This window comes from Wolffia australiana, chromosome 11, assembly GCF_029677425.1.
Source record: "Wolffia australiana isolate 7733 chromosome 11, ASM2967742v1".
In the NCBI taxonomy this organism is placed as follows: domain Eukaryota; kingdom Viridiplantae; phylum Streptophyta; class Magnoliopsida; order Alismatales; family Araceae; genus Wolffia; species Wolffia australiana.
Genome location: NC_135845.1, coordinates 12478301 through 12550389, shown reverse-complemented (window position 1 = coordinate 12550389; position 72089 = coordinate 12478301). Strand labels below are relative to the sequence as shown.

General features: G+C 38.3%; 2 protein-coding genes and 1 long non-coding RNA gene across 6 annotated transcripts; 2 read left to right on the top strand and 1 right to left on the bottom strand.

The window, feature by feature from the left end:
- Window positions 1–21394: 21394 nt before the first annotated feature.
- On the top strand, window positions 21395–23071 carry LOC144709366 (plasma membrane-associated cation-binding protein 1-like). Its single transcript, XM_078582908.1, has 5 exons — window positions 21395–21549; window positions 21994–22138; window positions 22215–22304; window positions 22389–22473; window positions 22542–23071. The coding sequence occupies exons 2-5, from the start codon at window positions 22028–22030 to the stop codon at window positions 22889–22891; spliced, it is 636 nt and encodes a 211-aa protein (XP_078439034.1). The 5' UTR covers window positions 21395–21549; window positions 21994–22027; the 3' UTR covers window positions 22892–23071.
- Window positions 23072–50442: 27371 nt separating this feature from the next.
- LOC144709847 (uncharacterized) lies at window positions 50443–51553 on the top strand. 4 transcript variants are annotated; one of them, XM_078583499.1, is made up of 2 exons: window positions 50443–50963; window positions 51200–51553. In XM_078583499.1, the coding sequence occupies exons 1-2, from the start codon at window positions 50525–50527 to the stop codon at window positions 51331–51333; spliced, it is 573 nt and encodes a 190-aa protein (XP_078439625.1). In that variant the 5' UTR covers window positions 50443–50524; the 3' UTR covers window positions 51334–51553. The 4 variants fall into 4 exon arrangements, with proteins under 4 accessions (XP_078439625.1, XP_078439623.1, XP_078439624.1 ...); XM_078583497.1 differs by having other exon boundaries at window positions 51186–51553; XM_078583498.1 differs by having other exon boundaries at window positions 50443–50968.
- Window positions 51554–52942: 1389 nt separating this feature from the next.
- LOC144709673 (uncharacterized) lies at window positions 52943–56161 on the bottom strand. Its single transcript, XR_013583080.1, has 2 exons — window positions 54914–56161; window positions 52943–53805 (listed from the first exon to the last, which is right to left on the bottom strand). It is a non-coding gene; the product is annotated as an uncharacterized LOC144709673 (long non-coding RNA).
- Window positions 56162–72089: the final 15928 nt, after the last annotated feature.

The following is a 72089-nucleotide window of genomic DNA, read 5'->3' as shown; positions in this document are numbered from 1 at the left end:
ACCAGACTTTAACCTCCGAAAGAAAGCATCATCACTGAATGGCCAAATTGCAGTCCTGCGCTAGCCTCCTCTCTCTTATATCTATAACACTCTTTTTAAAGAAATTTATGACTTTATCTATCTATCTATCTATCCATCTATCTTTCCATCCATCTATCTATCTTTCTATCTATCTATCTATCTATCTATCTATCTTTTTTTTCTGTAATAGACATTTTATTGATATAAACGTGACAATACATTGTCTAATAGTGCCCTTAGGCATAAACACCATAGGTATTAAATTCTTTATGCTGGTGTACGTTAACTTTAGCATTCACTACTTTCTCCAAATGTGCAATTGACTGTTGTGGCATTTATTCTTTGTGTTAGGCTTCATCATGTCATGTAGCTTTGTTCTGCTGCCTGTATTGCTCTTAGGTTGAATTTGCTTGGGCTCCATATATTCTTCTTGATATCTCTTCATTTGGCTTGAACTCTTCCTCTAGCTCTTCAACTTCCTTTCATATTATAAATTTAGCATTGATGTCCCTTACGCAATCTTTGTGTGGCGTTCCACTCTAGACAATAATCTAAATTCTCTTGTGCTGACGTTGCTTCTGTCGGCATCTCTTCTTCTTGGTTATCATTTCATCTAGCTTTAATTCTTCCTCCATCTCTTCCCCTTCACATTACCATATAGATAATATGGATGTCTCTACCTCCTTCTTTATGCCGTCTTCCAGTGTATTCAGTTATCTGCACAAAATTCCAAACTTGTGAAATAGAGAGGTATCTAAAACAGATGTGGAAAAACTCTGCACAAGTCCTTTTACAAAATTTAACTCGGTTTATGATATTAGTTCATGCCATTATGTAATTTCGGCATAAAAGATATATGAACTTTAAAAACAGAATGGATCCATATTTCACCTATGTTCTCTCAGGTATAGGCCTATATGTTGTCAACCAATATGATTTGAATCAAATGAAAACTCATTTGGTACTCTTGTTCCCCCAACTTCAGCTCCCAAAGCCAAACGTCTTTGAAGAAGGTTACCATCGATCTTTGATGAATGACTGAGAATGTTGTTGATACTGATGAGAAGACCTTTGGCACCTTGGATAGCAATACTTTCTACATTCTTATGTGTGTAAGCTCCTTCTCCCTGGTAATAGTAGTTTTATGGCGTTTCTTTCATTTTTTGGTTTTACCTTCTTTTTTTTCTTTTTTCTCTTTGCGCCATACTTCTGTGATCATTTTCTTGGAGATAGCTTCATCACTTACTTTCTTGCTTTCTTCATTTGTACTCCATTCCTTGGTGATGGTCCCCCATTTAACTTCAATAGGCTCCTCCCAGTTTTCATCTCTGATTTTGGTTCCCTCGTTCGTTGACTATTGTTCTGGTGACATCCGTCATTGGCCCATGCTTACACCATAAGTACAGTTGACTCAGATCATGCTCTAATTCCTTGAATGACTAGTACCTGCCACTCCCAGATTAAACATGGAAGACCATAGTTCCTATCTTGTTTCCTCTGCAATTTATCGCTAACTATCTAACATGATATTGTCGTCTAAACATGATATAGAGCAAAGGGATGGCAAATGATAGTTTTGAAAATTTTTGATGTTAACTAAAAATCTGCTATAGAAATAGATATATTTGGATATGTAAATGGATGGGGCCAGTGTGAGCATCGATCAATCACGTTAAAGAAAGGTTAAAGAAAACCCTTTTTTAAAAGAAACTTTGTAAAAGGAAATATTTCACCTTATATTCTTTTAAGCTTTTGATTTCCATCTTCTTGCATTTTCTTGGTTGCTCTTATTCCTCCACGTGTCACTTGTCATAGTTCTTATATTCCTTGGTATGTCAAATTTTGTTTTGCCAGCGGCTTGATGAACGTGATTCCCATCCGTTCCAAGTGAGGGAGGCCTCTCATCTTCATAGCCTGCACAGAAAAGATCTCCATCTTTTTGACTATATTTCTATCTTCCTATCTAACCCTCTATCTTTCTATCTCTACGTTACCTAACTATCTATCCATCCATCCCTCCATCCCTCTCTCCATCCATCTTTCTAAATATCTATCTATCTATCTATTTAACTAACTATCTAACTATCTATCTATCTAACTAACTAACTATCCTTCTATCTGTCTATCTATCTATTTATCTGTCTATCTATCTATCTTTCTATTTATCTATCTATCTTTCTATCTATCTATCTATCTATCTATCTATCTCTCTATCCATGTATCTATCTATCTGTCTATCTGTCCATATGGCTATCTGTCTATCTGTCCATCTGTCTATCTGTCTATCTGTCTATCTATCTATTTATCTATTTATTTGACGATCTATCTATCTATCTGCCTATCTATCTATTTATCTGTCTATCTATCTATTTTCAGACTATCCTTCTTCTCACTCTATCTATTTATAAAAATATCTATCTACTTATCAGTACATTGTGTGCTGATAATTGTATTGTGACTTGTTGTGTTGCATAATCTTTCGTATGTTATACCTTTCCCCATCATCTCAAACCATGTCTCAAGACGACATTCTTCTACTAGGTGGTATCGATCTTCTTCTAGTCAATGTTTTAGTGCATTTCATATTTGGTATACCTAGTTTGTCTATTCTGTAGCAACCCTGCACCTTTGAAGGTAAGCCTGACCTTTGATCAAAAATAAAAAATTTTCCCTCTTTAATAGCATAGTTGGCCAGGGCATCAGCTACTGAATTCCTTTCCCTATAGATGTGATTCATTTGTGTTATTTATTGATGTATACCTGCATATCTGTCCACCATTTTTGTAGTTTCCATAGTGAACATGTTTGAGTATTGATCATCTGACAAAGTGATGCCGAGTCCGATTCTGCATAACTGTTTTTATACCTTTATGATGACATATTTTGAGTCCATCCAGAAGAGCCCAGCTTTCCGCTTCCATGTTTGTACTTTCCTCATAGGTATGTGCGAAGGCAAATATTAGTGTACTACGATCATCCCGCACAATACCTCCTCCTGCTGCTTTCCCAGGATTTCCTTTCGAAGCTCCATCTATATTGAGCTTTAAGTGAAATTTCTTTGGCGGTAACCACCTGAGGAGAACTATAGAGTGAAAATATTGTTGTATACTTGGCTTCATTTTCCAATTTAATAGCCCTTGAATTTCATTTTTATTAGTAATTGCTGTAGGTTTGATATGGTGCTCGTATGTCTGTATCCAGACCTTTACCCTTTCAATAATTGATCCATATCCAATATGCTCATTCTCATATTTCCTCATATTCCTTTTCTTCCATATTTCCCAAAGAAGAAATATGCGTGATAGCTTTTGTACGATGAAAGCTTTGCTCTCTTTTCGTTTAGATTTGAGAGTCTGTTTGATCTAATTTGGTATTGAAAATCCCGGTGTTTGAGTGATTTTCCAAAAGTCCAAGAGCCAATTCCAAGTATGTGTAGCCCATTCTCCTTCAAAAAAAGATGATTGAGGTCTTCTCTTTGAGGGAGTCTTAAACAACATGCACACTTTGATGCTAAAGAAATTCCAATATTCTGTATATTCTGATCAAAAGGTAAGATATTTTTAATTGTCCTCCACATGAAAAATTTTAGCTTGCTGGGAACACCACTTTGCTAGATAGCAATTGCGATCCCCTGCTTTGGGCATTTATTGCGCACATGCTGCCATGCTGATTTTAGAGTAAGTCCTCCATGCTTCGTGATACTCCAAATAACCAAATCCCTTGCATGTGTGAGTTGCAAATTCTTCTTTCTTAGAAAGGTGATTGTATTTTCCTGGATACTGCTCTACCTCAAATATATTTCCCAATCTTGTTCGAGAAGATGTTTGACTGAGAGTTGCGGTTCATGAACACTAAACCTGGGATTATTCTCCAAACATCCCAATCCTGTCCAGTCCGTCGACCATGCGTTTATATCCCCTTTTCTGACTTTCCACGTTACCAACTTCTTCATCTCTTCCCATGTTTCTTTCAATTTCCTAATTCTCTGTGGCATGGTTCTTTGACGGTTTTCTCTATCCCAATTGCAAAATTTGGCACGAATAAGTTTTGTCCATAGTGTTTTATTTTTGAAAATATTCCATGTCTATTTCATTTGCAGAGCTTTCATTACATCATCCAGATTTCTTATCCCTAGACCACCTTCTTCGTTTGGATAGCACACATTGTTCCATGATGTCCATTGCCTTTTTTGTTCTCCTTCATGACTTGACCAAAGAAATTGGGCCACAATTTTCTTCATAGATGTTAGTACTTTTTTGGGAAAGTCCAATACAGATAGTGTATGAATTGGAATACTGTTCAGAACATGATTTATCAAAATTATTTTTCCATCTACCTATCCATCTATCTATCTATCTATCTATCTATCTATCTGTCTGTCTATCTGTCTATCTGTCTATCTGTCTATCTGTCTATTTGTCTATCTATCTGTCTATCTGTCTATCTGTCTATCTGTCTATGTGTCTATCTGTCTATCTGTCTATCTTTCTATCTGTCTATTTGTCTATCTATCTATCTATCTGTCTATCTGTATATCTGTCTATCTGTCTATCTGTCTATCTGTCTATTTGTCTATTTGTCTATCTATCTATTATCTATCTATCTATCTATCTATCTATATATCTTTCTATCTATCTATCTATGTTTCTATCTATCTGTCTATCTATCTATCTATCTGTCTATCTATCTATCTATCTTTCTATCTATCTATCTATATCTATCTGTCTGCCTCTCTATCTATCTATCTATCTATCTATCTATCTATCTATCTATCTATCTATCTATCTATCTATCTATCTATCTATCTATGTATCTATCTATTTGTCTATCTGTCCATCTGTCTATCTGTCTATCTGTCCATCTGTCTATATGTCTATCTGTCTATCTGTCTATCTATCTATCTATCTTTTTCTTAACAAACATTTTTGTTGATATGAACATGACAATACATTATATTACAATACATTTAGGCATAAACACTGTAGGTATTAGATTCCTTGTGCTGGTGTACATTGACTTGAGCATTTTGCACTTTTTTCCCCCAAATCTACAGTTTAATGGTACAACGTTTGTCCTTTTTGCCAGTATTTGTCATATCATGTCGCTTTGTTTTGCTGTCTATATTTCTCTTATGATGATATGGTTAATTAATTTGGAACGCATATAAACGTTATTGGGTCACTGAATTGTTAGCTAGGCTGATACATGGGCCTAGAGGGTCACACGCAAATGGTCTTTTAGACGTCATAAGATATACTTAATTTTTTGGAGTTCTTATGAAAAATACTCACTTAGTATAAATAGGGGAAGACCCTGAACAAAATTCATCGAGGCCAGAATCGTTCAAGGGCCTTCCCCTTCTTCTCCCTTAAAGATTAAGCTTTAAGGGTACTTTTAGCACAATGTTTTGATGTATGTTTTGATGAATGTTCAAAGTGATGCATGCCTCAATATGTGTTGTGATCAAAGCACAATAGGCCCTCAGTCAAGCAGGTCACTGATTGTATGTGAAGATAAAATAAGAGCCTTAGATATATTAAAAGGTTACATAGTTTGACCATACACTGAACTAGTCAAACCATCTATTTAGGACTTGTAATTTTATGACATAAAGATAAACATAGTTTTTACTTCTGTTCAGGTATTTGTATAAATTTTTCTTCATTTGATTTGTTGAATAATTTGTTCAAAATCTTAATTTCTACCTTTGAGTATTTATTGCCGAATTTATTAATGATTTAATGAAATTTAATTACATCATGATATTAGTATCAAATGGTGATATTTTCTTATTTAAATGTTGTGGTAAACATATCTTAAAGTTTAATATTATTTTAAATCTTAAGTCCTTGGCATAAAAGCTAGTTTTTACTCTTAACTCTTGAAAGGTATTTTGAATTCATGGAAAAATTGTAAATATAAAAAAAATTAAAATTAAAATGATTACTATTTTATATTGCTTAATCGTAATCAATGAATATGACTATTAAACTTTTGACAGATTACCATTATACCCTTTCGGATTTTCAAGTCCATATATGCAGTTTTGAGACCAAATTTCAAGTCCCCTTCTCTTTGCCCTTTGATAATTGCAATCCAAAACCTAGAGAGATTTCTCAACTCCTGGAGCAATTTGCAAGCCATTTTCTATCATTATTTGAAGAGAAAATTTGTTCTCAACATCAATCCAAGTCCATAAAACTTAGAATCGTTGTTTTTGGTGCAAGGTATTTCAAGATTAAAATAAAAGAAGGCTGGGATCCGAACTTCACACATCCTCGACCCTGTGATACGTTTATAATTTTTAGCATATTTTTTTTTACTGATTTTGAGCTTTTGTTCAACATATGAACTGTTTTTAACATCAATAAAAAACCAAAGAAATTTTAATCGCATCATTTGGTTTAGTTTGAAAAGATTTACAAGAGTTTGAAGTTGGACATAGAGGAATCGAGCGGTAAACAAAGGACGTTGAAAGATTGATCTCTAGACATTTCTATGATTTGTTTTTAAATACTTTCTTTGAGGTAACATTAGTGCAAAATTGTGTTACATAACTGTTTCAGGTGGAATCATTGCATTTGGCGCATGATTGAAAAAGATATTGGAAATTTAAGCATCAAAGGTCAGACGCGAATCTAGAATTTTATCCAAAGAAAAAGGTGGAGAGAAGAACTGAAGAAAGAACAACCACAAACAAGGCGGTATGAATCTTTATCTCTGAATTAATAAAATTTTGACATAAAAGTTTTCTTGTTGAAATACTTAAAATTGATTATTGTCTTGAATACTATTTTGAGTAGCCATCAATACTAGGTGATGTTGAGGAGAATACATTATTCAGAAATATACTGTTATTGCTAGATCTTTGTGATCACTCAGGTTAAGGCTTTGGGGGTCATAAGAAGAGGGGTATGGGGGCTAAGTTGAAGTCAATTAAGCAACATCATTTCATGGAAACCTTTGAGGGTTGGGGACGACAAAGCTTCATCGACTTTTTCTTTTTTCTTGGTATCCTTGTTCAGCCCTATTTCTAGGTGATTTACTTGGAGGGCATTCACACAAACTTGGTTAGGGCACATCATCACCTTGGGACAAATACCCCCGAACAACATTAAGGATTAGTTTAAGCTGTCTAAAAAAAATATCAATGTCTCCCATTTCCCCTACCCCATTTCTTAAGTAGAAAAATCCTAGGCAATTAAAATAAAAATAAAATATAAATAGAGAGCCTAATTCCCCCCCCCCCCCCCAAGTTATTCCTTGGCTACCTAAACTAAGAAGTGGTATCTAAGCTTACCTAGACTTAGAACCGTAACTGGTGTCTAGGAGTAAATCATATGGCTAGGGTTAGTGACTTTAGACATCCCTTTTTTGATGGAAAAAACTTCTCTTATTGGAAGAACAGGATGACAATGTTTCTTATGCGGACTAGTGTTGCATTATGGAAAATAGTGTGTGATGAGTGAGAAGAAGACCTTGATTAGGTCGATGAAATGGAGTTATCTCTTAACTCTAGAGACATCAATATTATCTTATATTGCATTGACCCATCTGAACATGAGGAGATCTCATCTCTTAGCACAGCTAAGCAGTTGTGGGATAAATTATGAACAGTCCATGAAGGTACATCAAGGGTAAAGCAAACTAGTTTTCCTATTTTAATCACTGAGTTTGAGCTTTTCAGGATGAATGAGGGGGAGATGATAAAGGAGATGATGGGACACCTAGACAAGATCCTAAACTCCATGAGTTCATTGGGTAAGACATTTAAACATTTTGATATTAACCAAAAAATCTTGAGTTCTCTTTCAGATGAACGAAACATGAAGGTGACCACAATTGAAGAGTCAAAGGACTTGGATGAAACACTCGCCGATGAGCTAGTGGGCTCTCTTATCATACACGAGATGAACAAACATTGAAAGAAGGAATTAAAGGCACATGACCAAGTTACTTCAAGTAAGTCAAAGGAGGAGAAGACAAAGGAGATAGCTTTGAAGAGCGATGAACACTCCACTGATGAAAAAGAGCAGGTTGCCATGCTCTCTCACAAGCTAGGACACTCAAGAAGAGAGGTAAGTGGTTAGCCTTTGAAAAAGTAAGAACTTGTTTTAACTGTAGGAAAAAGGGACACTTTATATCTGAATGCCTTGAAATGGAGAAGAAAGAAGATAGAAGAGGTAAGACAAAGGATGGAAGCAACCAACGAAGAAGGTTTGAAGATAAGAAGAAGAAGAGATCCTTTCATGCAACATGGAGCGAAGAAGATGAAGAACATGCACCAAATGGGAAGGAGCCCAGATCTGAGAGTGAAGATGTTGATGACTGCCACATGGAAAAATGAGCCTCACGAGGATTTACTTATGAATCTTCTTCTAAAGATGATTTATCGGATGATGAAGAATTGAAGACATATATAGATGATGACTTGGGAAAGAAATTAGAAAAATCTGCAGATAGCTCAAAGATCCTCAATATGATGTTAGGATCACAAAAACCATCATTCATCAAAGAAGGGATAGGATACGACCCTTCCTACAAGGGTAAGACGGACAAGACAATGACAACTGTGAAGAAGGCAGAGGAGGAAATAACAGTAACCCCCACTCCAAAGAAGAAGATAACATCAACATCAATATGGATGGATAAGAAGAAGAAGAAGACATTGGAGAATATAGACCTGACGGTCAAGAAGACTCGAGCTCAAGAGAGAAGTCCTAGGAGGTCATATCTCATTCATAAAAGTGAATGGATAGAGAACAAAATGGATAAGTATGTTTCTTATCCATGTGGGACTATGCATCCATGTCCATAAATGTTGCGTTTATAGGCCTAGATCTGAATGAACAAATCAAAATGATTCGCAGCGGATACTTGAACGAATCGAACAACATCAACAAAACAATTAAACAATGTACCATTACACAAATTTCAAGTGTGATTTCTTGGATCCTAGAACAACCCGAGTCGAGCTGCTCAAGTGTGCAGCCTCTAGGCGTATCCACACGATCCTCGGCACGTCTAATCTTCTCCTTCTCATTGATGAGCCCCGTTCAATCTTCGTCGTTGTCATTACGTCATCTCGATCACATCGGGGATGGAGAAGGGGTGTGGGAAGAGTGAAGAAGAAGGGGAAAGGCCCATGAACAATTCTGGCGTGGTGAATTTTCTTCATGGCCTTTCCCTATTTATATGACGTGGGTATTTTTCATAAAAACCCCAAAACTTAAGTATATCTTCCGACGTCCAAAAGACCATTTGCTTGTAACCCTCTAGTCCCATGTATCAGTCTAATTAATGACTCTAGTGGCCCAATAACATTTATTTGCCTTCTGAATTAATTAATTATATCATCATATAGATTAGTGAATGTCAAATTGATTTAGCCCAATTGATAGGTCGAGTCTCCAACACGTGGGGTGCCAAGCTATAGCTCATGTTCTAGAAGATAGAAAGGAGTGTGTATCGACTCACTCATGGAACCTATTTGTCATTCGTTACCGTGTATGCCTAATCCCTCATCCACTTAACGCTCGTTGGACAACTTAGGGTATGGTCAACTGGCAAACCCTAATCGATCATCTGAGTTAGTACTAATGCATTCAAAAATCTTCAGAGAACTCTTCTTCGATATTTCACTACCTTGGCCAAGGACTTCACCTCTTATATCGGGGGTGGACGATCCCATCTTGACCACTCAATCGTCTTTGTGAACTTCTTGATGTAGCTGAACTAAGACCCATGATTAGAGACGCGTTGGCCATAGCCAAAGTATGACTGTCAGTCTACAAGACATCTTTGGTGTCTCATGTCTAAGGACCACTTACACAACTGTGACGTGAATCAACCTGATTGAGAGTTTGGTACAATACAATTCAGGGATTCGTACGGATCAATTTTGTGAACTCTTTTCACGAAAGAGCACCCACCATTTATTCTTAGTGTCTCCACACTAATGGTTATGGGATCGGCCATACTCATCATATGAGTGAGGCTAGATAGTGGTATTCTACCTAGATACTTCAATGTTCTTCTCGTGTATCCTTCGAATATGAATGTTTAGAACACATCCTTAAAGACTAGTGATCTACGTATTACGATCTCATCATAATTCACTAAGTCTGATCATATATTCATGGACTTCATTATAAGCATCACACATGCACTATAATGAATATGTTGTATTAATAAATATTGAACGAGATGTGGAATGTGTGATTGGATTGTCGACCACATATATTTTCATCAAGAGGTATCAAGGAGTGGACACTAATGGTGTGTGATTAGGGGCCAACAATCTAGGGCTGTCTCACTATGGAACAAAAGGTGCTCCATAGTCTCAACTTGGGAGATACGAGGCAAGAAGTGCAGCGCGAGCTGAGCGAGTGACCTATACGAGTCACCCAATCATCAATCCGGAGACCACGATGTACGGAGTAAGGATCACCGGATGTCAGATGCAACGACCCTAGTGCTGGATAAGGGACTTCCCACGTAAATGCTACAAAGAAGATCTGCATGAGTAGGACCTGATGTAGCCCAGAAGCCCATTTTCTGAGCCCCATTAGCAAGTTGTGGCCCAAGAAGGAGACTCGTCTAGAACTGACAGTATCTGTAGAAATATACCTAGAGCCCCTCAAAATTCTCTAACAAGATCTTCTGACAGGATTTTCCTTGACAAGATCTTCTGACATGATTATCTCTTACAGGATTTCGTCTGACAAGATCTTCTGACAGAATCCTCTACCAGATTCTTCTTTTGCCAGGATCTCTGCTCTAACTTGTCACATATGCATATCTTCTATTTTGTCACACCAGGATCTTCTTGAGCCACACAAATATCTCCTGACAGCTTCTACAGGCCCTAGAATCAGCAGGATATCTCTGCTCAGGCCTGACATGCTGCTTATCCTCTGTTTTAGGTTGTCAGATTTGCTTTTCTCAATGTTTTGAGTTGTCTCATCATGGGTACAGTCATTATGGACGACCATGCACTTCTTGTGGCCTATATAAGCCCCCCATGTACCCCTGAATGAGCATTATTGAAATCTATTTTCTTGTTGAAACTGTTGTTTCTCCCCTCTAAGTGTTCTCTTTGTTAGAGATTGCTTGTGTGCTTGTGGATTCAAGTACAACCCCTTATGGACTTAAGGGTTGGAGAAGCTAGTTCTATGGATTCAGGAGTTAGCTACTTCAAGTAGAGCAAGGCTTGTGGACTCAAGTCGTGTTCCTACACCGTTCCTGTGCTAAGGCTGCGTCAGGACCTATCAAAGGCAAGCGTCCAAATAGCACAGTCATGAGTGGTCATGATGCGAGTAGTCCAGGCCTCGGATAACATGTCTAAGGGGAGGTCATGCTGCTCCCAAACATAGCATGTATTGCACGTGAGCAGTTCTGCCACGATCAATTGCAGTTGATGGGGTACAAAGCGAGGCTGGCGGGCTAAAGGCTCGTCGGCAAACCATGTGTCATACGAGGTGCTAATTGAGCCTCTGCCAACATACCAAGGTGTGACCGTAGATATCTCTAGCCAGTGTCGCTGCCAAGTTTGTAATCTACAATGGCCTTGGATGTCCATCTCTCTACGTGCCCACTCACCATACTTGGTAGAAATAAAACTCCTCAATGGGGAGTGCGTGGTGCACATACACCACATGAGCTTCTTCTAAAGCATGTCTTGGATGTGCTGGAGGTTTCTGATCCCAAGAACCCCCTCATACGTCGGCCGACAAACTTTCTCCCAAGAAATCCAGTGGTGGAAACTCTCTCCCTTGAGGTGACCAGACCATAAGAAACGTATGCACAGTCACTCCATAGAGTGGAAGACTCTGAGCAACTGTGAATGGAGCGCTAGGATATGCAAGGGAATACTCATGAGGACATGGCGAATAAGGTTGATGCATCCGCAAGGGAATAGCAAACAAAGTTTCCATCCCTCTAATTTCTTTCTCAATTTAACCAACAAGGCATCAAAATAGTGATGCATGGTCGGTCTAAGAAAAATAGGGCATCCGAGATAATCAAAACGGAAGCATCCTCATGAGAATCAGGTATAATATTGGATAACCTAAGAGCAATTTACAGTTGTGGATGAACCAACCATAAAGCTACTCTTGGAGGCATTGAAAATTTGGCCAATAGGCTTCTTGTACGTAGTGAGGACACTCGTAAGTTCCTTAATAGATTTTTAGATCCATCAAGGAAAAGGGTGACATCATTTCCAAATAGGGAGTGTGAGAGGATCTGACATCCCCTTTTCATAAGATATGGTTGGATGATGCCTTGGGCAATCGCTTGGGTAAGCGATCGGCTAAAGACCTCCTCCATAAATATGAAAAGGGTGGGTGAGATGAGATCACCTTGTCATAGACCTCTTGTGACTGTGAAGAATCCATGGAGTTTCTGTCCATGAGGAGAGAAAAATGGTTCTCTCTAATGCAGGTATCATTGAGAGGGATGAATACATCGGTGAACCCAAAGTGACATAACACATCGGTAAGAAAATTCCACTCGACTCGATCAAAAACCTTCTCCATATCCAATTTGATGATGACATTCGAGCTAGGAATATGAGTGTGTAGGGACTGGGCTAACTCATGAACTAGCATGATGTTGTCATGGATCTATCGACCCTTGACAAAATCACACTGTCCAGACGAGATGAGTCTATCAAGGAAGGTCCCTAGTCGATTTATAAAGATCTTGGATGCAACTTTGTAGCATACATTAGAAAGACTAACAAGACCAAATTCTCTAAATGAAGTTGGGTTGTCCACTTTTGGAATAAGTGCGAAGAAGTAGATTTTCAACTTTGAGGTAAGATTTCCTTGATAGCAAGCACTAAGCCAATGCCTATGATGTCACAACATGGGATATAGAATTCCATTAAGAATCCATTCGGTCCCATAGCCTTGTTCCTACCCAACGTAAAGACTACCTCAATCTTTGCTCGCTTAGGAAGGGCTGTGGGTAGTACATTTTTGTGGTCGGTCACCAAATGAGGGATAGAGGCAAGTAGGTCCTCACTCACGACAGTCGACTGTGAGGTAAGGAGTGAGCTATAATACACAATTCCAGTAGTCGCCATCTGGTAGGAGTCCTGATTGTACATCCCTAATAGGAATGTATAATTAGGACGGGCTTTGTGGCATATCGAGGCGTGAAAAAAAAAGTGTTTATGTCACCTTCTTGCAGCCATTGGATATGCGATTTCTGGAGGTAGAATATCTCCCGTTGTCGCATGGCCTCCTCAAGCCATTTGCTAAGCCTAAGCTTGCGCTCTCCCACTTCATTTGTCGATTCCACCATTTAAGGTAGAGCTTGAGGATCCTCAGTCTGTAACTAAAGTTTTCCATAGATGATTCAGAGATCTTTCCATGCGAGGGACTACGCACATAACCCTGAAAAGCTTCATGCTCTAGCCACATAGCTTGTAATCGAAATGGAGGGCGGCGAACATGAGTATTTGAGTCTAGAAGAAGTAAAAGCGGCGAGTGATCTGAGTAGTAACATGATAGCATCTCGATCTGCATAGTGCAATGTTGTTAGTGAAACAACGATCGAGCTGCTCGTACATATGCACATCTGCCTGGCGCTCATTGCACAATGTCCACTTCTCACATGTAGTAGGAGGCTCCACGAGTGTAGCTTGGTGAATAAAGACATTGAACACCTGCATAGATCGCGGCTGGGGCAGTCGCCCTCCGTGGCATTCAGTAGCAACCCGTATGTAGTTATAATCCCTGGCTATAAACAACGGGAGGTCAACAAATCTCGGGTGAGCCTGAATATGTAGAGTCAGTTCCTCCTAGGGGGCCTCTCGCACTAGTTGTCTATATGAGACGTAGACTACTGTGAACGTGTAGGGCCTTAGGGAGTAAGATACGACAAAAGTAACATACTATGTCCCTTCAGCAAGTAATTCTAACAAATAGTCTTGCTTCCAAATAAGCCAGAGCTTATTCGTGGAATGACAATAAACATAGTCCATTCCGAGTTTCCTCATAATGGAATGAGAGTTATCTGGGGTATTCATCGGCTCAATAAGCCCAACTATCCCTAGGTTGTGCTTATTGATTAGAGAAAGGAGGTGTGACTGGGTTAGAGGGCTGCCGATCCAACTACAATTCCAAATAAGACTTGGAATCATAAAGCTAGTGGCTCGCGTGATGCACCCTCAAGCCGGTGTTATATATGCGACGTGTATGGGGGGGCATCTGAGTGATGGTCTGGAGGCGGGGAGGTATCAGTGTCTGAATCCTAAAAAATAAAGGCATCATCCTCCTCTCTTGCAAAAGCGAGACCGCTAGTGTCTCCACAAGTATCCTCAGAACTAGTGAGTGAAGCCTAACGGTTAATCAAGCATTCCTCTTGATCAAATGGGATATGTGATGGATGGAGGTCGGGCAGGGAGGTGAGTATATCGGGTGCAGGTGGCATGTGGATAGAGGGGGACGGTGGGCTAGGGCTGTGGATGGGTGGAGGAAGAGGAGGGGATGAAGGTGGAGCTGCAGGGGGGGGTAGCGAGATGATGGAGGAGAGCCACTATCTATCCTTAGTGTCTCCATGCTAATGGCCAGGGACCGACCATATTCATCATATGAGTGAGACTAGATAGTGTTATTCCATCCATATATTTCGGTATCCTTCTCGAGTGTCCTTCAAATAGAAATATTTAGAACACATGCTTAAAGGCTAGTGATCTTCGTGTGACGATCTGATCATAATTCACTTAGTCTAATCATGCGTTCATTGATTTCATTATAAGCATCACATGTGCACTATAATGAATATGTTCTATTAATGAACATGGAACGCGATATTGAATGTATGATTGGCTTGCCGGCCACATATATTTCCATCAGTCATAACGTACAGTACTGTCGCCTTTGGCTTTTCCTGGATCCCCCTTGGATGCACCATTTATGTTAAGTTTGATGATCGATCTAGAGGGATGTGTCCAGTAAATGAATGTCGTTGTAATTCTGTAGGTGCCACTCCTTCATCCTAGGATTTAATTTTCTAATCCTTTCATCTATTCTTTTGCAGATATTTTATTTTGAGTTATCATATGTTCCATACATCTTAAACTGAGTTCGACTCCATCTAGTATTCACCAGTATTCATCCCATCTTCTAATTTATTTTTGTCACATTTTTTTTAGATTTCCTAAATTAAGAACATGGACAAATACCTTTTTAGCGTGGATGATTTGCTATCGCTAGTTTTTAACTGATTGAGAACATATGTACATATTGCATTGTGGGTCTGCTAACAAATGGAATACAGGAGAATACATATTGCATTTCTATGCAAACCAATTCTGAATTTATTTTGCCCATTCACTCATGAAAAATGGTGTTCCTTAGATTCCCATTGTGGGTCTTTGATATAGCTCTCACATTTTGACACTGTGTATTCCAATTTCCTGGATGTTCTGATCTATTAGTAGGAAATTAAATAATAATTGCCCCATGAAAATTTGGATATGATACATTGGTGCATACTATAAGTCCAAATAAACTTTGCAGTTTGATGTATGCTACAGATGTGTTGAGTGAACTCCCATGCCGAGTGGTATGAAAAGTATCCATTTGTGTTAAGAGTACAAATGGCTGTCTTTGGTGTTGGAGATAACTATATTGATATCTTTGATTTTCTTCAACATTGTCTCAAGAGTTACACATCCTTGTAAGTAGGGTTCCCAAATTAGCATTTTTAGTGTCTCTAGTATTAAATATTCATATGTTATTCTTATGTTTGAAATATGGGCTAGTGGTACTAGTCTTTTCCAGCTCATGTACCAAGCATTGATGTTGCCCCTCCTACTTTCCACTTTACTTTTTCATTCATTTTGTACCAAGTATTTGTAAGTGGCGTGATTCTTTCAGGGAAAATCCTAGAACTTAGCTCTATATCCCAGATCCTATACTCTACCCTTAGAGGTTCTGACCATATTGAGGGTTTGGAATGAAAAAGTCTGGCTCATTTCATTTCCACAACTTTCATGATATCCTCTAATGAGTGTAACCCCTACCCTTTCGCATCTTTAGGATAACATGTATTATTTCAAAAGATCTAATACCATTTCAGTATTCCTCCACTAGTGGAGGATAAAAAATTTACCATTAGATTTTTTAGAGAATCTAACACTTTTTTTGGGACATCAAATGCCAAAAGCCTGAGGATTAGAAAACTATTTAGAACAGGTTTATCAAAGTCAATCTACTGCCTAGAGATAAAAGGTTGCCTTTGTGTACATCCAACTTTTTTTCTAACATTTGTCAAAATTTGATCAAAATATATGGATTTAGATTGGCCAATAAAGATGGGACATCCTTATGAAATAAATGGAAGTGTTCAAGTAGTAAATAAAGTGAGATGAGTTATTTGGTTGTTTTGATGCAAGGAAAATTTTTTGGACGCATAAAAGGCACTTTTCCTGCTGATGATTTTTTTATCTACTGCGTGTTCATTTTTTTCTTACAGAATCAACTGGTTTTGTACAGATTGTTTTTCTGTATTTATGACAATGATCGTGTCATCGATAAAAAAGATAGTGAGATACAATGGGTGCACCATGTGTTGTGTAATATGATCCAATTTGTGTTGCAACCATTGATTTCTTTATAATCCTACTTAAAATGTTCTCTGATAGGGTAAAAATGCTAGGAGATATTGGATTCCCTGTCGTGAACCCCATGATGCTTGGAGAAAGGGGAATAAGTTATCATCAATGATCACCGAGAAGTAATTCAGCTCAATACTGGCAGAAATCATATTTATCCTGTCCCTACCAAAACTTAATGTCCTTAACACAGCTGGCAGAAAGTTCCATTCAACACAGCTAGATGCCTTTTCCATATCAAGACTCAGAATTAAGTTATGACTATGGATTTTTTGGTATAGTGATTGACTAACTTCCTGGATTGGATTCACTATACCAAAAAATCCATGTGGTATAACCTCAAGGGGAGATGGATCCATTCAGGTGGACCGGGATGTAAGTATATCACTATAAAAGTTAACTTCCTCAATGGCCATGTTCCCTCCTTGATTGTATTTGGCTCTTATTTTAGAGTAACCATCTGTTTTAGATCTCTGACAATGGCATAAAAATATTTTGTATTTTTGTCTCCATCAAGTAGCCACTTTTTGTTACCTTTTTGTTTAAGATATAAATCAAATTGTTCTTCTCTTGAGTCTAGCTCTTTTTTTAAGGAAGTTAGTTTTTCATCATTTGCCTCATCCCACCTAATTTTTAATTCATCATACCAGCTTGTTTATTTGGTTCTTGACTTTCTATTTTTCCTCATCGATATTCCCAAACGAAGTATGGTTCCACAACTTTAATATTTTTTTTAAAGACTGTAACTCGTTACTAAGATTAGTAATGGGGTTACTATTGTTGGTGTTTCCCCAAGACCTTTGAATCAGATTGCGAAATTATGGATGTTGTGTCCACATGGTTTGAAATCTTAAGGGTGGTCTCTGTTCCATGCATACTCACTTTAAACCTCAAGACCATTGGTGTATGATCTAAAAGTCTTTGGGGGTAATTGCTTCACCTCATAATTGAGTACACTTTAGGCCTCGACATTCTTCATAACTCTATCCAATATCTCATATATTATGTGGGTGCCTCTACGTCCATTACACCATGAGTAACATGAAGGGGCTCAGTAAAAACTAACATCCTCGTAGCAGAATCGAACTCATCCAGATCTATTGTATTTGGTACATTTTCTCTTTTTTTCTGCCCAACTTCCAATGCCATTAAACTCACCTCCCAATATCCATGGTGTGTTAATCCTGCTAAATTTTTATATATGGTGTTCCATAGGACTCTTCTCGTGTCTCGATGGTATGAGAGTACTGCAGGTTGATTTTAGTTTGTGTCATAGTATGTTTGTGGAATGCAGTCCTCCTCTAAGCTAACATATTTGAGGTAATCTTGAATGGTCTTGAAGCATCTTTCTGTAATTGCCTTCATCAATTTTGATTTCTTGATAATTGCTATCTTGAATTTACTATCAGTGATTTATTAGATTCTTGAAAACTTTGGATCATATGTAGACCATTTGTGCTCATCTCATCCTTTGAATCAGAGGAGGCTAGTTAAGATGAATCGTGGATGGTGCTTCTGGATACCCATTTCATAATTTTAGTCTTATTTTATATACTGTGAGAAATCATTGATCTTCTAGTGGAGTGTACATTGGTTCCATCTTGGTTGTTCGAGACCATTGTCTTCTCTCTCTCTGATTTGGATCTAAGGTCTCTAAGTTCCTAGATTGAGGGCTCTTATTGGATAGGCATTCAGAGAGATGTGTTGCGTTAATGTTAACCTCGATCAACATATTTCTAGGTCACCAGATATCTTAGACTTTTCTGGGTAATCTTTGGGTGATGTTTGTTTCTGAGTAATTTTCCTTCTCCATTGGAATTTTGGATTTTCAAACCCACTCTTTCGATATGTTGGCTGCCATACTTTTATCAGCCTAGTAAATGAATTCTGCCTCGAGTGTCTATCTATTGGCTGGAGTGAATTCCTATTTTGATGTTTCTGCCTACACTGATTTTCATGGTGTCCTACTATCATGGTGTCCTACTATCCATTTTTGTTTGAATAATTCAGATGAGCCATTTTAAATTAGAATGACCTGTGGGATTGGCTTAGAAACATCAATCTCTACACACGCACAAGCATATCCTCGGCTAATGTATTTTCGGATGCCTTCATCCATGGTGATGATTCCTAGCATGGACATGATAGATTAAAATGGGTTAAGATTAAGGAAATGATATCTCAGTCGTGGGAATTGTACCCATAGAGGAATTAGTGTTGATTCTTTTTCTGAAAATAAACTTGGTGTCCATCTAAGGGTTCTTATCTTTAAATATTTTTACTTCGTCCCTTTGAAATCGTTTGAGCTTGCAAATCAGAGGATAAGATGTCTCTCATTTATCGCTGAGGTATAGAGTAGGTTAATTTTTGTAATGAAAGTGTGCAACAGCCCTTGCTTTATCTATTCTTGTAGTTCTTCCACTACTGCTTTATATGTCTGGACATGGTTGGTCACTCTTTCCTCGGAACATAAAGTTTCCCCCCTGGATTGTTTTTATGACTTCGGCCAAGTTTGAGATCGTCTTTTATCCATCTATCTATCTATCTATCTATCTCTCGATCTTTATCTATGTCTATCTATCTATCGATCGATCTTTATCTATATATATCTATCTATCTTTCTATCTATCATGTATACATATATCTATCTATCTATCTCTCTATATGTCTATCTATTTATCTGTCTGTCTATCTATCTATCTATATATCTATCTATCAATCTGCGAAGAGAGAGGGCGGGCCCAGAGAGAGAAAGGTAGAGAGTGACAGACAGAGAAAGAGAGCTAGAGAGAGAGGCAGGGTGCGATAGAGAGAGGAGGGCGACAGAGAGAGAGAGAGACAGTGCTACAGAGAGAGAAAAAGAGAGCGGCATAGAGTAATAGAGCGAGAAAGAGGCAGAGAGCGATAGAGAGAGGCGGAGAGCGATAGAGAGAGGCATAGAGCGAGAGAGAGGCGGAGAGCGATAAATAAGAGAGAGAGTGGCATAGAGCAATAGAGCGAGAGAGAGGCGGAGAGCGATAGAGAGAGAGAGGCATAGAGCAATAGGGCGAGAGAGAGGCGGAGAGCGATAGAGAGAGAGGCAGAAAGAGGGACAGAGAGACAGAGCGCAATGTAGATAGAGGTAGAGAGCAAGAGAGAAAGAAAGAGAGAGAGAGAGAGAGAGAGAGAGAAAAAAGGGAAAGAAGCAGAGAGCGATAATGGAGAGCGACAGAGAGAAATAGAGAGGGAGAGAGAGCAATAGAGAGAGAGAGCGATATAGAGATAGAGTGATAGATAGAGAGAGACAAAGAGAGATCGAGAGAGAGAGCGAGAGAGATAAACAGAGAGAGCGAGAGAGAGATACACAGAGAGAGAGAGAGATACTGAGAGATAGAGAGAGATAGAGTGAGAGAGCGACAGAGATCGGGAGAGAGATATAGTGCGAGAAAACGATTAAGAGAGACAAATTGACGGAGCTCGAGGGAGGGGAAGTGCTAGGGCGGAGGGAGAGAGAGAGAGAGAGAGCGAAAAGAGAGAGAGATAGAGAGAGAGCGAGAGAGAGACACAGAGAGATAGAGAGAGATAGAGCAGGAGCAATATAGAGATCGGGAGAGAGATATAGAGCAAGAAAACGATTTAGAGAGACGGATTGACGGAGCGCGAGGGAGGGGAGGTGCTAGGGCGGACAGAGAGAGAGAGAGAGAGAGAAAGAGAGCGAAAAGCGAGAGAGATAGAGAGAGAGCGAGAGAGAGACACAGAGAGGGCGAGCGAGAGATATACAGAGAGAGCAGGAGAGCGACAGAGATCGGGAGAGAGACATAGAGCGAGAAAACAATTTAGAGAGACGGATTGACGGAGCGCGAGGGAGGGGAAGTCCTAGGGCGGCGGGAGAGAGAGAGAGAGAGGGAAAGCGAGCGAAAAGCGAGAAAAATAGGGAGATAGCGAGAGAGAGATATACAAAGAGATAGAGAGAGATAGAGCATGAGAGCGACAGAGATCGGGAGAGAGACATAGAGCGAGCAAAAAATTTAGAGAGACAGAGTGACGGAGCGCGAGGGAGGGGAAATGCTAGGGCGGAGGGAGAGAGAGACAGAGAGAAAGAGAGCGAAAAGCGAGAGAGATATAGAGAGTTTTTTTTTCCTGGTCTTTCGGTTCAACGGCTCGATCTTCATCGAAAGTTTTCATCACCCAAGATCACATGATCTCGATCTAATTGTGTATTCCCAGATTCTGTACTAAACATAAAGGCGACCGCTCCGAAAAACTTCGATCATGACCCCTAATCGGGGAAATATTTTTTTGGGATTAACCTGTTGAGTCTTTCAGCGATGGGCGCAAGCGGCAAAAATCTAAAAACAATAGAGCAGAAATTACTCAAACAATTTTACCTGTCCCCGAACATAAAATCTTCGTTTTTAGCACGTGGAAATTGCTTACGAACTCCATTTCTTCTCGGAATTATGACTTGGTAAACTAAACTGGGCAAGGAATCCAAGACGTGTGTCATAGAAACTACGAAATATAGAAAGCAGAGGAAGAGAGTTAGAGAGAAAAGGGAAAGGGCAGAGAACAGCGAGGCCACGTCGGGAGCTGAACTGGCGAAGTCAGGCAAGTCAGATCACCTCTGGCGAGTGGGACAAACTTTCCAGCTCTTCACCGGTGCTTCAGACTAAGGAAATGACGATTACAACCTTTGTTCCGACGTCTGGTCTGTAGTGATTCGAAGTATTATGGTAATTACACAGAGTTGACAGAGTGGTTCTGATGACCTGCGTCTAGCGACCTGGCTTTTGTTTGGGAGTACAGTTGGCGGACTCCGCCATGTAATTCGATCTTAAAGGAGTTGGGGGATTGAGAGGAAGAGCTCCAGACGAAGAAGAAAGAGAGAAACAGAGCCCACGTCTCTGCCCTTTGAGGAGGTCTTTCTCTTCTTCTTGTTCTTCTTCTTCTTCTTCTTCTTCTCCCTACGCGTATTGGTTTTATTCCCTTGTTTACATTTTTCACGGTTTTCTCGCTTCTTCTTCTTCTTACTCTTCTTCTTCTTTTTCTTACCCTCCTTATTTTTCTTGGTTCTCTCCCTCTCTCACACTTCATAATCACTATTATCATTATCACAATCTTCTTCATCTTTTTCTTCTGCTCATTCTTGTTCTCCGTCTACTTATTCTTCTTGATTTTCTCTCACTCACTTCATCACCATAATCATTATCATCCCCTTAGCCTTGGCATTTTTCTCTCTCTAATCGCCATCATCATATTCTTGTTTTTGTTCCTCTTCCTCGTCTTCTTATTATTGGTTTTCTGTCTGTCTCTTTCCTACTTCATCAGCAGCACCTTCTTCTTCCTCTGGCTGTTTTTCACAGATTTCTGCTCCCCGGAGTTGAAACATCTGCCAGGATGGGCTTCTGGAAGACGAAGGTTTTGCCCAGGGTGAAGAAACTGTTCGAGAAGGACAGCGCAAAGAAGGCTGCGGCCGCCGAGGCTTCCAGTACCTTCGACAACTCCAAGGTTCTCTCTCTCTCTCTCTCTCTCTCTCTCTCTCTCTCTCCTGCCATGTGCACTTACAGAGAGGAAGTCTGTGCAGGAAGAGATTAACAAGGAGCTTGAAGAAAAGAAGGCAGAACTCGAGCCAAAGGTTGTGGAGATTTATGAAGCCTCCTCTGCGGAAGTCAAAGTATGTCTGTCTGCAGACCTCCCTGTCTCTCTACCCATATTTCTCTACCCCTAACACCGAATCTTTGTCTGACGTTAAACGAAGACTGCGGTGAAGGAACGCACTCTCGCGTCGATCAAGAAGCAGGGCAAAACCGTGACCGCATTCCTGGGGGAGCTCGCCAAAATTGGTGAATAAACTCTTTTTCTTACGTCGGATTGTATATTTTTAACCAAGTACGGGCCCTTGTTTTCTCAGAGTTCCCTGGGGCCAAGGCAGTGGCCGATCTCTCTTCCAAGTATGGGCCGGGCCTCGTCTCAGAGCCCGTCTTCTTCGTGCTGGAGAAAGCCGCCGCCTTTCTTCCCGTTGAGGAGCCCAAACCCGCCGTAGAGGAAACCGAAGCAAAGGACAAGGACGCGGCTAAGGAAGAAGTAAAAGAGGAGAAAAAGGAAGAGAAAACAGAGGAGAAGAAGGAAGAGAAAACGGAGGACAAGAAGGAAGAGAAAGCGGAGGAGAAGAAGGAAGAGAAAGCGGAGGAGAAGAAGGAAGAGAAAAAGGAGGAGAAGAAGGAAGAAGCGCCGCCGGAGCCCAAGCCATCACAAGCTTGAAGATGTACAAGAACACCACCCCGTTGTCCGATTTCTTATTCTTTGCTTGTCCCCCATATCTCATTTTTCTTCTTCTGGTCTCTTTTTTTTATTGTCATTGTGAAAGCTTTACCGGCTCCGAGGAGTTGGGTTTGAAGTTCCGTATGGAGAATAATATAAGTTACTAAAGACTTTTAGCTATCATTATGTCCATTATACCGTGATTCACGTATGACAGTTTTGGGATTCAGATATTTCAATAAGTTTGGGGGTTTAATTATGTACAGAAGCCCAGACTCCTCTAGTTTAAATAATGAAATAATATAGGGAAGACTATACAGGATTAAGTTTGTCACGTTGCCTAAAATGGGGGCCACTCCATGGGTCACGATTAGTTGAACTTTTCTGAGAGCCCATATTAATCCTAAAAATTTGAAAAAGCTCGCCCTAAAGATCGAACCTACTTCAATGGATTAAAGTATGTTCTCTATCTTCTGTTAATTTATCGACTGATCCTTCAAAATGCCACACAAGAAGTTCCTTAAATTTACTTCACAAGAAACTGTCTTTCGTCCGCCAATAAACGTCACTTCAGCGGAGGAATAGTGGGTATGCGCTGGATCCGACTGTTCTAAGTCTAATTTTTGTTGAATATTGCTTAGATTAAAACTGATATTCTGATACCGTGAGTTGTCCACGTCTTTAGTTGTACCGGGGTCCAGAGAAGAAATATTGAAATACTATATTTCTGACTAGTCAGCCAGGCCAACCGCAGGAATATCTTTTATGGGTTCGATAAAATTCTGAAAAAAAGGGAATGCGGTTATTGAAGGGTATCAATCTGTCTCATGTGCACGTTTCCGGATGCCTTATTCTTTGTTTACAGAGAATAAGGGTCTGAAGCAGATTACATGAGGCTAGCTCAAAGCACGATATGAAATAAAATCTAGAACCGAACGGGATTGCTCGTCTTTATCCCTATACCTTCAATAAATTTCCAAGTTATTTGCCCGACATATTGGGGTATTTTCTTATGAACGAATCATCTCTCGGTTTGCGTTTCATCGAGACAAACTGGACATGATATCTTTTTTTTTTGATATCACGACTAATTAAATATGAATAGAATTGTATTCTGAATAAAAGAATGTACCGTTGATTTAGATGAGCATAGAGTTAACGTTTCCAATAAAAAAAGAACTGTCCAGACAGACATGCTACGGCTCACCTTTTGCCTCACTGGCAGACGTGAAGGGTCGACTAACGCCTCTCTGTTTTTTAATCGGCTGAATTAGGTGAATTTATTAATCTCGTTTTGTTTTATTCTTTATGTTAAGATTCCTTAGATCTTTTGTTCCTCGTCTATGACTGAAACCCTACACAGCTCTACCTTAAACACGTCCTAGCAGCTATCTTTCCCGCAGAGGCTTTCTAGTCATCCAATGAACATTCCCGTTCACGGTTCTACATATGTAGTTAATTACTTGTGACTCATACATCATGAAGTCATATATTTAGTGTTCGAATTGTGTTTTATAACATTCTGGAATCACATTTTGTGCATATTGCTCAGGGTTGTTATTTCATCTCTACGCATAAATTTAATACATTTAATACGTGCATTAGGGAATGATGGTATTGGTATGTCATTTTTTTATAGTCTCATTACCCAAACTGTCTTCAGCCAAAGACCAGTTTGCGTCGGTAAACTTGCCTAGGAAACTTTCGAAGTAAAAGTTGAAAATTAAATTCATAATTTCAGTCTAAAATTTAATTGAGAGTGAAAAAAATAATCTTAACAGATAATAATAAAGATTTTTCCCTGCTTCATGATTTAATAACAATATAAAATAAAATTTTCAGATGATTCTTTGTTTCAAAGCGTCATTAATAACAATGAGAAAATAGGCTTTCAATCCCTTAAATGCATCAAATAATCATTTCAGGGGGTACTACTACATGTGACCCTCTTGGCACTTCTTGCTCCTGCCTGGATCATCTAGTCTCCATTGAACCATTTTATTGCTCCACTTGATCATTTCAGATAAGTGTCTTGGTGCAAAGTGGTGTTCAATAATTTCAAACTACATTAAATATACTAATACATAAATAGTATTAGGCATAAAACATAACAATTATTAGCGTTACCTTAAAAAATACAAACATACAACCTTTTCACAACTTCATCCACCCTATAATCGATGATATTCCCACAAGACCAACACTTAACGGTAACGAAAATCCATACAGTTCTGTATATAAAATTCCTCCTTTAAAAACCAAGATTCATTAACCAACAGAAAAATATGCAGTGATGAATAAATGTAGGCACAAATTGATAGCAACGTTTTTGTAATAGTTGCCTTCAGATGAACACATACTCTAACTTATCCTCAACAGGTCAATGCTAGTCGTAAATTTACCTCACATAAGAGGGGATTATTCTGAGAATAAATTGTTTCTTAAAAAATTTCTAATAGAACCTGAGAATATCTAAAAATAGCTGGTGCTGTAATGCCCTTTGAATTTTATTGAAATTTATTCAGAAAATCAATAAGTTCATCTGAAATTAGTTTGCAAAAATCCACTTTTAACACATGATTAAAAAATGATTTTTGTTTGTATAGACATAACATACCATATCTTCCTCTTCTCACAAAGTGAAACAATCATAATATTAGTAATGGAACTAGTGGGGGCAGATTTGATGAGAAAAATCTTATTTAAGATATCCATTCCTCACCCATATGATGATAGTCTGGATACCTTGTGCTAAATATCCTGCTGCGATGAAAGGTTTTTAAAGTCTACAGAATCTCATGAAAAGGTTCTGGAATTTTAGCTTTGGCTTCATATGCACATTTTTCATGGTTCTCGTCATTTTAACTTCTAGCATCTATGATCTTGTCCAATTTTCATACAATGTGTTTGGAGTTTCCAACAATATAACAAAAATAAAATAAATGTCACTCCATTCCTAGATCCTCTAAGCCTCATTGTACAATAAAATTATTCGGTTCTTTGGTCTTGATTGATTCTCACACATCACTTACCTAGGAGAAATTACAAAAATCAAATCTAACTGAAATATAGAAATAATAGATGATCTTATGACATTATATCAAACTGATTGTACTCTTACCTGCTTCCATGGAAGAGTCCTGTCAATCTGTTCATGTGTCCATCCCATACAAGGACATGCGATCAGTGGAGTGATGGATATTATTTTCAACTTGTTGAATTCACCTTCAAGATCTTGTTTATTTTCCCACCATCCATTCATACTTCCCACATAGAGGTGTTGAGAATAGGAGAAGACAAGGGCACACTCATCTGGCACACATCGGTCCCAAAAATGGGTGTCCCTCCATAATGTTACTTAATTTCAATATTTCCATATGTCCCCCAACCTCTACAGATGTCATGTGTAAGACCCTCTACTCCTCTGTATCCTTCTATTTAATTACTTAATTGGCCCAATAACATTTCGGGACAACCTGTATTTATTAACTATACTAGCTTATGTAAGGACTGATCAAACATCTATTTACCCCAATTGATAGCTTCAGATTTCAGTCCATGGGGTATCAAGCTGCACCTTATGTTTTGGAATATACTAAGTACATGAACTTTCTCATGGAACCTCTATCATCATCGGTTACCATATACATTTAAAAATACCCAAGTCATTTGTGAGATTCCCAAATGACTTGGGGTATTTTTAAATGTAAATCCTGAATCTGTCACTCAAACTGGTATTGACGTGTAATGGAGGTCATTAGAGAAACTCTTCTCCAACATCTCTACTACCATGGTAATGAAATTCAATGAATCTTTTACCTTGAAACGATATCCTCTCATACGGGCAGTTCATCCCATATTAACCAGCCAATCTGCTTCAAAGAGTTCTAACTATACCGAAATAAATTAAATCAAACCTCATGATTATAGATTTATAAGTCATAGTAAAAATATATCATTCATTTACAATATGTAATTTGGTGTGTCAGATATTAGGAAAACCTACACAAACATGTAATGAATCAGTTTGTTTAATGTTTAAATATAATAACTTTCAGGGATTTATACAAATGGCTAGAGAACTCACCATTCAGGGCTTTACTTAAATAACACTCACCATCAATTCTCAGTCTCTTTATACTAATTGCTTGAGGATCAGCCCTACCTATAATATAACTAGAACTTTATAGTGCTATTTACTTTGGATATTTGGATGTCCATTAAAAATACTATTTGAAAAGGAATATTTATAATTTATGTTTAAAAAGCTGTGATCACTGTAATATGGTCTCACCATGGCTCAGTTAGTTAGTATATGTTTGAGTAGTCAACTATAAATATCAAACGAGAAAAATTTTAAAAATCAAATTTATTCAAAGAATCTAAAAAAGATAGAGAAATGTGATTTCCTTGAAGGCCAAATATACATAAGAGTATCCTTACCTGGACTAAAGACAACTACCTCTTCATAAAAAATCCATTTATTTTTTAGTGACACTATAAAATATGGGCTAGGGGCTTCATGAGAAGATATGTTGTACTGTTATATGGTGGAATTTAGTATCAGAGTGGATTGGGATGTGGATTTACCATCAATGGTAACCACAAAGTTTCTAGTGTATACACATTGGAAAGTGACAGAGCCAATGATAAAAATGTTAAAACGTAGGCTATCCTTTGAGAGGATAAGTGAAAAGGAAAAGCAATGTACCTTAAAAAGAAACAACATCGCCCTAACCTCATTGTTATGTGTCTAAAAGTTTGGGCGAGGCCTTCTCTTCACAACTCTTAATCTGATGTCTGCTCATTTAGTCCTTCACTCATGAAATTCACGAATAGACCCAAATGGTATTTTGAATAGGAAAATTTCTCTATTATAATTATTTAGAAATAAAGTTCAAGGGTTGTTTTTCAAAAAAAATTACAAGAATATGGTGACAAATGGGATTGGAAATCCTTCTGAATCTCCAAATATCATATTCTAAAGTTGGAAAATTTTAAACCGTTGATTATTAATTTTTTTCTCCTTGTAAGCCTACCATCAAAATCATAGATTTTTGGAAAATTTGAAGTCAATCTTCTCATTTTATATGTTGCTAGCACATTCTTGAAGTTGGTAAAAAATGTTAATCATTGGCTCTAAAATTAGCTCATTTCATCAAGTCCTAACTCGTGCCCTGTTAATCTCCAAAAGGTACCCAATCATTGGCCCAAAATTTCATTTAAATGTTACTTGCAATCATGTTTGGCCACATGTACAAGTAAAAAATTAAAAGGCATTTAATGTGGTTTGAATGCATGGCTTCATATTTTCAGTTGCATAATGCCACATGTTGTTGCTAGGTTCATTTATTAGAAATTGAATCAGTATTTTATTCATCTAATGTGTGTAGTTTTATGCTCATGTGTTTTCAATTTTTAGCACTGTATTCATTTAATTAAAATCAATCAAAATTAATGCACTTTAATTCATCCCTTTTTGAAGAGTTGTGCATTGTTTACTCAAAATCATATTCAATATGAACTTTTATTGGCACAAATAATCATTGGCTATCTCCAATTATTTATCAGAACCAATCATTTACTGCAGCTAATCATGGGTTGAATATGAATGAATCATATTGCAACAACTGGCGGAGCAGATTCAACAAAATTCATTTAATATTCCTAAAAGTGTTTAAATCAATTCAGGAATATACATTTTACTTCTTAAAATAAATTTATTTATCATTTCAATATCAGAAAAATAAATGCATAATATCATTATAAAATCTAATCACTTAGATGAAAACTGAAAAAATAGCTCTGAGAATAAAATTACTCAGTAGCACCCACCAGTTAAAATGTTTCCACCCTGCTCCTGGGAAGAGGTATTTGGAGTATCTACTTATCACAATATGACTCCTCTAGGCTCAATAAAAAGGTATTTATTTACCAGAACCTTGAAATAAAATGGGAATTCCATCATCATGGCAGATACTAGTATTGATTATGAACATGTCACCTTTAAAGGGCTTGGGAAAGCTTGGCTTTTTCTCAGATTGAATCACATATGGGTATAAGTAGTATCAATCACATGTACAGACAAGAGATGGTGCTGAGCATTGTGGGGAGTTTGGTTGAGACCCTAACACATCTAAAGAGCAAGTGGTAATGTCTTTAGGCCTACCTTCTTTACTAGCTCTTTCTCAGATGACCATGAAGTTTCCTGATGAATAGGCGGCTGAGGATGTTCTCTAAAAATTGTGCTGATAAAAGTAGAGCTAGTAATTTCTTTGCAACGATAGGATGTTCTCTAAAAATTGTGCAGATATCAAGTTCACAAAGTAGGAGACGGATGATTATTAATAGAGGCAATACGAGAAAAATGATGGGTTACTGGTCTAGAGATGATAATTTCTTTGCAACGATACCATGTCTTTACAGACTTGATATCTTTCTCATTTTCTTGATAGTGCTATAAACGTTTAAATAACTATGAAATTTGGACTAATTATCTTTTCTTTTTATCATTAAAACGTTTGCTCAAAATCATCACTTCCAATTATTTAATCAAATATATTTTTTGAGAGTTTCTCTATGACTTTGATATCATTTAAATAATTGTCACTTTCATGATGTTTAATTTTTAACTTACCACTCTTCATTTTCAGTCCCGTTTTTTCTCTGTTATGACAATAAGGGATCTCGATAATTTCAGATATTGCGGGTTTCAAAAAGCAAAAACTCACCCACAAGGTTGGTGAAAATAAGAACATCCCTAATTTTATTTTTCTCACCTAAAAAATTCTTTATTCCTTCATTTTTCCTCTTTGTTATATACTTTCGAACATTTTTATCTTCACATTATACTGAAACCCAAAAAGTTGAATTTGATGTATCAGATAGTTCAATAAGGGCTCTTAAATATCCAATGTCAATGTACATTTTATTCAATGAAATTTTGTTTATGTTTATTAAAGATTAAATGTCTCTATATTTTATGATTATCCGCCTTCTTTGCACTAACTTTGTGGAACTAACTCTTAGGGATTTTGAGTGAAGTTGGAACAGTTTATTCTTTCTGTACGATAGGTAAACCTCAATTTTTTACTGAAGGGTTAAAATACAACAAGTGTGGGGCACATAAAAGTTACACTAAAAAGTGATTCTAATGATTTGTTGATGTAATGAGTTTTTACTCAATCCAACTCATCATAATATTTCTCAATAGGCATTTAGGACCCAACCTAATGATCAAATCAAATATTCAATGGCTAGGTATCATTTTCCCTTTTCTCATTACAATTTGATTTATTTAAAAGAGATTAGTCCAGCGTTTCTAATTAAAATAATGCTATATGTTTTGTGTTTGTTATAATTTCTAAACATATGTTATAAAGTTTAAATTTTGAGTAAATAACACAGATGTTTCAAATTTAGGAATTTATTTTGTATTGAATATATGGATAATCATACAGTCCGTCATGTATCACAAATGTGTCTAACTATAAATATATAACATCATCAAAATTAAACCTGTATAAATCTTATAAAACATTACAAAGTTTACAAAAAATGTGAAATATTATGCAATTAAATTCAATAATTCAGGAGCTTTGATCTCAGTGGAATCCATTTTATCTGATAATGACTCAGTCAAGTGTAAACCTGTTCGCCCATTAATTTGATTTTCTTACCATTTTCTCACTTCCACACTCCATTGGTTAACCCGATAACTTGCAAGCTGAATGCACAGATCGAATAAGTTCAGAAATTCATAAATTAAATAAATATTATCATTGATATTTTCTTGTAAAATTGCCATATAATCCAGAATTCTTTTGGATTTATACAAAAATTTACACTCATTATCTTATACTGTTACATATTTAAGGGCCATTATGTATTGTCAAATTATATTTTTCACTAATTTTGAAACAGATATAATGATGATAATGACATATAAATTTATGATATATTTGATTATTGTTATACATATTACTTAAATCATTTATAGTCCTTTGTTAATTACAATAGGTGGCAAATATGTAAGTTGTTTAGATCTTCTAACAGGGTTAGGAATGGAGGTTCAACGGGTGATAACCTTAATAACTTGCCTTAAGTGATTGTAGGCTCTTTGTAGAGTGATTATTGAATATTAAGCTTTACGGGAATTTTAATAAAATTAATTGATATTTTTTTTATGGCTTTTGAAATTAATGCATGCCTCAATAAGGGTTGTGGTCAAGCACAATAATTCCTCAGTCAGCTAGTTGATTAGTTGTAAGTAAATATCGAATAGCCATCTATAGTTATATTAAAAGACTTCTTAGTTTAACCATATGGTGAACACACAAAATCATTGATTTAGAACTTATATTTTATATGACATGAAGATAAACATATTCCCTAAGCCTTTTCAAATTTTTTTCTAAACCTCATTTGACTGGTTTAATAACTTCATCAAATCGTTATGTACTATCTTCAGGTATTTAAGGCTAATTTTTTTATGATTGAATAAAGTTTAATTACATGAAGATATTACTATCCAATGGCGATATATTGACTAAAATAATGCAGTAAATGTACCTTAAATTTTCTGACTATTTTAAAGATGAAATCATTAGCATAACTGCTAGATTTTCTCTTAACACTTGAAACGTGTTTTGAACTTATGGCAAAATAGTATAATATATAAACTTGAAATTAAATGGGTTTTTTTTATATATGTATGACTTTTGGAATTTTTGAAAATTACCATTATGCCCTTTTGAATTTTGAAGTCCAATTATACAGTTTTGAGCCCTAATTTTAAACCCGGCCTCTTCGTGCTCTTTGAAAATCACAGTCCAAAAGCTAAAGAGATTTGTTTACTCCCTGAAGCAATTTTCAAGAACTTTTTCACCATTTCTTCAAGAGGATATTTCTTCACTCCCTAAAAAAAATTTCAACCAGTCTTTCAACATTTCTTCAAGAGGATTTTTCTTTCTAACTTCAATCCGATTCCATAGGACCTGGAATTGTGGTTTTTGCTGCAGCATGATTCAAATTCAAAGAAAATAAGGCTGGCCTCAGGAAATTTTGAAATAATTTTTAAAATAACTTTATATTGACGTTTTAGAGTTTGTTCAACTTATGAATAACTGCTTGCATCCATACAAATCCATAGATATATGGATCACATCTTTTGGTTTTGTTTTGAAAGAGTTAATAGGGGTTTAAAATTGGACATGGAGGAATCTGATGGTTGACTAAGAAAATGAAGAGATTGACATCTTGAGATTTATTTTGTTCGATTTTTAATATTTTTCTCAGATAAGATTTTTTGGAATTGTGTTGGAAAATCATACCAGGTAGAATTGTCTCATGGGCTATAAAAATGAAGAAGATATTTTAGTTTTATTCATTAAAGGCCAAACATGAATCAACAAATTCCAAAGAGAAACATGGAGGAGAAGAGGACTTAAGGAAAGAATGACCTCAAATAGGGAGGTACCGCTGCAAGCAAGTCATCATTACATTTAATTTTTTTTATCTCTGAATTAATAAATTTCTGATCTTAAAATATTCATGGTGAAATTCATGAAATTAGGCGTTGTCTTGAATACTACTTGAGTGGTTATACGAAGTGATGTTGATGAGAATATATTGTTCAGAAATATATTCTTATTGCCAGATATTTCTGTTCATTGAAGTTGCAGCTTTTTGGGGCAAGTTGAAGGATGTCAAGCAATGTCATTCTATAGAAAAATTTTGGGGTTGAGGATGACAGAGCTTCATAGTGTTTTTCCTTTCTTGGTATCCTTGTTCAGCCCTACTTCTAAGTGATTTGCTACATTCACAAAAATACGGTTAGTGTACATAATCACCTTGCTATGGATACCCACAAACATCATTGAGGATTAGCCTAGTCTGTCTAAAATAAAACTGTCTCTCCCATTTCATCTACCTCATTTTCAAGGCAAAAAACTCCTGGGTTTATTAAAAATAAATACAATATCTCTTAGGTAATTCCTAAGCCACTTAAACTAACAATTAGTATTGTACTTGGAGTTCTACAAGTGAGGCATTCCTCTAATTATATAATTTGTTTCACTTGATTACCTTAATCAGTTATCTCATTTTGGTATGTGTAGTTAGTCATTTAGATAAGGAAATGATTCACAATCGTGCTTCCTATTCAAAGGATGGTATACCATGTGGAGAGTGTGTCACTCTTTGAAAATGGTTATAAATATGATGGCTAAAAAAAATTGGTCTCATCACAAACAGGGTTACAAGATAATTTTTTTGATTTTTTTCCAGTTTTTATGTATACACCATTCTGTGTTTTACATGACACTTTTTGAAACTCTTAGTTTTTTGGATTTGAGAAGGGGCTTAACTATATCAAGCGTTTTGAGAGTCTGAATGTTTCTTATCTGATCCCAACGTCACCAACATGTATAATACCAAGCTGTGATAAACTTTCTAAAGTATACAGGAGTTTATCAACTCTTTGATTGAAGTTTTATTTCATGGTTTGGCTTCTACAAGTACTCCGTAGTTTAAGTGGCACATAGTCAGCATATACATCCTTATTGATTATTCTAGCTATGTTGGAAAGTCATAAAAAAGAAATCCTTTAATTTTTCCATTATGTGTGTTGCAGACTTCATTGTATCATCTTCCTCAAGTATGTGTCATACCATACCGAGTGAAGACGATATGTTCTTCACCACAAAATTACTTTTGAATTATTAAATTTCAAAAGCAGTACATACTAACCAACAAGGGCTCTATATCGCAACTAATGTTTGATTAATCCCATTAGTTATCAATCTTAACATACTACGACCGTGAGCCTAATTTTTCATTAGTGGTCTGGTCCATGTGGGCTCAATTTGCTAGCAATTGTTAGCCAAACGAAATAATATTTAATCAAATCAAATATAAGGTAAGAATTAGACTGTGCAAATAATATTTAAAATTATTTCTAAAAGTTCCTTACAAGATTATTTAGCATATGAAATTAAAAAATATATTCATAAGAAAAGTAAATACATGAATGTTATTTTTAATGCATATGCATCTTCCCTATTTTTCAGAAAAAACAACACATGGCTCAGAAATAAACTTTTGTTACCCAAACTAATTAGTTATCTATATCACCATGTAGATTAATTAATCAATTCTTTATTTAAAAAAATCAATAGGTTAACTCTTTGATGGAACCTTAATGCCAGTGGATACCATGTTCATGTTATTCTTCATTTTCTATATGGTCCCAGCAAGAATTAGGATATGGTCAACTTTCACACCCCATATGATGCTTTGAGTTGGTACTGATGCATTTAAAAATCATCAGAACACACTTTTTGAGATTGCACTGCCTTGGTGAAGGACTTCATAGCATTATACTGAGAGAGGAAAATCTCATCTTAAACATTCAATCATCTTTATGGACTTGCTACTCCATCCATTTTTACGGTTTGGAATTCCATCAATAGGAACTTGTAGGTTTTTCAGGTCTAAGGACTACACATACAACTGTGACATAAATCGGCCTTGTTGATACTTTTGTATAATACCATTTCGGGATTCATACGGATCAATTCACCGAACTCTTTCAGCCAAAGAGCACTCAATATCCATCCTTGACGTCCTCAAATATCATTTAAATAGGAATATTTAAAATACATGTTTAAGTAAATAGTGATCTCTATATTATTTCATATCATAATTCAATTACTCTGACAATGTATTATTGGCCTACATTATAACCATTAGAAATGCATTATATGAATATATAATAATTAACATTGGACGGGATATGGAATGTGTGACTCGATATATGGCAACATATGTCATCCATTATGTGTAGAAACTGTTTATACAAATGAGGAAGAACCCTTCATATGCTAGGATAATTTTATTCGTCTACTCAAGCATGATTTTATGGAGCATCAGTAAAAGCTCCTCGTTTTACTGTAATGTATTATTCATTGTCTCTATGATAATGTGTGTTAAATTTTCAATCATTAAATTTGGTATTCACCTATTTCTATGCTCTGTTTAAGGAAATTGATATTTCTACTGCATGAATCCTTGTCATACAATTTTTATTTGTGAATTTTAACTCCTTAGCATGTCCCATTGTCATATCATAATTCAATTACTCCGACAATGTATTATTGGCCTACATTATAACCATTAGAAATGCATTATATGAATATATAATAATTAACATTGGACGGGATATGGAATGTGTGACTCGATATATGGCAACATATGTCATCCATTATGTGTAGAAATTGTTTATACAAATGAGGAAGAACCCTTCATATGCTAGGATAATTTTATTCGTCTACTCAAGCATGATTTTATGGAGCATCAGTAAAAGCTCCTCGTTTTACTGTAATGTATTATTCATTGTCTCTATGATTATGTGTGTTAAATTTTCAATCATTAAATTTGGTATTCACCTATTTCTATGCTCTTTTTAAGGAAATTGATATTTCTACTGCATGAATCCTTGTCATACTATTTTTATTTGTGAATTTTGACCCCTTAGCATGTCCCATTGTCATATCATAATTCAATTACTCCGACAATGTATTATTGGCCTACATTATAACCATTAGAAATGCATTATATGAATATATAATAATTAACATTGGACGGGATATGGAATGTGTGACTCGATATATGGCAACATATGTCATCCATTATGTGTAGAAATTGTTTATACAAATGAGGAAGAACCCTTCATATGCTAGGATAATTTTATTCGTCTACTCAAGCATGATTTTATGGAGCATCAGTAAAAGCTCCTCGTTTTACTGTAATGTATTATTCATTGTCTCTATGATTATGTGTGTTAAATTTTCAATCATTAAATTTGGTATTCACCTATTTCTATGCTCTTTTTAAGGAAATTGATATTTCTACTGCATGAGTCCTTGTCATACAATTTTTATTTGTGAATTTTAACCCCTTAGCATGTCCCATTGTCATATCATAATTCAATTACTCCGACAATGTATTATTGGCCTACATTATAACCATTAGAAATGCATTATATGAATATATAATAATTAACATTGGACGGGATATGGAATGTGTGGCTCGATCTATGGCAACATATGTTATCCATTATGTGTAGAAATTGTTTATAGAAATGAGGAAAAACCCTTCATATGCTGGGATAATTTTATTCGTCTACTCAAGCATGACTTTATTGAGCATCAATAAAAACTCCTTGTTTTACTATAATGTATTATTCATTGTCTCTATAATTATGTGTGTTGAATTTTTAATCATTAAATTTGGTATTCACCTTTTTCTCTGCTCTTTTTCAGGAAATTGATATTTCTAGTGCATGAATCCTTTTAATAAAAAAAATTTTGTGAATTTTAACTTCCTTGCATGGTCCAAATTTTCTCCTCAATTTCCTTATGTATTATGTTTAGGTCATATATATATACTTAGTTTTTCACCTACTCCTGTTTCACGAAACTGAATTAATGCTTTCATTTCTTGGTTATTTTTCATTTCACTAAACTTAGACGAATACATTTGATATACATTTCTATATTAAAACAAAAATATTTTATAGTAACCATCATCAAGTTTATCCTTTTATATATTAAATTTGAATATATTTTGATAATGTCAAATATCTTCCTATGATTGATGGATATCTTACACCTCCTTTCTATTATGCCTCTCTTGAAAGTATAATTTTATGATGTTTTGATGGGTTCGGAAAAAGGGTGGCGGAAGAACAAATGACAACTAATGATTCATAAAGATTTTTTTTAAACAATTTGAAGCGAAATGATTGAATGCATAGGGATGTCTCTTGTCCAACCTCATTAGATGTTAGCCATGACACATTTGATGTATAACAAGACATAAGATAACCAGAAAAGGATGTGACTCAAAATTGGACGTGAGATGCCTCAGCTTGGTTTCTACCCCAGGCCATCAAGGCATGTCATAAATCCAAATTGTGAGAAACACTATTGGGATAATAGTATTACACTGTGTGTAAGCCAACCACAGATTCCACTTCTTGCTCAAAAAAATTACACAAATTGTATTAATACTTACCCATGTGAGATATTAGTAATGAAGTCCATGGATATGCAAAAATGACAAAATTATAATGTGATTACACTATATTGACTCCTTATGTATAAGCACATACCTTAAATATTCATATTACTTAGATAATTCAAAAAAAATCAAAGTATCTGTACAGGCAGTATGTTATTTGTAATCCCCTAACAATTTGTGTGCATAGATAAACCATAAATAGTGGGTGCTCTTTAAGAAATGAGCTCTTCAAAAAGCTTTAAAAATAGTTATAAAAGGGTAGATCCCCTAATATTTCTCCCATCCCTACCGATATATTGATAAATTGTGACCCTTACCACCACCCTTGCTATAATATTCATTTTACCCTCCTGCTCTTGTGAACGTTCTGCCACCCAACTTCCATACAAACTTTGCAGTGAGACATACCATCTCATGCACCTGCCTTTGCCCTTCCCAGCCTACCACTATGGTCAACAACACCTTCTGGCCCCAATGTTTCCCTTGGTGACACCCACCCCTTGCTGCAACATGCACCACCTTGCACCATGTGGTCACCCATGCTACCACATGCCCCGACTGTTGGGTTCTATAATCCTTGATCTGGATGAACATAAGGATTCCATGAAGCAAATCACCTTGACATCACAAAGATTTATAATGAAATTACAATGACATCAATAAAATATTGAAACGAATCACCTTGGAATGAATTGCATCCTTGAATATTTCAATCCTCAAATGAGTAATGCGGAGCCGCTTAGGTGTGCAGCCTATGGAAGTATCCATGAAATCCTCAGCAAGTCGAATCTCCTCCTTTGTGTTGACGAGCTCTGTTCAACCTCCATTGTCGTTGTTACGTCGTCCTGATGTTATCGGAAATGGAATGGACCTGTGGGGAGAAAGGAGAAGAAGGGGAAGGCCCCTTGAACAGTTCTGGCCTAGGTGAATTCAATTCAGAGTCTTCCCTACTTATATGAAGTTGCTATTTTTCATAAAACCCCCATAACTTAGGTGCATCTTCCAACGTCCAAAATAACATTTTTGTGTAACTTATTAGGCCCTGGTATTAGTCTAGTTAATGACTCTAATGACCTAATAACTTTTATTAAAATTGCAAATTGATTAACTATATCATCATATAGATTAATTAATCTCAAATCAATTTAACCCAATCGATAGGTTGAGTCGCCAACCCGTGGGGTTCCAAGCTACACCTCGTGCTCTAGAAGATAGAAAGGAGTGTGTACTAACTCATTCATGAAACCTGTTTGTCATTAGTTACTGATGACGGGAGTCCTTGCAGTGCTCGACAGGGCTGGGTGGCACAATGACTCCTCTCTCCTTCCCTTCCTCTCCTCTTCCTCTTCTTGTCTTCTCCCTTTTCTTCTTCTTCTTCGTGAGACCAAGGGCTTGAACAAACTTCTAACATGAACAATAATCCAGGTCTGTAGGCTTAGGGTGCCCGTCGTGCCCTTATATAGGGGCACAATGGGCCCATGCAAAGGGTATGATAGTCCTTACAAGGGGTACTATATCCCTTACTAAACAAACATCTACATAAAATAAAATACGAGAAGGCAAAACACGGCGTCACGAAACACGACAACACAAAAACAAGACCCACGACGTGTATGTAAACACGAATACACAAAACGGTAAAAATGACGATCATAACAAGCATGTGCCACAGAAAATCAAAATGTATGAATACGCAGACATGCTTTACACGGGGTGTTTTCACCTTCGCCTTGGCATTCTGGTGAGGTTGGACACAAACCGACGGGGCCATCGATGAAGACGATGATGGCTCCGTAGACATCTCTGATGGAATGCACTTGCTCTCTCCATCTGTTACCGTGTACGTATAGTCCCTCATGCACTTGACGTTCCTAGGATGACTTTTGGTATGGTCAACTAGCAAACCCTAATCGATCATTTGAGTTAGTACTGATGCTTTCAGAAATCATTTGAGAACTCTCCTCTAATATTTCACTACCTTGGTCAAGGACTTCACTGCATCGTCTTCCTTGAGCTGTCACCTCTTATACCGAGGGTAGATGATCCTATCTTGGCCACTCAATCGCCTTCGTGAACTTGTTGATGTACCCAAACTAAGACCATTTAGAATCCCATGATTAGGGACACGTAGGTCATAGTGAAAGTACAACTGTCCATCCACAAAATGTCTCTCGTGACTCAGGTTTAAGGACCACCTACACAACCATGACATGAATCAACCTAATTTGCAGTTTTTTATGATAGCATTCGAGGATTCGTATGGATCAATTTAGTAAACTCTTTCCACGAAAGAGCATCCACTATTTATCCTTGGTGTTTCCTCACCAATGGCTACAGTACTGGCCATACTAATTATATGAGTGAGGCTTGATTGTACTATTCTATCAGGATACTTCAATGTCTTTCTCGAGTATCCTTCAAATATAAATATTTATAAGACATGCTTAGAGAGTAGTAATCTCCAAATTACGATCTCATCATTATTCACTAAGTCTGATCATGTATTCATAGATTTCATTATAAGCATCGCACATGCACTATATTGAATTTGTTCTATTAATTAACATATAATGATATATGGAATGTGTGATTCACTTTTCAGCCACATATATTTCCCTCATTGATGTGTGCGATACTGATTGCACCACCACACACCTAGATGCCACCCATAGCAAGTGCCACATGTGAAAACCTATTCATCCACTCTTGCTTATTGCACTCATGGTGAACATGTTACCCACAACAATGATCTTCATTTTTCGCACCTAGGTGCACTAAAGTCAGCCAAACTACCAATTCGTCCCCCCACTACCATGGGTCAATTGCTACATCATGACCATCTTGAAAGGTTTTTCTGAACACATCATAGCCTGTCAGTTATATTTTCCCTAGGCTTAATTTTTTTCTCGCTGTGAGGACCACCACCCATGCGTCAAACATTCGCATGCTCCAGCCTCTAGTGTGCTAAGATATGCACTTTGGCAACTACACTTTTTGGGATTTTCTGGCATTAGGTTTATCTATCAAGAAATATTATTGATAATGTTCCTTCTTCTAAAGCCTAGCAACTAATAGAGTACATCTATAACCCGATAAAGAGAGAGAACAATAAGATAATACTTAAGTAGTTCCAAAATGTACATCTGAGATTTTTCATATTTCTCTCCATGTCATTTCTTACCCTTTTTTTCTCTGATTTAGGAGGAATTTATAAAATTAGTGGTGGAATTTAGGAAAAATCCACATCTCTCTAACTGCTACTTTGAAGTCGAAAATAGAAAATGCTCCAGTAAGGCTATTGCATTCCTGGGAAATCACTTGGAATCTTCATCCAATTGATAAACATCCCATTTCATTCCTGGAAACTTCTTCATGTTATTTACTTGAAATTATTGATAAGTAATAATTTTTTTTGATATAGAAGTCAGCAGCGTTAGTAAAAAAAGGTTTCAAAATATGCATAAAATGATATACATACAACATTCTGAAATATTCAAGTCATACAATTGATCACATGACAAATCCAACATTCAGATGTTTTAAGTTCATAAAAACCAAAAGTTCTTTTATTTTTGTCCATTTTAACATAAGTAAGTATTTCTAGTTGGTATTTGAGGGATTTTTGTGTTTGATGTATCAGTAATATGTGACTTTAAATAGTTAAAATTTCACTCTGATCACTTGTCTCATGAGTCAAAAGTGTGATTTTGACATGTTATTCGGCTTTTCTGCCTTTTTATAACACACAAACTCCGTTCCACCAATCGCTTATCCTTCATGTTTTCAAACTTAACCCTCCATTGCCCAAATAAATACAAAAAACCCTGAGAGACACGAGGTCCTTTCACTTAAAAACAAATATATCAATGAAGGGATGTTTATCACAATTTTTTTATAATGCATCAAAATTTTTACTTTTAAAATATTGATAATGGTAATTCAGATAAAAAAGTATCTCATGGTTAATGAAACTAAAAGAAATTACTAAATTGTATTGACTCTGTTTCCTCTATCAAATATATATGTTACAATTCACAAGAGATGGATAATTTCCTCCTTAATTATGATTGTATATGATTCTTGAAATTTATTACACTGATATATATATATATTAATAAATTGATAGGTAGAGATGGACTTGTAATGTGGTGAGGAATGTCAACTCAAGTAAGGAAATTTGTGGCTGTCCCAAAAAATGGGAAATCATGCTGAGAGGGTGTTGGATGGAAATCCCAACAACGCATCTTCCCAAAGCATCCCAACATGAGATCCTAGTAAGGTGTAAGACCCCATGTGGGAGTGCCCTATCATAACCTTAATTTATTGGCTATAATGCAAAAAACCTTTTCACATGGGATTCAAACTAGCAACCAGATCATACAAGCAGTAGATATCAGTCATTAATCAGTCTGAGTCATATATTTATTTTTTTATTTTATGAAATAACAGATCAAACTGTCCGTTCTCTCCACCTTAGGCTTTGTGTAGTGGCTGGGCTGAATGCTCTCTGAGTTGGACAGATGATGCCTAATACCATGCAAATTACCATACAAATATCATACATATAAGATAATTTGTGCATCAAAATATCCTTAGTTGCATGTTATCATGATTTAAATTTATTAAGATGATTTTTGGAAATATTTCTGGTATTTATACATATTTTCTAACTAAGGATTGATTAAATTATTAATTTTCAAGTCAGATAATATGTTATTCGAATTACTAACAGAGATAATATTTATTTCTGGATTTTTTACATATATGAATAATTTTATAATAATGTATTGTTTAAGAAAGAAAATTAAAAAGTGGAAAATATATATTTTAGATTTAATAGATACATTTATGGGCTTAAGTGAATTGCCCACCACATGTTAATACCTATTCAACCAACTTTTGGCCAATGATTGGGTCTATGAATCATTGTAAAAGGAATCATTATGACATCACTTTTTTCAGTGCCATAATCATTCAATCAATGGCTTTTGTTTTATTTCTATTGAGGGACGCTGATAGCATCCAATTAGATCAATAAAAATATCATTTTATACTTCATTTTTACAACTTATTTTTATATTTTCACTTTATTTACTCAATATTTAAGGACAAAAAGAGAAATTGATGATTTATTGCCCTAATATATATTTTGATCTATTTTATTGATTTTGAGACTAACCCACTTTGAATCCTTAGATTCAAGTGGATTTCTCACATCTTCTTGGAGTTTCATTTAAAATAAAATACTTAGGTAAATAAAATGGTGAATTTGGGATAAAATGGAGGAAAGGAAAAATCCAAGCCATCTCCCAGATATTAAGAAGAGGCCCAATACACAAAAGCCCCACACTTGAAGCATAATCCAACCCCTTTAAGAATCCAGCCAACTAAAGGTCAGAATTCTGTAACTAACCAATTTGAATTCGAACACTCTATTTTCAAATCTGGGAAGGAGGAAATGTGGATCAAGGCTGAAAACCAATTAATATTAGCCCTCCAAACCGTTGGAATTAAATATATTAGCTTGAAGAGTTAGGGTGGTTCTTATTTAATCTCTTCTTCCCTCTCTTTGTATCTCGTCTTGGATTCTGATCCTAACTTGCTTTTTAGGCCTGGTCCATCATATTTGTTTGATACATTTTTGTTCTACACAAGTGTGGGAGTGAGTTCAAGTGTAATCAAGATTCTTGGAGAAGCCGCATCACTTGGGCCATTAGGGGAAGGGACAACTTGGTTCATGTAATCTCATGAATGTTTGATTTGGATTTTATTACCTTTTTATCTAGATAAACTTTGCAGAGGATATCCTAGACTTCATATTTCCAATGCATCAAGTGCCACTAAAAAAAATCCTAATGTTGCAAAAGTTACAGCTTTTCATTCTTTACTTGTTCCATGTCCAATTTTCCTGCCAGCATTATGCCACACCTGCAAATTTTGGGTAGGACAGTGCAGTTGCCTACAGATTTTACTAGTTTAAGGGCAGCCGAACGTTCTATTTATCCTTATAAATTATTTCTTACCATAAAATACCCCATAAAGTTTCTTCAAAATCATACCCAAACAAGATAAATATTTATTTATTTATTAAAAATATTTTTACTAGTTTATGTCATTTAATTGATTTCAAATTTTAAAAATAGTTAAAGTTCAGGGAAAAATATAAAATCACCTAAACATATTTTTAGAAAACATTCGACTTGCAATTTACTCTCTCATTATGTGCTCCTTGGGGATTTTATCCTTACCCTGTAATAAGCAAAAAAATTATAAATATTGTTGTATAAATCAGAGCCTTAACACGACTTATTTAACCCAAATATTGGTTCATCAACTGGCAATGTTGGCACGAAAAAGGTGCCATTGAGGTAGGAAACATATTTTTATTTTTATTATTTCTTTTCACATATTTTTGAGTCCAGAATGCATCAAATGATGATATCATAAGTATTTTTTTAATACGCTGATTGTTTTACCATGAATTGAAACTTTATTTAAGAAAGGCTCATAATGCATATGATGATGAGGTTTATATTGTTGCTGATCCCAAATATGATACTAACTTTCTTATGAATATCATTATTATTGGAGAGATGAATCATTTTCTAGGAAAACTTACCAAAACCAAATATATGATAATGGTGATGTCGTCATTTGCAGAATTATTTTTTAACCATTTTCTTTAGATGTGGCCATGGTGATAGAGCATGCCCGGATATGGAGGTAAATGATATGCATATTGATCAAGTCCATCACTAATGAAGCACGAGGAGAAATGAATTAAGCAAACACTTCAATCGTGAATATAGGCCTCCAATTTACCAGAGTTCATTGCAATTACCTCCAACCTCAATCTCAATGAAACTTTTAGCATGTGTCTTTAACTAATCAAACTTCTGGTAATAACATAGTGCAGATGATGAATAGCAGAATTCAAGGATGCTATAGAGGATAAAAAATATTGGAAGGTAACACAAGGATCTTGGGAATTCTTTTATCAACCTCCGGCAAAAAGAACAAAGCAACATGTGTGCCAATCAAGGTTGACCCTTAACTCATAATCTTTGTCATTTTTATAAGGCTTGTGATGTTGAATAACATGCATCATCTTCATTGCCCTAAATTGAGGATGGAATCAGGGAATCCATTCATGTTATGGCTAGATTAATATTATTAAAATAATCATTGGCCCTATTCATGAAATTTCCTAATGAAGAAGATGAGGGAGAGGAGAATGAGCAGGCTGATGTTCTGGTAGAAGATACAATTTAAAAAGATGCACATCCAGAAATTCATGTTCCTCTTCCAAAAACTCTTCGTTCTGGAAATCAAATGATAATTCTATTTGAAACATGGTACTTTCATAAAGAGTAGAAAAGAAAATCAAGAAAATATTGATCCTTGTGTAATTATAATTGTCTTCTATGAGTGATGATGATATTTTAAAGATGACTAAATATTCTGAGCAAGAAAGTGGCATGAAAATTATGGATGAATAATTTGTGGTTAAATAATTAAATGAAGAGCTATCTGAAACTTATTTCTTGCCCTTAAAATTCCCTAAACAATCCTGAAAATCACAATAAATTATTAGAACTGATCAAAAACAAAATTAAGATTTTAAAATAGTTTTGACCAGTTTTCCTTAATTTTAATGATTTTAATATTTTGAAAAAATTAAAATACAGAAAAATATAGAAACACCTAAAAATATAATTTGAAAAAATATTTGAATTTCAATTTTCTCTGTCATTACCTGGTCCTTGCGGATTGGATCCTTACATACTGTGTACTAAGGAAAAATTATATATATTGTTTCATAAATCAGAGCATTAACATGAATTATTAAAGCTAAATTCTGGTTTATCACACAGGTCACCAGTTATACTTAATATTTTTTATCAAATTGAATGATGGCAAGCTAATTTGGTTGAATCGGATAAATTATATTTTTGTATGCTATAAATGTGGCAGTAGTCACTAGAAGATATTGGAATTTAATGCAGCGACATGTCATAATTTGAGTGAGGAAATGAGTTGCCTTTATGTAATTGAAATCAGTTCCATAATGATGGTGCACGCCATCAAGTATCATCGACGACGCCGTGTGCTCCGCCGGCCACCGTCATTGGAAGCCAGGTAAAGATGCTCGATTATCGCATTTTTTTTTTCGTTGTTTTCCTAGTCGTGTCTTGTGTTTTTTTTTCATTTTCATCATCCTGTTTTTGTCGCACCGCGACACATCTCGTGCCCACGTTTTCATCATCATGGGAAGGGGCTTTCCTTTTCCCTTTTCCTTTTCTTTTTATTTTAAAATTCCCTCCCCCCTTCTATGTGTAATGGGGACCCAGTTAATAAGGGCCCCTAATGGACCCTTCTTGTTTTGTTGACCCACTAAGGGGGAGGGCTCATTGACCTCTTCCTCCCCGTTATAAGGGAAGAGGGGGGCGCCCTAGCCCTCTTAGACCAGGAAGAACAAAGAAAGAAGAATTGTCGCGTTTTTCTGGTCTCCCTTCCTTGCTAAAGAGAAGAAAATAGAGGAAGGAGGGAGAGATATCGATGGAAGAGAAAGAGGAAATTGTGGTTGACAGGAAGGTGATAAGCCTAAAAATAGTGTGTAAATACGTCATTGATTTTGCGTTTAGACGTATACAATAACATTGTAAATACCCTTAATCACTAAATATAGTGTATAGAGCAAGCAAGGGGTCGAACCGCAGGGAGGCAGCAAGTAAAAATTTTTATCCAATTTTTAATGAATTAATTTAAGGATGAATTAATTTTACCCTTAATTATACTTAATAATATTAAGTAAAAACTTAATTTTGATTTTAAATATTTCGGTCAAAAAGCTCAAGATAGGATACTTTTAATTATAAGATCAGATTAATTCGGATTATTGATTTCCCAATTATTATAAAATTTTAAGACAATTTTTATGAATTAAAGTTGGGAATTTAATAATCAAGAAAGGGATTTTGAAATCGGTCTTCAAGAATTACGAATTTTTGGATGAAAGTTTATATTTAGGTTTTATATATTGAATTAAATTTCCAAACAATCAATTTTAAAATCTAGAGAGCAAAACTAGACAAATTAGCCTAGAGAGAGAAAGTGAATAATTTGGGGAAAATGTGAAATCTGACCCTAAATTAAAAATCTAAAAATGCAGAATTGTTCCAAATCTATTAAAAACTAAAGATTAAAATTCAGATCTCGAATCAGACTCAAAATGCAATGCTAATTTCATTCAAAACAACTTCTAGGGCATGTACATTTCGCCTATGCCAAGGCATTTTAGAACCTCTCAAGAAGAAGTTCAAAAATACAAATCAGAAACTTACAACTTTGAATTCAGAACCAAGATCTGTCGACTTCCAAAGCAACTCCCGTGTCCTTCTTGGCCAAATCTTTGGGAAGAGCTTAAAAAAGTGAATTTCGCCCTTTTCCATACAACTATTTATAGATCCACCCGTCTGGATTGTAGAGGGGGAAAAGAAAAACATGCCCTCAAAATTTCAGCCCAATCGGACATCTAGATCTCAAGATATCGTTGTTTTACTGCAGATTAATCTAGGTCGTTGGATCATTTCATTATATAAAAAAAATCAATTTTTCTGATTGGCTGAGCCTTTTTTCCTTGTTTTTGCTGCCCTTGGATCGCGTCTCAACAGGTATTTGTGCACTTCAAAAGGCGCAATCATCGGGACATGATTGCTGCATTTAAACGGTTATTAAAGCGCCATGTCGCCCTGAATTTTTAAAAAAAGAAGAAAAGGACAAAACACACTTTTCGTTAATATTAATAATCCACAGATTCGATTTCCGCGTGCATTTAATGCACTTGGCAAATCGACTGCGGCTTGATTATTTAAAGCGCCCCGCAATTTCTTTTTTTGTTTTATATTCAACGCACGTGGGTCGGTTGCCGCGTGCATTTAATGCACGCGGCTAACCGACTGCGGGATGAGGAATATTCCTGTTTAATAAATGCACACAGAGATCAATTCTTTGTGTGCATTTATTGCACGAAAATGAAAGTAAAAAGACATACCTTTCTCTCGCATTCCGCGCCACTTAGCTCCATATGATTAAATGATTTGCTCGTTATGGCATTGCGATTTGCGATGCCATAATAAGTCAATAATGCTCTCTCTCTCTTTCTATTAATATTATTTTAATGATATTCATCCACTTATTCCCCCGAATTTCAGGCGAATGATGTGGATGCCCCTTGATATATATATAAATATATTATAAAATGCCAAATAAATAGCATATGTATTATTTAAATATGAAAATCATTTATTATGTAAATATTGGTCAGAAAATTATATAAAAATATGGAACAATTCCCGAAAAATTAGGAAAGCCCTTACCAACCTTTAGCCAAGTATTTAAGGCCCTGTAAAAAATATTTCTTTGATGAAATGAGGTTAAATACCATGTTAAAAATAATAAAAAGTAGAAATAATAATAAAATCAAAGTGTAAGTCATTTATCTTCATTTTTATATGATAACATGCACATATGGTCATTAAAACACATAAATATAGTGTAAAATTCATCAATTAATCACGTTAATTTGCAAGTTATCAGAAGGGTTTCACGTCTTCCCTTCCCTGCCGATTTCGAAGTCGTTGTCCCTCATTCCCAAGAGGACGATCCCCCATGCGACTGAAGCAGCCCTTACGCTCGGCAGAATCCCCAGGAGTTTTTGACCCGGCAACCACGATTGCCGTGGGTTAGAATTTCTGTTTTCCAACGGCTCTGATAATGTGAATTCTTCCCACCATCACCACCAGTTAGATCCCGTCACCAATCCAGGACACGCAAAATTGTGCCTCATCTGGTGCGAATCTAGATTTCATCGATTGAGGGGAGGCGGTACCCGCTTGACTGGCCACCTACGCTGAGGGAGAACTCCCTACGGAGACGCCAGACCGACGCCTAATTCTGCTGCCCTCCAAGGAAACAGCCGCTGCCCGAACGTGATTGAAATCGGGGACAAGAAATTCCATACGGAGACGCCATACCCAACGCCAAATTTCTGCGGCCAAGCAAGGAAATGGCAGCTACCCAAATGATTTCCCATCGAGGTGATTGAAACTGGAGATGCCAAACCCGACGACTAATTCTGTGCGCCAATTATGGGTTGAAGGGGCATCACACTAGCTGTTGTTTGCTGCATGCCCATCTACTGCCCTCCGAGGGTCACCGACTGCCGCACGCCTCACGCGCTTGGCCGGGTGTTCGTCAGCGCAGCGAACTCAGTTGTCTCCGGGCATCCGCCACTGCCTTGACTGATCTTCCATGAACCTATCGGTTCGCTACCGATAAACCAAACGCCGTTTCTCGCGTCCCTTTAGATGACCCTGCTCGCGCTGTCCTCCATAAGGATAGCGAGCGGTCAGCCCGACGCTCGAGCCGATTCATTGCGGCTCCTTTGCGCTATCTTCCTTCGACCTTTACTAGAAGCTCCGGCATCAGCTTTGCTCATCGAGCCGCCGTGATCTCTCCAGCGACTCTCTGCCACACCCGCTCTGATCGCCGCCTACCGTCAACAACCTTGCACGATGAGCCACACGCTGAAGAGGTACGCCATCCTCTCCCGCCACTCGTTTAATTACAGTTTGCAGTACGCTTTTGTCTTGACTCCACTGCGCTCCGGCTAGGTAGGTGAGAGAGTAATAATTGAGAGACTACGACAACTTTCAGCGTCTTACCGGAATGGAAAAGTCCGTCCGTTACTTGCGAGCCCTACGGATTGATTCCATTGGGCCATAGACGCCAGCGTCGCTCTGACGAGGTTTGAGAGGCCACTGTCGCCGTCACCCGGCAACCCCGTCCAGCTCGGAGCTCGGCGCCTCCCTCGAGTCAGAGCCTGCACGTACGACACGTAGGACATTCATTCATCATATTGTAGTTACATAACCCGTTAGGGTTACATCCGTCGGAAGATGACACCGTCGACGTTCGATACCACCATCTCTTATCGGTGCCGAGCCATCATACTCACTGGCGACCGGACGACGTCCTCGACGACGTCCGACATCACATAAAGGCACTAATTTATATTTAGAATTTCATATTTTCTTATAAAGGCCCAAATGACAACATTGTGGCAATATAATTAGCATGAAAAGAGAAGTAAATTTTAATGTTTGTCTTCATTTTTGCACCCAAGATGCCTGGTGCTCGACTATAGCTTTGCAGATAAAATAAGGAAATGACCCTAGTAAGTCGGGTTGCTGATTTCAAGACAGTTGGCACCTACGTGAAGGAGAGAGATATAAGATCCAACGGTTCACATCACTCTAAATTAAAATCACAACATGGGAAGATCTAACTTTCAGATTGGGCCCAAATTTTGAGAGTAGTCGTGGGGATCCATTGTTTTGAGGGCCCAAATTACAACATCTGGAGATCCAAAAGTTCACATATTTTGACTCTCTATCCATCCATACTATTGGACTAAAAAAACCAGGGAAGAGAGTGAAAAACACAATGGAAGCTCACCCCAACCCTAGTTGGTCTAAAAGGACACAACTTTTGAAGTCAAGGCTTTTTCTGTATTTTGGGTTGAAATTGCAACTTTCTTTTTGCTCTTTTGATTTCCTTCTTGAATGTGTCCAAAACACTATGTCACTGCTGAATTTTACATGCCCTTAGGACTTTTAAGGGTTAAGAGCACTCCATTCCATTCAAGATCAAGACTCAAACACTATCTTGTTTCAATGATCTTTATCTATCGTTGATTCCTAGATCCATTTTCAAAATCAATTTCCCCCAGTTCTCCCTTGTTTCTCTGTCTAGATCATTCTCCATGATTTCTCTTGCTAGATTTATAATTAATTTTCTACAAGTCGGTTCCATATCTAGCCTAAAAGTTGACAAGAAACTTTATGCATCTTGACTTTCAATTTGTATTTCTAATTTTCTCCTTCAGAATTTTTAGCACATTCCGTTCAAAATTTGATCTAATTGCATCTCTTTCTGTGAATTAAATTTTATTTTAGTTAAATCTAGGGCATAAGTTGCAGTTAAGACAGTTTAGATGAAAATAAAAATCCATAAAAAATAGAATCATCTTAAATTGCTTTAAAAAGAGTGAAATTCAAGTAGACATTTCTGTATTTCCCTACTTACTTTTCTTCTTTAATTGAAAGATAAATTCAGAATTTTGTGGACTATTTCATCCCGTTGGATCAACCCCTTTCTCATCCTATTATTTCTATTATTTTCAAGGAAAAACTTATAAATATCATCGTATAAGCTTATACTTTAACGACATGATAAAGATACTTTAACGACATGATTCTATAAGCTTATCTATATAAACCATGGTTATAACAAAGAAAGCCCTTCCGGAAAACAGGCCGGCCGTGTTCACTGGGCCAAGCCCAGAACAGCTTCTCACCTTCCAGAAAAAGCCACCGGCGAGAGTAAACTCGCACTTCTGAGCACTGACACCATTCAAACAGTCCAAAGTAAACATTCCAAGGAAGAAGAAGAAGAAGAAGAAGAAGAAGAAGAGAGAGAGAGAGAGAGATGTACTTACCAGAAGCGGGGGCAATGGCGGGGAGAAGAAGAAGCGGGGGGACGAACCTGGCGTCCTGTGTGGTAGCCACGGCCTTCCTAATCCTCTTCATCTTCGTCCTCTTGCTGGTCCTCTTCCTCCTCTTCCGCCCAAAAGACCCACAAATCGTCATTACCCACTTCCAAGTCCCCTCTTTCGCTGCCCACAACGACACCGTCGGCTTCACCCTCTCTCAATTCGCGCTGGTTCGCAACCCCAACCGAGAATCCTTCGCCCACTACGACAGCACTCTGCAATTGGGCTATGGCGGAAGGCTGGTCGGCTTCATGTTCATCCCCGCCGGCCAGATCGCCGGCCGCCGCTCTCAGTACTTAGCCGTTTCCTTCGATGTCCGCTCGCTCCCCCCCGGCCCTGGAAGCTTGCTTGTGGAGTCCCGCTTGACTCTGAAGGGTAAGGTTAGAGTTCTTAGCTTTCTTACTCACCGCGTTGAGGCCGTCTCTTCCTGCCTTGTCGCCGTCTCCCCTAGCGATGGATCCGTGCTTGGATTCCGCTGTTGATGGGCTACCCACGGAAGAGTTCTCTTCGATTCAAGCATTTTGGGGAGATCGATTTTGTGGGTTTTCCATCAAGTGTGATTCCAGCTTATTGAATTGCTTGATGCTCAATACCCAGATGAATTGATTCAGGAAACAGTGCTGCCGTCTTTGGATTTTCTGATCGTTTTTGGGATGATTCATGGCGTGGAGTTGGAGAGAAGGTTTCCAAGGGAGATTTCCCTTCGAGCTGTCAGGATGGGTTTGAGCAGAGCTGGGCTTGGTAAGGCCCATTAAGCCCATTTAGGAGCTACAAGTTTTGGATTATCCCCTCTTTGAAAATAAATATGTCATATGGGTTGCTACTCATAAATGATGGGTCTGTACTAGAAATCAATAGCGAACTTGACCTGATCAAGAGCAGCAGGTGACAAGTTAAAGTTGCTCCTCAATCGCGCTAGCCTTGGCAAATTTGCAATGGTAGGTAGCTTTCAAAAGTCTTGAATACTTAATTGTTATGAGTGAAATTTTGGAAGAATGCCTCATGTTCTGCCGATAGATTACGCAATCTAGTTATGTGCTTTGGCAACATACCAGGCATGGTCTTTTACAGACACTTGGCTTTTGCAATGCATTTCAATAGTGATGCATCTTATACCTAACTTGTTGAGTTTTTTCCCTCGAATGGAGATAGAGTGGAAGTTCTATCACATTTAACTGCTGCCCAGCTATGCTCATTCAACTCTGATTCCTCATAGGCAGATAGTCTTGGCACTCTATGTGTCCCTTATGCCCCTTGTTACCTGGCACCCACTATGTAGCACCAGGTGGACCTTATGCCACACTAGATCAGTAGTTGGTGTTCACAATGAGCAAGAGCAAATGCCATGTATGATGTCGCCTTGAAAAAAGTTATAGATCACTGCCCCATATGTTGGTTGATATTAATAGTATGACACCCCATGTGTTTGTGATACTATCAATGTCATGGTGTGTACACAGTCATGTAAATCGACTTACTGGGTCTACCTGATCAAGACTCATGAAGATAAATCACCACTCGACGCATCGGACACGTGACGACGAGGTTAGTGTTATCTTAATATTTTCAAACTCACTTCTTTATAATTTCTCTCAGGTTATTGTTGTTAAGGATAGCCAAAAAATTCAAAGTAGAGTCAATTAGTATTTCTTATTATTAAAATTCCCAAAATCCCCATGATTATTCTATAAAGTTTGAATGAATTAGTGGAAATAGGAAAATTATTTTCTCGGCATCTTAGAATTATCTTGAATCAATTTTGAGCTCTATGATTTTGTTAAACTAGATGTAATTATCAAAAAACATAAATACAAAAGTATAAATTTAAGTTAATATTATCTTATTCAGTACTTTCTCCCCATAAATTTAACCCTTACTACATGCTCTTGATGAAACTAAACACAGTGTCTCATAAATTAAAAGCCTTAAATAATGTAATCTGGCCCAGTTTTTGGATTATTATACATACGTTTTGTTCAACATAGGTTAAAGATGGATTTGTCCGTGCACTCTAATAACATGTGTCCTTTGTGTAATTCAAATCTTTGTATTATATGTAGGTTGCATTGGATGGAATATTTATTACTATTATTATTATGTGATGCTTATATGAAGTCCTTGAACATTTCTGACGACAAAGTACATTATTCCGAGCATTATTCCTGGCTTGGGTTTTGACTATGTGACATCTAGCTTGAGGGTGGTGTTAGGTATAGTTAATAAAAGGTAATTACTGTAACCCTGCTCCTAAGGATTAGTATAAATACAAGGCTGAAATAAGCATTCAGACTGGAATACATAGTTCATATTTCATCTGATTCTAAAACTTAGATGTGAATAAATTTTCAACTGGATAACATGAAAAATATTTTAAATTTATTCCCATTGGAGGAACAGCGTTCAATTTTGCAACACAGAGTAATTACTGAACAAAAAATTAAGAAGAAAAAGGACAAACATACCATGCCTTTAACAAACAGCTGAGATGCCCAGCCAGAACTTTGCTAACCAATAAATTCAACCATTGGGCAACACGGGTACCAACCTGTTGAAAATGTCAAACCCCCTGATCCCTTATGATTCAAGATCATGGGGATTGACTTGGTATATCCTAGAAAGTAGGATGACTTACCACATCGTTGAGAATAGGATCGTACCTACTTTCTAGGATCGTGCCTAGTTTTTAGGGGGCATTTAGGCCATGGGTTGTGCCAATAAAAGGCCCCTCATTTGTCTTGTTTTATTCAACCCCAAAAGCCCTCTACGCCACAAAACCCTTGATGTATTCTCTGTTCTCCTTTTGAGTTAAGTTGAGTTTCTTGAAAGTTCATTTGAACTAGAGGTCTATTTCTCTCTCTCTCTCTCTATCTATCTATCTCTATCTCTATCTCTATCTCTCTGTCTCTGTCTCTGTCTCTCTATGTCTCTCTCTCTCTATCTCTATCTCTATCTCTATCTCTATCTCTATCTCTATCTCTATCTCTCTCTGTCTCTCTCTCTCCCTTGAATTGGTGCTCTTTTGATGTTGATAACACGAGGATGTGTCGAGGCTAACGATTGCGCCTTAGTTATTTCTCCTTGTATGGTCTTGGGATCATCCTCGGCATCTTCCAGAGTTGTTCACATTCAAGTACGCTTCCATGAGTGTTTGCGCCGACAAATTCAACCACTAGGCAACACGGGTACCAAACTATAAATTCAAATTCGACACCATATCCTGGAGAGGGAAACAATACAGAGAATGAGACAACCGTGATAAAAAATCATCAAGGTTACGCCACTCAATCATAAAATCCCAGTTGCAAAGAAGCAAGAGCCCAAACACAAAAAAGAAAAAAATACATAAAATGAAGAATGCTAATCAAGCGATTTCAGAGCAGCATTTACGGCACAAGAACAAAAGCAACAATTGCAACACCTTCCCTCTCTACCGATCAGAATGGGGATTACAATATCACCTTTTTCCTCGCAGTTCGCTCCTCTCAAACAAGACTGCTCAAAGTTTCCTCTATTGGAGAAGGACTTCACCCTAAACTAGTTGAAACTCCGAGTTTTCCACTAGTAATTAAAACTTAAACCAGACATCATTCATTAAAAGTATCTTACATGCTTAATTCTGAATATTTAACAGGACAATTTTTTAAATCAACCCATTCGACCCGACGATCGAATTTATCAATTATTTTTTATTCGCTCAATTTATTCATACCCAAAAGTTTTGGTTGGAATTTTTCAGCTATTCTTAATTAGAGGGGGCCCTAAAAGAAATTAATTTCATTTTTAAATTCTTGCTGGCATCTCAATGATTCGCAGCCAGTCCCGAGAAAACGTACTAAGGGAAGTCTTACATTCCCAATATATCAAGACTTGTTGATGTCGGACGTCGTCGGGGACGTCATCCGGTCGGCATCGAGTATGATGGCTCGGTACCGATAAGGGATGATGGTATCAAACGTCGACGGTGTCGTCGTTCGGCAGGTAACCCTAATGGGTCGATGTAATTACGATGCAAATATGAATGCCCTACGTGTCGTACGTACAGGCTCTGACTCGAGGGAGGCGCTGAGCTCTAAGATTGGACGAGGTCGTCGGGTGACAGTGACGGTGGCCTCTCAAACCTTGTCGAAGCGACAAAGGCATCTACGACCGAGCGGATTCAATATGTTGGGCTCGCACGTAACGGACAGTCTCGTCCATACCGGTAAGACACTCAACTATCGTAGTTTCTCTCAAAACTTCTCTCACCTACCTAGCCCACGCGCGGTGGAGTCAAGACAAAAACGTACTGCAAGTGATAATTAACGAGCAGCGGGAGGATGGCGTACCTCGTCGGCGGCGTGGCTCGGCGTGCAGGGGTTGTTGACAATTATGGCGGTTGGAGCGGGTGTGATGGAGAGTCGCCGGAGAGCGTCGGCGGCTCAACTAGCGTAGCGCAGGAGCGATTGGAGAGGAGGCGGAGTCAAGGAAGCAAGCTAGGCTGCCGTAGCTGGGTTAGCCGGTGCGGCTCTTGTGGTAGCTCAGCACGGACGAGACCAGCAGCAGCGTTGAGCAAGGTAGCGACGTCCGTAACCACACTAGTGTTGGCTTCAAAAGGCCTGTAACCAACTCAAGAAGTTTCCAGAAACAGAAAAAGTCAAGAATGAAAGATGAAATCAGAAACTCGTTAGAATGAAGAAGTTCAGCCCCAAAACATTCCGTCGAACACCTAGCCCTTTATATAGGGCAGCCAATAGAAGGAGGCAAGAGGCGACTCTAACTAACTCTCGTGCCAGCTGGTGTCCGAGGTGGCAGCCGCATCACTGTCATAACTCCCGGAGTCGAACACCCCTTGGCCACGATTAAACCTGCAATGAGAACAATAACGACCAGGAAATAGAAATCCCCAAATCGGCATTGTTGGAGAAGCCGCCGTCGACGGTGATCCTCGACGAGCTCGAGCAACCACCGTCAACTAGGATGCTGTCTCAACAGGCGATCTAGTGGAAGGGTTCCGAGTACCAGCACGGGGAGATTTCCTCGGTGCCAAGGGGTCCGCGACTCCTTCGAGAGTTCTACCAAGGGTCGAAAGGACGTGATCAGCCGGCAGCCGCTTGGCAAGAAACGAACGCCCGACAACGGGCGATCCGCTGACCAGCGGGGGGGCGGAAGTCGTTCCGCGACACGGACGTGCGACCGTGTGGTGTCGCGGCGATCAAACAACCTACCCGGGAGGGTCTCGGTCCGGGAATCACCTCGGGAGTTGACCGAGGAATTCCACCATCCTGTTCGGTGCCGCCAGAACGGGCAAGGTGCAACGGAGGGACGGACGGTGATCGGTAGACGCTCCGCTGAGTTACGTTCTTGGTCAAGCTCGACGGTATTTGGTGCCCGCGTCTGCCAAGCGGGAGGGTCAGCAGTTCCTGCGACTTGGAAGGGGAGGAAAGGTCATGCGGACGAGCAGGCCTTCCCCTCTTCCTCCTCTCGATCTTCCTCTTCTCCTTCTCCCCTTCTCTTCTTTCTCTGAACGAGAGGGGTAAGACCAAGATACAATAAACACAAATTTTACTTCGATTCTTGCTAGTCTGAGCGTTTAGGGCGCCCCCTCCTCCCTTATAAAGGGGAGAGGTCAATGAGCGTTTAGGCATGTTTAGTGATATTAATAATTTATTATTGTATACTCGTATTTACCTGTGGGTCAACTTTCTTTATTCCCACTATAAATTAGGTTATATCACCATTTTTAATTTATGAGTTTGATAAATTGATAAGTTCTAAGATTATTTTTTTGTGTTTTATGCTCCAAATAGGATTTCTGAGTTATCAAGGAACATAGACTTTATAAAAAATTTATTTTGTTTGGTATAAAAAAACATTGGAATGACGCTAGAAGATTTGGAGATCTTCTTGAAAGACGAAGTTACCTGACATTGATAACACATTAGAGTCCAGTGTGAGTTTTGCGCACTGTGGTTGTGATCTTACCCTCCCTTTCACAGTTTATACAGGATTTGAAATGGAGCAACTGACAAACAGTTGTAACCAATATAACACTAAATTCATGACTATACTCCTCTATGCTCCTTCCTTTTAGGTTTGACTCATCAGCCACAAATTTCCCTGCCTGCTATTTTTTTTTCTACCATATTTCTTCATATATCTCCATCTCTTCTTCCCGACTCCATTGTAGTGGCAACCATATTGTCTAATCCTTATTTCCAAAGAGATGGCTTGTATTCACCCATGGATAGTGTACCTTCTATATAACTTCTCTATAATTGAAGATAATTTACACCACAATGGGAATGGGGTCTAATCAACTGTACAACTGCATCAAATAAATAATTTATGAAATGAGATATGATGATACAGAAGATCACGGATCTACAGTTTAATGTTTGAATTGTTAAATTTATGTATCTTTTGTTCACAAATTAAATATCCCGATGATACCCGTATATGTCAACACTATTCTCATCATATTTCCATTTCCAGGAAGGAATAGGGACCACTATCGGTTTTTCAGGATTTAGTGGAAAATTATGTTATTATCATATTTCATTTAATAAATATATTCCATAAATATGGTGGTATGTTAAACGTTGAGCATATCTATTACACAAAATAGTTATATAATTGATCAATATTTTCTAAAAATATCCACATCTTTAAACAATTATCATCTTCAGCGGACTCACTATTATCTTAGCATATTATAGATTCCTCAGGATTAAGGTTTTGAATTCAAGCTGATCATTCAAATAATCAGTTGGTTAGGAGAAGAACTCAATTTAGGGGTGAAATTAGTTGTATGGTGCAGTTATGTATGTGGAAAACATTTATATTTTCCTGAAGATGTCATAGTTAAGGTTTGAATCCACAAATATGATATTATAAAAACTAAATTATTATATAGAAGAATATCTTTATGTTTATAAAAATATATTTAATACATAATTATACTTAATTTTATGTATTTGTTTATTTTAAGAAAAAATGTTACCCTCTGCAGCACTAGATAGTGGTTGTTGTTTTTTGGATATGTAGGTGCTGAATAATTAGATCACACTGGGCAGTCTCAGAGGTTAAATGTTTTTCAGTTAATTTATTTAAAATACAAAGAATTAAAATTGTTAACACATCAAATATTATTTGTTCATAATTTCAGAACATAAGATATTACATATAACTGAATTAATTTACAATAGCTATACATATCAGTTTAATAGCTATATAATATTTATATTTACTCTATAATAATTGACATGCACCAATATATACAGTAGTGAGTATTTTATACATATTATGGAATAATTAGTAAATCATTTATAATTATAAGATAATACATTCAGAGAAATTATTCTATATTGCTGTTATAGTTTTGAATTGACTTTATAAATATTAACATTCAGCAGTTGAAAGATATAATGCATATTGATACATATTAAAAATATTAATAAATCATTTAGACTGATAAGATATTATGTTGACGCAAATAATTTATATGGGCTTTATAGTTTTGATAATGGCTTTATCATTTCAAAATTAACTTTTCTGTTATTGACATCCAACACTTTATATATAATAATGATTATTTATACATATTTAAATTGCATTAGTCATTTATATATAACAGTACAATATTAGGTAGACATGAAATTTTCATAGATATTAATAAACTTATATAATGCTTTATAAATTATACTATAGGGAAGCATTTCATAAGGTAGCTTTTGGAAAGTAAAGTTGATGTTTATCATCACATCTCACATAAAATAAAAAAAACGACTATGTAAATGGTTCATCACATTTCTGAAAAGAAAAAAGGTTAAGCCTAGTCAACCCTTGGTTCCTCCTTGATATCTTCATTCTTTTTCTTTGTATCATTTTTTTATTTTATCCTCTGCTTCCCATCAATATTTCAATCTCCTTGATATCTCCCGCTCATCACCCATCCCAACCCCTAGCCTACCGCCCCACCCTAGCCACACTTCCCCCCCCCCCACCTGATATACTCACCTCCCTGCCCGACCTCCATCCATCACATATTCCTTTTGAGCAAGAGGACTGCTTGACTAACCATCAACCCATTCCCTAGCTCTAAGGATACTTGTGGGGATACTAGCGGTCATGATTCCACAGACGACGAGGATGATGATGCTTCCATCTCTAAGGAGTCAGACTTGGACCCCCCTCCCCCAGGTCATCACTCAGACACTACGCATACACGTCGCATCTATAACACCCAATCGAGGGTGCGCCATGCGAGTTGATAGCTTTATGATTCCAAGCCTTGTTTGGAATTGTAGAGGGATCAGAAATCCTCTAACCCAATCACACATCCTCTCCCTAATCAATAAGTACAAACTAGGAATAGTTGGACTTATTCAGCCGATGACTACATCAGATAGCTCCCATTCTATTGCGAGGAAACTCAAAATGGATCGTGTTTATTGTCATCCCTTGAATAAGCTCTGGCTTTTTTGGAAGCGGGATTATTCGTTGGAACTCCGGGTCAAAGGGACCTAGTATGCCACTTTTGACGTACCGTACTCCCCGAAGCCCTACATGCTTACCGTAGTCTATGCCTCACATATACACCTTGTGAGGGAGGCCCTCTGGGAGGAACTCGCCTTACGCATCCATATTCACTCACGACTTGTTGATCTACCTTGGTTTCTAGCTGTGGACTTCAACTGCATACGGGCATTCAGAGAACGCCAGGGAGGTCGCCCCCCAGGTCGCGATCTATGCAAGCGTTCAACGACTTCATTCACTAGACATCACTTGTGGAGCCTCCCACCATCGGGGAGAAGTGGACTTGGTGTAATGGACGTCAAGCAGATGCGTATGTATGAACGGATCGATCGTTGTTTCACAAATAGCACTGCATTGATGCAGTGCACCATCACGATTGAGATCCTACCGAGATATTACTCGGACCACTCACCGATCCTCCTTCTCCCAGACTTGAGTACTCGAGTCCGTCACCCTCCATCCCGCTTCCAAGCCATGTGGTTAGAGCACAACGACTTCCATCGTTTTGTACACACCCATTGGCAAGGAACGATCTCGACATCACCTATGGAGAACTTCAGTTATCGATTGAGGAATCTCAAGTTCCACCTAAAACGGTGGGATCGACATGTCTTCGTAGACGTACACACACCTGTCGAAGCAATCAAGACGGAACTAGCTGCTGTCGAACGATAGTTGCAAGACATTTGGACGGATGACGTAGGAGAGCACCAGCTTCGACTTAGGGAAAAGCTTGAGGACGCTATGCGGCATTAGGAGATTTTCTATCTCCAGAAATCACATGTCCAATTGCTGAGAGACGGTGATAGAAATACACGTTTCTTTCACACCCTGATTCGTCATAGAGCCCGTCCTAATTATACGACCCTATTAGAGACGTACGATCAGGACCCCGCCCAGCTAGCAAGCGCACGAGTGGAGTTTTATCGATCACTCCTATCCTCACAACCAGCTGTTGTGAACGAGGACCTCCTTGCATCTATCCCTCACTTGGTGAATGGCCAAGAAAATGCCCTCCTCACAGCCCTTCCTACTCGAGCAGAGATCAAGAAGGTTGTCTTTTCTTTTGCTAGGAACAAGGCTCCGGGACCGGATGGGTTCTCAACGGAATTTTATACCACATGTTGGGATATTGTAGGCACAGATTTAGTGCTTGCCATCAAGGAAGCGTTTACGTGAAAAGTCTTCCCTCGAAGCTGGAAATCCACTTTCTTGGCGTTCATTCCAAAAGTGGACACCCCAACTACCTTTAGGGAGTTTTGACCCATTAGTCTTTGTAATGTTTGCTACAAAGTTGCATCCAAAATCATTACAAATCGACTAGGGAACTTCCTTGATAGCCTTATCTCGCCTGAATAGTGTTGTTTTGTGAAGGGTTGACAGATCCATGACAATATCATGCTCGTTCAAGAGCTAGCCCAGTCCTTAGACGCTCATATTCGGAGCTCAAATGTTATCATCAAACTAGATATGGAGAAGGCCTTTGATCGAGTTGAGTGGAACTTCCTTACCGAAGTGTTGAGGCACTTTGGATTCACAGATGCATTCATCGATCTTGTCGATGCCTGCATTAGAGAGAATCATTTCTCTCTCTTGATGGATGGAAACTCCACTGGTTTCTTCACGGCCACGAGAGGTCTAAGGCAAGGTGATCCTATCTCGCCCACCTTTTTTATATTGATGGAGGAGGTATTCAGTCGATCGCTCACACGGGTGATCGACCATGGCCTCATCCAACCGTATTTTACGAAAAGGGGCTGCCCAATCCTCTCGCAGTCTCTATTTGCCGATGATGCCATCATCTTCCTCAATGGATCCAAAAGATCCATTAAGGAATTTATGAGTGTCCTTACAGCATACGAGCAAGCTTCGGGCTAGCTCGTCAATGCCTCGAAGAGCATCTTCATAGTTGGTTCTTCCACCACTATAAAGCGCTCTGAGATACTCCAGCACTATACCCGCTACTCATGAGGATGCCTCCCGTTCGACTATCTTGGATCCCCTATCTTTCTAGGGCCCGCTAGGCAACATTACTTTGATGCCTTGTTGGGAAAACTTAGAAAGAAGCTAGAGTGATGGAAACTTCGGTTCCTTTCCCTTGGACGACGTATCCAACTTATTCGACATGTCCGCATGAGTATCCCGCTACACATCCTCGCGATCCACTCACTATCTCTTATAGTCCTCCGCTCAGTGGAACGGCTATGCGCACGCTTCTTATGGTCTGGTCACCTCGAGGGAGAGAGTCGTCATCATTGGGTTTCTTGGGAGAAAGCATGTCGGCTGATGACTGAGGGGGGTCTAGGGATCAGACGCCTCACGGACGTCCACGACATGCTTCAAAAGAAGCTCGTATGGCGTATGCGCACCACACACTCCCTAGTGGGCAACTTTATTTCAGCCAAGTATGGCGAGTGGGCCAATCGAGAGATATATATCCGGGGCCATCGTAGATGGCGAACGTGGCAGCGCCACAAGCTTGAGATCGCTCAGGTTACCCATTGGCATATTGGTCATGGAGAGATTAGTGCCTGGTTTGATACCTGGCATGTTGACGAGCAGTTTTCCCACCACCCACAGTTTGTACCACAGCAAGTGCGACTCATAGTTGCCCATCTGTTACTGGGCAACATGCAATACCTATGGGAGCAGCATGGGCTCCCTTCCGCCACATTATCCGCGGTCCAGACTACCCCAATCGGGTTGACTCCCGATTGCGCCATTTGGATGCTCACACTCGATGGTGCCTACTCGTGCAGATCTTCTTGGGAGCATTTTTGTGAGAAAGCCCCCATCCAGCACTAGGGTTGCTGCATATGGCATCCGGCGATCCTTGCTCACGTCTCCTTTTTCCTCTAGAGACTCTTACATCATCGCCTTCCGACTAATGATCGAGTGATCCATATTGGTCACTCTCTCAGCTCTTGTTGCCACTGCTGTCCCACATCCCCACACACTGAGACAATGGCACATCTTTTTTTCCATAGTGAGACAGCCTTAGACTACTGGCGCCAAATCACACATCATTGGCGCCCACTCCTTCATACTCCACTAACCCCGTTCGAGTTTTTTGGCTAGGTTTTTCTCTCGCCAACATGCTCGAAATGGAAGCCCCATCCTACACATCACCATAACTTATTTACTATGGGAGATATGGAAAGGGTGAAATTCTTCTCGTTTTGCAGGTTCGCCCATGCGTGCCATGGATATCATGCGACGCGTCAAGTTATGGATATAGCGCATCTATCATCTCATCCCTCGCCGCGCGTGCAACTCAGAACCTGTGTGTGACTTCCTTCGCTCTTGGGGCATTCCGGTGATCCCTACCCCTATCCACATTCAGCTAAAGGTTGTCAGTTGGTACGCACCTCCAATCGGCATCCTCAAATTGAATGTGGATGGCGTGGCTAAAGGGAACCCGGGGTCATTAGGGGGAGGGGTTGTCCTCCGCGATCATATAGGGAATATTCCCTTTGCTTTTTCCTCTTTCTATGGCATCCAAACTAATACGGTAGCCGAAGCTATGGCGATACGTGATGGTTTACTCCACTACAAGGAACGAAACCTTCATAATATCGTTGTAGAATCTGACTCACAAGTGTTAGTTAACATGCTCCGTGCAAGTACATGCTCCCAGTGGAGACTACGCCGTATATGGCAGGATATCGTGCGGTGTCGACCTTGCATAATTAGCATTCGTCATCAATTACGAGAAGGCAACCAGACAGTAGATGCCCTCGCCAACCACACAGTACACACCCTCAACCCTTCTTCTCTTTTCCTTTCTTGGCAGGCGCTCCCTCCAACAGCTAAGGGCTGCCATCGCGTCGATCGACTCGGCTTGCCGACTGTCCATACGCGTTGCATACTCTCGCCAGTAGGCCCGTGGGATTGGCGGATTGCGTGGAACACTCGAGGTGGAAGCACTCATCCTTCTGCCTAATCCGAAGCCGTATCATCTCACACTAGCGGGGTGAACTAAGCCCACCTTGAATGGAGCCTCGCCACGCACCCCATCGTTGCCACTTGTCAAAGGCGAGGACAGCTCCAACACTACTCCACCATCATCACTACGAGGGCTCCGGTGAGACGTTGACGCGAGCACTTCTCCGAGCACCTGCCAGGTATCACTTATGTATCATTTTCTTTTCTACACATGGGCGTGGACGAGTGGGATTCGAGTGTAATTGGGATATTTATACTCGCTCCACGCCTATAAACGTTGATAAACACTTCACTTTATTAATAAAATCCCCCTGGGTGGCATCCAGGGTACGGATGGATCGGTCTACGGGCACAACCCCAGCGTTGGTCGTACCCGGCACCGTGTTTTTTGCCAAAAAAAAATCTTATTAGTAGTTACATGTCATCAGATAATTCCAAATTTAAGGGGTTTGATGTCTTTGTTTAATCCATATTTAACCAAAAATATTTATGAATATCTTCTATTTCAATACTCTATGATTAATATAGGGCAAGGGGTTGATCCACAGAGAGGTGAAAATTCATTTCAGAAGTTTTCTTAAGCTTGGAATGAAATGAGTTAAAAAGTGAGAAATATAATTTATGGGATTATTATTCAATATATATAATTTTATATGAATTAAATTGAATAAAAATACAATGAAAATACTAATAATATTTAATACTAATTTTTCCTAATTTTAATAAACACCAGAAATTAAAAAATATTTTTATATATTTTTCTAGAATTAAATTCACACCGAGTATGATAAATACATATTTTTTAGAATTTTTAATTTTAAAATCACTAGAAATCAGTTATATTAATTTTAAGGAATTTTCCTATTTTTAGCGATTTTTAAAACACTAAAAAATATTTTTTAAGGCCGGTTTGGCCCGGTTTGGATCGGTTCAAACTGGTCGATCACCTTTTGAACTTAGCCCAAAATCTTCAAAGTCTGTAGAGAGGGCCCCCTCTGTGCCCAGCGGGCACACTGCTGTGCACGCGTGACCGGCAGGCAAATGCGCATGCTGGCGCACAACGCTGTAGTGCAGTGCACTATGCCGTAGTGTCGCGCATGCCACTGCACAACATCAGCGGTGATTGAAAATTTTAATGCAAGTTTTTTAGAGATGAAGTGTAGAGATGATGAAGAATATAGAGAGAGATAGGATATACTTTAGAGAGAGGAAGAAAATGGTCTAGAGAGAGAAAGGTGTCAAAATGAGGAGATAGAGAAAGAAAGTGAGGAAATGGTGTTGGGGAGTAAGAAGTGGAATTCAAAGGTGAGAATGGTGGAGGGTTTTTATGAACTTTTTGGTGAAAAAATTAAATATATCATGAATGTCTAGAGAGAGAGAGAGAGTTGATTCTAGAGAGAGAAAATAGAAAAAAAATGCTTAGAGTGAGAAAGTGATAGATTCAAAGGCTGAAATGGATAGAGAATGATAGGAAAATGGAGATTTAAGTTACTAAAACCTCAATGCAAGTTTATTGAGCCCTCAATGCTTCAACTCAGGTCTGGATCCTTATATTTTTCCAGGATCAGGCATTTTTAATACAAGCAAGAGATGAGAATAATATAAATCTTCAACAAACTTACATCAAGTAGATTGAACAACCAAGATTCTGCAAATGCCTTGTCCTGCTGGCCAGCCATTTGGTAATGCATGTTAGAATGAGGGAAAATGAGGGAGAAAAAGAGTATTCATATGTATGAAGAATTACTAAAATACCCCTTTGGTTTTTCCATTCTCTTTTCTTGCCATTTGACCTCTTTTTTTCTCCATTGGTTGAGAGCTTTGCCTTGTGATTTCAGCTTATTTATTTGTGAGGTGTTTGAAAGCCCAAAATGCACGTCAGGTCATGGCCCAACTCCCTTTGATTGATCTTTTGGAGATCCACAACACCATTTGATCATTTCAGCCCATTTGTAAAATCATTGAGCTCCAAAAAATTCTCTAACTCCTTAAGAGTTGTATCTTCTCATTCCTGTAAACTTCTGCACATGTGGAACTATAAAATACTCATGAGATATAAAACTACTTGACTTCATGGAAATCAACGAGATTAGTTAAAAATAATCATAATATACAGAAATTGGAATTTATAGCTAATGCATAAATATTCAGTTAATTCAAACAATAACATGGTAAATTCCAAATTCATAATACCAAAATCATATAAAATGTATGCAAATAGCCATGTATTTGTCATGGTATCATTATCTGCCATCAACCTGCATCACATGTTGTTTATTATGGCACCATTGATCACTCATTGCGAAGGCTAACTGATAAGCTGAAATTTAGGTCACTTCGCTTAGTCGTTGTTTAATTTCCAACTCATGCAATAATTCCCTAATCACCTTAAGATAAGTAATTTTTTTCGTATAGTTGTGAGCAGAATGTCAACCACTAGGAAAGGTTTACAGTTTGATTGATTAATGACTCTAATCAACAATAAAAATAAGAAATCTCTTAACAAACAAGTCCCAAAGATAGAAATGCTTCTATCATGTTCATAGTTACTCGAATTTATCCACTAACTCCGAATATTTAGTTTAGAAGAACAGCTAAACCAATATTAACTTCTGAGGAAAGGGATTGAACGATTAATATCAATGTACTAACTATGAATGTGAAATGGATGAAAAGCTTCCGGTAAGGACGTCTACAATACTTTTTCTCCGTGATGCTTCAAAGAAAACTAGCCTTCACCGAGAGAATTCACCGAGAGAATTAGATAGTAGCTGCCCGTCTCCTTCAGCTCCCTCGCGTCCTTCTTCTCTCGTTTTCTTCAATGTGCCTTCTTTTTTTCTCTCTGTCTTTTTTCTCTTCTCACCCCCAAAGCTCCTTTGCCTTTTCCCGCTTCTTTTTTTCTTCTTTGTTTCTCAACCGTTCAATCTCCTTTCTTTGGAGCCGCCTGGTTTATATGTTGCCACGTCGTGCTCGTTTGTTGTGCGCATTCCCATCTCATATGGATTGATTCCATTTTGCTTGCGGGAATATATTTGAAGCCGATCAATAAGTCTTGAACTACTGCATCCAGGCTCCTATGCGCTACCTCCTCATATGTGTTCGGCATGTGCTAGTTCAATTGCTAAATGGGCATTCCCTCCCATGGGAAATACCTAGCTGCCTTGTAGACTTAGGCTTGATTTTTTATCCTGGAAATGCATTGAAAACTAAATAAATTAACTCCAATGCTCCTTATAAGACTCAAAAATTTAATGATTTTGTTTGTTCCCTTTTTACTGATAACCCCTTGTGGGTGCTAAGTTTATCTTTAATAGAATAATCGTTCGTGAAGCTTCAGAACACAACAATTTAGACGTAAAGGCTGATCATCCATTAGATTTAACTAGTTCTGGATATATATTCAAAATTCCTGTCAATCACGCAGAAACATGGTCAACTTGACCTTAGATATTCGTGATTAACTATCACTTATCATGTTTCTTTTAAAGTCATCAGTAACATTAATTCCTTTGCAACCTCTATAAAGCTTGTATACTAGTGTACCAGAACAGATGCAAGGTCCCTTCAATAGGAAATCACCTGATTTCAACATCTAACTTGTATCCCAAATCAACGGTGGACATCCATCCAACAATTCGAATGCCTCATTGGGAAAGGCTTTAGGTTTTCTAACGATATGAAAACCATGAGAAGACACTATCCCAACGACGGTCAGATCAATGGTGACACCAGACACATGTAATAACTTTGCACTTAAGATATGAACTCATTTTGATAGTTTTGATCAGCACAATACAAATTCATGGAGAGCAACAAGCGTACCCCTAACAAATGCTTGGTCATGATTTATTAGTGTTGTGTGCCTATTCATGTCCATCTTCATCTTCATACTATGGGAAGCATTTTACACAAATGTCTTCTCTCACGTTGAAATCACACTAATGACCTGAAATAGGGTTGCATATCTGATATGTCACATGAAAGAATCAAAATCTATCATTATTACTTCAACGATAACGATGGATTCATTTGTCGTTGGCCACTCTGATTCACAAAGAGATTGGTAGCCATCTCAAGTGGATACAAGATTCCTACCACATCCTTTATCATTTCTCACTTCTCATCAAAAAAGGTTGGTTTTTTTAACCCATTCAGTGACATTATGTCAAGATTTTCCTTTTCTTATCGCTGGTGACCAGAATGACAAAAGTGGATTTTCACCTTCTAGAAGTCTAACGAAATCTTCCTCTAGTTTATTATGCCAAGGTTCTTACATAATGCTGGATAGAACTCTTGACGTTGTGTAAAACCATGTATTGTAGTGATCCTCTTCCTGAGACAAAGGAAAATGCAATTAGTGAAAGATCAACTGTAGTTCTCAATTATGTTATGTTATTCATCCATTGAAACAAACAAGATTAATGCCATCATGAATGATTTTCTCTAAGGGCATCTTTTTTATGCAATCCAATGTTCAGATCAAATAATCTGATCTGATTCCATTCAAACCATCTACGTTTGCTCAGATCAGATCCAATGTTTCAAAAAAACTAAAAAATGCAATCATATTGTAAGAATCTCCTCCTCCTTATATGTTGTTTTGGTTTCATTAGCCTTCTTCTCATTCTTCTCTTCTAGAATCTTCTAATCTTGTCATTGCATTGTGAATTAAACTGAGAAGGCATTCTCAGAAGGTGTGATGGGGGACCATCTAACTTCGAAGACCCTCTCTCGACCAGCTCGTCGATTCAGGGATGGTGCGTGCAACCCCACCTATTGAAGCACTTGGCTAAGTCAACGGCCACCGAAGGTTTGAATTTATTTTTCTCTTATATTTCTTATTTTTTAGGCCTTGTTTGTGTGATCAATTACGTATTCTGTGTATTTTTTCACACGTGTTTGGGCCCCCCTATGGTCCTACGTGCTTGTCCATGTGCGATCTTGTGTGTGAGTCTGCGTGTGAGTATATTTGGGGACCTCTCTCTTATTAGGGGCCCCTAGGATCCTTATTTGGGCCTTCTTCCCATTATTTCTTAGGTGGAAGGCCCATATTTACCCCCTATAAGATAGGGGGCACCCCTTGAGAAAAGAGAAGAAGAATTTTGAAGAATTGTGATTTCTTCAAGGATTTTTCCTGTTTCTCAGTATTTTTTTAAGTTTTCCCAGAAATTACAAAAATGCCAATGCCAGTTTGAAGGATCTGAAACACTAGAGTCGTCGCTGCTGCCGTAGTCACTGATAACACCCTAATTTCTATCTTTATTTCATGTTATTAGCATAATTTTATGCATTTAAAGAGCTTAAAATGGGTTGTTATCATATATTTACATGAAAATAGTGTTTTCAAGTGATTTCTGATTTTCCCCTAATTTTCTGTTAATTTTATGAATTTTAAAGGAATTATTGAAGCTTGAAATAACTATTTTTGAATGAAAATGGCAAATTTAATATTTATTTTTGACATTTATCAGCATGGGGATGAGTCAGTGAATTTTCTAGAATTTTTTACGAATTTTTAGGATTTTTCTGAGATTTATTTGAAGAGGAAATGTATTTATTTCAAGGAAAAAAGGTATATTTATAAGAAAAGAAAAAGTATTTTTATAATTTTTGAACGTTGAAGGCCCGTTTTGCAAATTTTCGTTGCAAAAGACCCTGAAAACAGCTCTTGGTCGCCACTGCAGGCGTAAAGATCTAATTTAAAATTCTCCAGGGTTTTATTGCAATTACTTGTTTATTTTTAAAATATTTTAGAAGAAAAGCGGAGGAGAGAGAATGCGCAAAGGGGTATATCTATATTTATTTCTGGGTGGCGTCGGATAACAAATATTTATTTTGTAAAGGACTTACATGAAAACTGCAGGCTGATTTCTTGGAGCGACTACGTGGCCTCATCACGGCCGTCAGATGAAAATCTGACGGCGACCAGTGATAGAGGCCAGTTGCGGTAAGATGACCGCCCGTGCGACGCATGCGAAGCACATGCACGGGCGATGACGTGGCAAACTACTGAAGGGGAGATCAGTGAAGAAACGCACATGGACGTGCGTATCGAAACGTATGCAAAACGCGCTGTTTGAGTTTTCTTTTTTTTCTTATTTTCGCAGGGGGGTACGTGGCGCAATGAGGATGCGCCCGCCTGGAGGAGTTGAAGAGTCGTCGTCCAATAAGCGGACGACACGTCAGCGATCGGGGAAAAAAAATATAATATGAATAAATGATTTAAATCCAATGGTTAATCTCGGTTTAAATTCATTTATTCATAACTTTTGATCCAGAACTCCGATTGAGACGATTTTTTATGGATTTTCTCGTAATGATCCCCTCTTTCTATACATATGGTTGGATCAGTGAGATCAAGCCTACATTGATATATATTAGTGAATTACTAATTAGGGGTAAAATGGTCATATTTTCCATTTTACCTTGGTATAAAAGCCAAATTTCGAGAAGGGGGGATCATTCTTGATGGTTCTCTATCACAGCTGCAAGACATGGAGGAGCCCCAGCCTGGATCAACCTGTTTGGTACTTTTTCCCTTCATTATATTTGAATTTTGATGCATTTTGAATGAAATTAGTTAAGTTGTTTGTTCCTTCTTCTTGACTCTGATCTGAACTTCTAAATCGCTTGGCTTGAGCGGCATGTACAAGCCCTGATTAGGGTTGAGAGGAGAAAGTGAGGAATTTAACTAGGCATTCAACTGCATTCCCAAAGAAAAATTCTAAAAAAATTAGATTTAATGTTTAGGAGATTAAAGTTCCCCCATTTCATTTCTGAATCAGCAAACTCACAAAACCAACCAAACTCAAATCAAAAATTTCTTCCAACCTCTCTAATTGACTTCTTTGACCATTTTATTTGGATCAAAGAAGCCAATTTAGAGCTCCCCATTTCTTCTTTTCATCTCATTTCTTCTACCCCCCTTTCTAAATTTCTCTTCTAATTAGGGTGAATGATCCTCGTTGAAGATCAAATTCACTCTAATTAGGGTTAAACTACCAAGAAAACCATCAAATTGAATTCCTTACTAGCTTCCCTTGGACGACACTCGTACTTATCACTGTACACTTTAAGTAGAGTCTTTATAAATTTTATTGCATAAGCCAAAATTTACAACGACAAGGGCTAAAAACTGCATAATTTCTACCCCTATTTTTGGCTTGTCAGTCACCACCGCCGCCACCATCGCCACCACCACCATCGGTTGCACCACCGCCACCGCCGTTGCCGCCACTGTTGTCGCCGCCGGCCTTTCCCCCTTCCCCCCCCCTCCGGAACGGACACTTCAGTGATTGCCCATACCAACCTGTGGCCATCCTATGGCCGCGCGCACCATCCGTGGCCCTGCGGCTGCCCTCACTGCTCACATAGCCTTGCGCGGGCACCTTGCCACTCACGCCGCCTTTCCCAGAGCCCTCACCACTTTTGCGGCCTCCCATGGCCACCCTCACTGCTCCCACAGCCATCCTCGCAACCGTCCGCAGCCATCGACGTTGCTCCTGTGGCCTGCCATGACTTGCCACCATTGCTGCCGTGCTGTTGCACTGTTGTAGTGCCATTGTGCCTCCATGATGTCGCCACCGTGCTGCTGTACACCACGCTTTACCGCCGGCGTGCCGCCACGCCACTTCACCCTACCATTGTTGCGATGTTGTCACGCCCTGCGACTACCATTATGTGGTGTTTCCACGCCCACTATCGTTCCCGTCATAGTGCTTGCTACCGCTATGACCGCCGCACCCTCTTCTGCCATGCCTGCCACTATTGCGTGTCCTGCCTCGGTGTCATTGCCTAGGGACCACCGCTACATCGTCATTGACGTCGCTCAATCACGCGTGCTGACACCACTTGTTAGCATCGGGCGCCACCGCTAGTCAGCTTCTGTCGCCATTGCTCGTCAAGGCTCGCCACTGCCAGTCATCATTTCCTGGCCTCATATCCGATCATCTGCGAGCTTGTTATCATTGATACAAATGTCATACCCACAATGATGCAGGTATGAACGTACTTCTTCCCTTGTTGCGTTAAGATATTTTCTTCAGTACCTCTCGAGCGCGTCTCCACTAACAGGGTTAGGATAATGATAGATAGGATTAACTTATAGTGGGATAGGTTTCTATCATCACTGATGGAATGCGCCAGCTGACTCCATTGGACACATCAATAGAGCCACTATCATCGTCGTCAACAGTCGCAGGTTTGCATCCAGCCCGACCGGCACGTCAAGGCGATAGTGAAGACACCCGGGTTTAATGACCAGGGTGAAAGCACAACCGCATCATCAAATGTTTTGAATTTCTCACCGGCTCGTGCTCAATTTAGTCATTGTTTAATATGATCGTGCTTTTTTTTTTGTCGTGTCCATGTTCGTAGTGTCATGTGTCATAGTGTTTTGTCGTGTTGTTGTATGTCCTTTAGTCTTCTTTTCAGTTAGATTTTATTTTGGTTTAAAGGGGGTTGCTATGTATATGGACCCCCCTTATCGGACCGTCCCTAGGGGCCCATCATGACCCCCTATATAAAGGAGAAGAGGGCACCCTAGGTCGGTTAGACCAGAATTTGTATTGAGTTGTTATTTTCAGTTCTCAGTCTCACGCAAGATAAGAAAGGAGAAGGAAGAGAGGAGAAGAATAGAGGAGAAAGGGGAAGGGAGGAAGAGATAAGAGGGTGAAGGAACAGCTGCGCGGTCGCATGCCTCATTTGCATGCGCACGTGTTCCCCACCCCCCCTCTTAGTCTACTCGGACGCACTAGGGCGTGCGACTCCCCCAACCGGACCGTGACGGTTGTCGGTGCAACGCCATCGGCCTGTCGTGTATCGCTCGCACTCGACTCTGCGCCAGACCCCACCATACCCCCTCAACTCTACTGCACGACAGGCACCCACTCTGTTCGTCGAACGGCACCGTGTCCGCCCGCACTGCGTGTGATGGCGCCAATCGCTCTGCCCTGGGTTGCCGCCATGGGTCCTCGTTCTCGTCATGTTTGTGCAGCATTAGTTGCTATCCAATCCGTCCTGTAATGCCGGCGACGTCGCCAG

Excerpts from the sequence above, each read along its gene's own strand:
- LOC144709366 (XM_078582908.1), top strand. The coding sequence starts at position 22,028 with ATGGGCTTCTGGAAGACGAAGGTTTTGCCCAGGGTGAAGAAACTGTTC. Across the intron at positions 22,305-22,388 it reads CCTCCTCTGCGGAAGTCAAA|ACTGCGGTGAAGGAACGCAC; the intron begins GTATGTCTGTCT and ends CGTTAAACGAAG. Across the intron at positions 22,474-22,541 it reads GGGGGAGCTCGCCAAAATTG|AGTTCCCTGGGGCCAAGGCA; the intron begins GTGAATAAACTC and ends TTGTTTTCTCAG.
- LOC144709847 (XM_078583497.1), top strand. The coding sequence starts at position 50,525 with ATGTACTTACCAGAAGCGGGGGCAATGGCGGGGAGAAGAAGAAGCGGG. Across the intron at positions 50,964-51,185 it reads GTCCCGCTTGACTCTGAAGG|ATGAATTGATTCAGGAAACA; the intron begins GTAAGGTTAGAG and ends CTCAATACCCAG.